This window comes from Phyllostomus hastatus, unplaced genomic scaffold (genome assembly GCF_019186645.2).
Source record: "Phyllostomus hastatus isolate PE091 unplaced genomic scaffold, TTU_PhHast_1.1 phas_scaffold_39, whole genome shotgun sequence".
Classification (NCBI taxonomy): Eukaryota; Metazoa; Chordata; class Mammalia; order Chiroptera; family Phyllostomidae; genus Phyllostomus; species Phyllostomus hastatus.
The window spans coordinates 22,198,825-22,270,913 of NW_025334028.1; the positions used below are offsets into that span (position 1 = coordinate 22,198,825).

Consider the following 72,089-nt stretch of genomic DNA (forward strand, 5'->3'; position numbering starts at 1 on the left):
TTCAAATAGTATATCCTTTGTTTCTGACTGGACCTCTTTTATGCTGTTGAGGTCCTCACTAAGTTACTTGAGCATCCTTATAACCAGTGTTTTGAATTCTGCATCTGATAGATTGCTTTTCTCTATTTTGTTTAGTTCTTTCTCTGGAGTTCTGTTTTGCTCTTTCATTTCACCCTTTTTCCTTTGCCTCCTAATTTTGGCAGCCTCCCTTTGTTTGTTTCTGCATATTAGGTAGAGGTACTACATCCCCCAGGCTTCATAGAGTGGCTTAATATAGTAGGTGTACTGTAGGACCCAGTGGCACAAGCTCCCCTATTGATTACCCCAGCTGGGTACTCAAGGTGTGCGCACAGTGTGAGCTGTGTACACCCTCCTCTTGTAAGTGAGTGTTGATTGCTGTCAGCATGGCCACGGTCAGCCACTGTGTTCTTTCTGGGGTCATACAGCATTAACTACATAGTGATCTGTAGATGGCCTCTACTTGTGCTGGGCTTGGAAGTGCCCAGGGGATGCTAAGCTGTGAATCAAGGTGCCGTGGCTGCTGCTAGTGCTGGGCCAGGGGCAACTTAGAGAAAGGCATAGGGCTCACTAAACCTGATGCTGCTTGTTTGAGAGAATTTAGGAACACATGAAGCATGAGCCAAGAGAAGCCATTCATATGGAAAAGCCACTGGAAATAGCTTGGGTGGGCCTGAAAGTTGGGTGGGGCAGGAGCTCAGGGAATCACCAGGGTGGGGCAAACAGTGTTGGCCAGGTTAATGGTGTCTCATATACGGCACCTGTCTGCTGTCTATGTTGGGGCAGGACTCAGAAAAGAAACAATGGCTTCTGTTAGCACTTCTCTCTGGGATAAAGCTGCCCTCCAGCTCTTGCCCTGATGCCAGACAATTCACTTCCTCCCTATATGTCTCTGATGCCTTTTGATCTGCTGCCCCAGCACTGGAGTTCAGGGAGAGCGAGTCCAAGTAAGTCTGTACATGAGCCTTTAAGAGGAACTACCTGGGATTCCAGCAGTTTCTGTCCTTTGCAGCCTCAATCCCCACTGGTTTTTACAGCCAGAAATTACAGAGATTTATCTTGCTGGCACTGGAACCCTGGGCTGGGGGCCCTGGTGTGGGGCTGAAGCCCTTGCTCTGGAGATATTCCTCTCAATTTTTATCCACCACACATGGATGTTGGACCAGCCCTTTCGATGTTTCCATACTTCCTACCAGTATCGATGTGGTTTCTTCTTTAATTCCATAGTTGTAGGATTTCCATTCAGTTTGATTTCTGGTGGTTCTGAATGATGGTTGTTCTATACTTTAGTTTAATTTTGGTGTGGTTGTTTGAGGAGGTGAGCCTGGTTGACATCTCTAATGAAATGTGTTAGGAGTTACAGGTATCAGTTAAGAAGAGCATGTTGTAGACTCTTAAAGATGCAAAATTTTAATTTTAAAAATTACACAAACATCCCATGTTTGTTTCAGAATGTAAGTTGGGGTGGTTTTAATCTATCTTTTACCAGGTAAGTTACTGTGTATGATTTATCTTTTGAAAACGGCCAGAAGGTCATTCTTCAAGTCTTCCCTTCCTGCTTTGTGTGTTATCTCTTGGTCTATATCTGGTTCTCAAGCTCTCAAAATATCATGGGAAAAACCTAGGATACAGGAAAAAGCACACTTTACAAAAACAAATGTCTTTTACTTTGTGGTCATGAAGGTGTTCATGGCAAACATGGACAAACACTTAAAAGTTGAGTAACTGCTTGGAAGATTTCCTGATGAAGAGCTGTGTGTGCCATGTTCTACCAGTAGTCATGAGCACTTTTGACTTTTGACTAGAAAGAAATATCATTTCTCCTTGTCCTGGAATCAATCCACTGGCCTCAACTTGTCTAGTCATTATCACTCCCAGGATGCTTCCTGAGCCATCATGCAAATAAAGCACTAGCTGGCCCTCCCCAGGGGTCAAGTTGTGCCTGTTCATGTATTTTTCATTCAATTTGCAGCAAGTCTCTGATTGAGGATAGTATTTCTTTTTTTTTTAAATTTTATTTTAATCATTGCTCAAGTACAGTTTTCTCCCTTTTACTCCCATTCCAGCCTGCCCACCCATCCCTCCCCACTTCCCTCCCATTACCACCCTCCCCCTAGTTTTTGTCCATGTGTCCTTTAACTTTGTTCCTGTAAACCCTTCCCATTCTCCCCTGAAATTCCCTCTTCTCTCCCCTCTGGTCACTGTCAGCCTGTCCTCTATTTCAGTGTCTTTGGCTATATTTTGCTTGTTTCTTTGTTTTGTTGTTTAGGTTCCTGTTAAAGGTGAGATCATATGGTATTTGTCTTTCATTATGCTAAGCGAAATAAGCCAGGCAGTATTTCTTCTTTTTTAAATGTATTTTATTGATTATGCTATTACATTTATCCCATTTCCCCCCTTTATTCCCTTATGCCCTGCAACCCCCTCCCATCTGCACTTTCCCCTACCCCCTTAGTTCATGTCCATGGGTCATACATATAAGTTCTTTGGCTTCTATATTTTCTATACTATTCTTAACCTCCTCCTGTCTATTTTGTATGTACGATTTATGCTTCTTGTTCCCTTAAATGGTACATTCCCATAAACCTTCCATTTATGCTACATTTTCCCCCATTCTCCCCACTCCACTTCCATGTTGATAACCCTCCATGTGATCTCCATTTCTGTGATTCTGCTCCTATTCTAGTTGTTTGCTTAGTTTTTATTTTTTTGGGTTCAGTTGTTGGTTGTTGTGAATTTGTTATTGTTTTACAGTTCATAGTCTTAATCTTCTTTTCCTTAGATAAGTCCCTTTAACATTTAATATAATAAGGGTTTGGTGAACTCCTTTAACTTGACCTTATCTGGAAAGCAGTTTATTTTCCCTTCCATTCTAAATGATAGCTTTGCTGGATAGAGTAAACTTGGGTGTACGTCCTTGCCTTTCATCACTTTGAATACTTCTTTCCAGCCCCTTCTTGCGTACAAGGTTTCTTTTGAGAAATCAGCTGATAGTCTTATGGGAACTCCTTTGTAGGTAACTGTCTCCTTTTCTCTTGCTGCTTTTAAGATTCTACCCTTTTCTTTAATCTTGGGTAATTTAATTATGGTATGCCTTGGTGTGTGCTTCTTTGAGTCCAACTTGCTTGGGACTCTCTGAGCTTCCTGCACTTCCTGGAAGTCTATTTCCTTTGCCAGATTGGGGAAGTTCTTATTAATTATTTGTTCAAATAAGTTTTCAGTTTGTTGCTCTTCTTCTCCTTCTGGTGCCCCAAAGATTTGGATGTTGGAATGTTTAAAGTTGTCTAGAGGTTCCTAAGCCTCTCCTCATTTTTTTGAATTCTTGTTTCTTCATTCTGTTCTGGTTAGCTGTTTAGTTCTTCCTTCTGTTCCAAATCATTGATTTGAGTTCCAGTTTCCTTCCCTTCACTGTTGGCTCCCTGTATATTTTTCATTAACTCATTTTGCATAGCCTTCGCTTCGTCCTCTATTTTGAGACCAAACTCAATAATTTCTGTCAGCATCCTGATTACTAGTGTTTTGAACTCTACATCTGATAGGTTAGCTATCTCCTCATTGCTCAGTTCTTTTTAAGAAGTTTTGATCTGTTCTTTCATTTGGGCAATATTTCTTTGTCTCTGCATACCTGTGATGTTGTAAAGGGTACAGCCTTAGGTATTCACCAGGGTGGGGCAACCCACTTCACTGCATTGCGGCACTGTACGTGGTGTGGTGTCAGAGAGGGAATAATGCTGCTTGCTCAGGTCTCACCCCACTTTCAGTCACTTCCCCCACTACCCACAAGCAAATTGGGCCCTTATGGTACTGCAGCAGGTGGGTGGGTTTGTGTATGTTCTAGGACCCCATGAGTTTCTCTAATGAACTTTCCTTTGCGGTTGGGAACTCTCCCACTGCCACAACCCCACAGGTTTTTGCTGGCAGAGGTTTTGAGGCTCTATTTCCCCACGCTGGAACCCTGGGTTGTGCAGTGTGTCTTGCTCCACAGTTGTTCCTCTCAGCTTTTCTGAATATGAATATGTGATCACCCTGGTCTGCCAGCTGCCACCTTGCCTACCCAGTCCACCACATTGCCATATGTCCTCTTTTCTTCTCCTACTGGTCTGGATGAATGTTTTTTTCTTTAACTCATTGGTTATCAGACTTCCATACAGTTTGATTTTTTTTTTGCAGTTCTGGTTGCTTTTTGTTTTTATTTATTTATGTATTTTATTTATTTTTTATTGTTGTTCAAGTACAGCTCTCTCTATTTTCTCTCCACCACTCTCCCCGCTCCCTGACCTTCTACCCTCAATTCTTCCTCTCTTTGGCTTTGTCCATGGGTCCTTTATACATGTTCCTTGATGACCCTTTCCCTTCTTTCCCCTGTTATCCTCCATCTCCCTCCCCTCTGGTTACTGTCAGTTTGTTCCTTATTTCAGTGTCTCTGGTTCTATTTTGCTAGCTTGTTTGTTTTGTTGATTAGGTCCCACTTATAGGTAAGATTATGTAGTATTTGTCTTTCACTGCTTGGCTTACTTCACTTAGCATAATGCTCTTCAGTTCTATCCATGCTGTCACCAAGGGTAGGAGCTCCTTCTTTGTTTTTATTTTTAAATTGGTTGTTGTCCTTCTTTTGGTTGTGTGAATAAGCAAAACATATCTACCTATGCCTCTATCTTGGCTAGAAGTCCCAACAAATGTTTCTTGAGTGAATAAGTGATTAGTTAACTCATCAAGAAGGCAATGAAAAGCTAGCGAATTTCTTTAGGATCCTGTCAGTCATTCTAATAGCTGGCCATCTGGCATATGAATGGTGTTACAGTGAAATAAGTTGGAGAAATACAAGTTCTTTTGAAATCATAGGATAGGTCTATGTAAATTTTTACTGCTAATGTTAACTTACAACATTTAATAGGAAATTTAAGTATATGTTTGTGTATAGAGTATGAAAGCATTTTCAGCAGCTAGGGCCAACACCAATATGAAGGCTTTCTAGTGAATAGTTGGGAGGTGATGGTATTGCTTGTGCATTATCAGGGGAAATTAACTATGAATAGTGCTATAATCATGCATCAGGATGTACATCATGTGTTAAATAGATGGCTTCTATATTATATGGACATACTTGTTTTATTAATGTTTGGGTGATAGCCCAGATATAATTATTCTTGTTTGCAGGTAGAAATCTGAAAATACTTAAAGTTTTTCATTATGCAGGCAAGAGATGTGGACTGTGGTTCTCCCTGGCAGCAGGGCTCCCACTGTGGGTCTGGGGACTAGACACCATAAACTACCCATGTGAGTGCCTATCCAGGGAAGTACAGTGCCCAGGAAGGAAAGAAGGATTTTGGTTTGTGGCTGGAACTGGACACTTAAATGTGTCCAGAAACAACAATGAGTGGGTATTCAGTGATGTGGATAGTTACTGGCACTTGTGTAATGTTTTTGGCTGTGTATCAACAGAAAGGAGAAAAAGTTTGTCTTTGTGATTGGATAAGAGAGTTTTGCAATGAGCTGCAACACAAAGAGATATTCAAAGAAGCTTACATAATTGGGCTTTAAAGTGGGTGGAGGGTGGAGAAGGGTGTAAGGGGGACAAATGGTCATGGAAAAATACAATACAAATAAACGATAAAAAAGAATTACGCTTTCTTGAAGCGGAGTGTGGATGCTGTTGATAGCAAAACATTTTTGGGCAAACTCAGACCTCCCTGGACCTGAAGACTTCTCCAAGTCCTCACTGTTAATAAGGTTATTTTGACAGGCAGAGTAGGAGCACACCCTGGCTTCCCCTCATGGAATAGAAGAGCAGAGCAGGGTTGGGCATGGAAATTCCAGCTCAGACTTGGGAAGATGGAGAAGGAAAGTGCTTCATCCTTGTTGGCAGGAGCAACCCTGATAGGGCATACCCTATCCTGAGCCCTCTGTCTTCGTCAAAATACTCTTTATAATAAATCAGAGAGGAGGCAGTCAGTAGTGGCAGTTGACAGGGACCCAGGTCCCTTCTCTGATTCTAATACAGATAGCAGGTTGAATTAAATCAATGTATAAGCCATTTTTTTAAATTTGTAGGTGGGAGGGGGAAAGGCCCTAAGGACAACTGTGTTTGGACAAAGTGTTGACAGTAAACAGCACATCAGATACAAAAAGAAATTATTGGTTGAAATTTAAGTTAATCCTCTTTTCCTTGCGGGACCCCTGTCTGATCCAGTGGCTTTAGATGTAGGGAAGCCCAAGTTGCAGCAGAAGAGACTTTAAATAGGAAGGGAGCTCCTGGTGTGTGTACTGGGGGAGAGGGTTAGAAAGAGATTCTATCTATATCAAGGGGATAGGAAAGAAGCCATATACCAAAAGGGCTCAATCTCACCCCAGATTCTAGGAGAATTAAGAGAGATTAAGGCAGAGGGGTTGGGGCATGGGTAGAGAGGGATTGGATGCCACAAATCACTACTGGATCTTGTCTTTCTTTCATCCCCTTGGAGAAAAGACTCTGTGACAGATCTTCATATTGAACTATGCAACTATCCTTTCTTTCCTTGCAGAGTGGAATAATAGCCAGTTTTACTGCTTAAAACCACAGCTGCCTCCCAGGAACCATAGATCCTAACAATGAATAAAACTTCCCCTCAAGCCCTTTTCTCTTTCTGTTGAATTCCAGAGGGCTTGTTTATAAAGCCAGGTAATATGAACTGCTGAGAGCTAAATTGTCCTGGTCAATTAAAGAACAATTTGAAGTTCCTTTGGCAATTTATGAGAGAAGAGGTGAGTACCACAGAGATATTATAAGTGGTGGTTTCAGGCTAGGTTATATAAGGTGAAATACCAGTTGAAGTTTTTCTGGGGTGAGTAATATTAAGAATGAAATACTTAGTGTTTAACTGGGATTTATTTAAGTTGATGTAATAAAGACTCCACCTCCACTTCTATCAGCTTGCTTCAAACTGAATGTTCAATAAACTCATGAATGATGAGTTTTGTTTCTTTAATGTGAAATAAGCAGGTCATCATGGGGGTGAGAAATATAGTGTGAAAAGAAACATGGACCCAGAGATAGAGACAACTATGAAAATGTGAGTATTTTTGGGGTGACTATCTTGTGTGAAGTGTTTGGAATTCAGTGATTCAAATTAACTTTGATCTAGCTCTAAAAGGGAGGGTATCCCTGGGTGAGATTGGGTCACATGAGGCAGATTTTGATGAGGTGGTGAGAACAGAAGTCAGATATTAGCCCACTACTAAATTCATCAAAAGCAAGAAAATAGCAACAGTATTGTGTGATACTTCTTCTAAATCATGGAAATTATGCAGAATGCAATTTAGTTGGTGAAATATCCTGCAGATCTTACATTCATTACATTGCACTTAAAGTATCAGGACACAGCGGATACTGAAAAAAGAAAAAAGAAGGGGGAAAAAAAGTAAGTTAAAACATTTCCAAAGCAACATTTGTGTTTTGGATTTCAAATTTTTACTTTGTAGGCCAGTCAGTAAGTTAGACTCCTTTCTCTTCATATTATGTGAAAAAATGGGCAGATTAAATCAGTTGAGAGATTTTTTTTCAAAATGACATGAAGCTTCAAGGGTAAGGAATATTTAAACAGGCTTATACCATTATGGGGAATGCTAGTGTGCAATATGGCTGGTGTTCGGTTTGTGGGCCAAATATAGGTGTCAGAATTTGGAATTCTAGGGATAATTGAACTAAACAATGAAATAGAACAAAACAATGACCTCTTTATAAGCTATGAACTTAAACTTGAGCTAAAATTTTATGAGCTAACATCACTAGTTAATACATCATATAAAAATGTGAAATTGGAAATAAAATACCAATGGTAAGGGTAGATGAACACTTAAATGTTTTCAAGATTACATTTTCTATAAGCTGGGAATAAAGTAAAGAGGGAAAGGAGATGCTTTACAAATTCCTGAAACCTTCTTCTGTTGTCTATATGTGGCTTCTCCAGCCATGATGTCCCCTTCCCCTGCCACCCCTGACTCCCACACACACTTTCTCTTCACCCCACCCACACATAAAATTATTGGAGGAACTTACCATTTTCCAGTTTTCATTAATTCAACTGCTTCATTGATTTTGTCAAGATTCATATTATGAGTAATTAGTGGATCTAAATTAATCTTCTTTGCCATATATTCGGAAACCAGTTTAGAGATGTTCTCTCTGCTTTTCCAGCCTGGAGACAGAACAGATTAACAACAGATTCTATTCATGAGAGTCACTCTACAAGAAGGCCATACAGGTTAACTGCTGGAGGTGTTGGCTTTGGCTGAGGAAGCCTCTCAGTCATCAGGAGAATGCCTGTCCCAACCGTATACCTTGTATAGAAGGCTGTTCTCCTGAAAGTCTTGAGACCCCTGCTACTACAGAGATTTACTTAGAGCAAGTGCACTGTTGACCTTGTGTTAGATGTTCTTGGTGTCAGGTTGCACTGTCTGGGGAGCTGTAAACCTATATCTAACATATAACAAAGGCCAAAGCCTTGGGAACCATGAAATGAAGCAATTCAAAGTTTAGAAGAAGGACATTGTGTGTGTGTGTGTGTGTGTGTGTGTGTGTGTTTGATCTGTAGTTTCATGAAAGAGCCAAATATCTTAAGGGAAGAGAAGAATTTTCCCCATGGCAGTGATCTCAGCAACAGCTTTTGGAAAAAAGAATGTGTACAAAACAAGATAAGAGAAAAATGTGCTTTCTGTAAGGAAGAATTGCATAGGGAAGGATGGGCTCAGCCAAGTGAACAGAAGCTTGGCATTGTATTTTCTGCTTTCATAATTTTCATGAATTTCTATGTTTACATTAGGACTGTGCTATAACATACCCAGTGAGTCACCACACAGAATTGGTGACCTGCTTGTTTACAGAAAGGGTGAGTGTGCTGTAATTGTGCAAGGGGGCAACAGTGTCCTGAACAGCTTATTTTGCAACAGGATCTTGGCAATTTGCTTTTCTTGGTATCAGCCTGGGCCACATTCTTCAGTTTTCCCAATTATCCTCAAAATTACCTAAAACTATTCCAATGAATATATTTTGCATGTAAGTTAGTTTCTGTTATATGTTATCAATAATTCTAACATGTTATATGTCAAGACATGAAGGGTTAGTGTATTTTTCTACTTGTTTTTATCTTTTTTCAAAAATTGTGATATGATTATATTATCTTAATTGTATAACATAATAATTTGATGTATGTATATATTGGGAAATAATTACTGTTAAACTAAGTTTAGAGATATCATTGTATTAGTTTTCATTGTACAATATAATGATTTGATGTGTGTATATATTATAAAATAATTACTATTAAATTAAGTTAACATTCATCACAACACATAGTTATAATTTTTTTCTTGTGATGACATACTTTAAGATCTACTGTCTTTGTTTATTTATTTATTTTTAAAAATATTTTATTTATTTATTTTTAGAGAGAGGGAAAGGGAGGATGAAAGAGGGAGAGAAACATCGATTGGTTGCTTTTTGCATGCCCCCAACTGGGGACCTGGCCTGCAACCCAGACATGTACCCTGACTGAGAATTGAACCAGTGACTTTTCAGTCATAAGATGATACCCAACTCACTGAGCCACAACAGTCAGGACTGTTTTTATTTGTCAATTTGTCATCTGATAAAGCATTTTCATATCTACATAAGGAATACTTTCACTTGTTTTTTGTTTCTTATTTTAACCAAACAATCTAAAAAGAAAGGCTCCAGTACCACCGACTAGGCTAGGCAGTGTTTCTTAACAAGACCACTAATAGCATTTTGGGTGGGAAAATTCTTTATCGTGTACATTGTAGGAAGTTTAGCAGGCCTGTTCAACATCCATTAAATGCTATCCTTAATTGAAAATATTGAACCAGAGGAAGAAATCAACTTAATGATCACTATAAGAATGTTTAAGTGGTGGGTAAAATAGTTTCTTTATAAGGATTACTTAGAATATTGGTGATCTTATTTTATAAAAGTTGGCTAAGTATATGTATGTGGAACCAGCTGTTACTGTCTATAAACACAGTAGAGGGAAACAACAATGGGCATGTCAAATTATCCCAAATGGGGGAGGTGAAAATTATAGTTTAAACTGAACTATTACTTTTTTTCTGTCTTCTACCTGCTTTTTGTAAATGAATAGGGTGAGGCTCTTTATACCTGTAAAAATGTATCTAACTGGTCTTCAAATTAGCTACATTTGAAGACCACAGCTAGCTCACTAGCTCAAATAATTCTTATAACTCCAAATTCTCATCTTTTTTGCCCAAGAATTCAGATTGCCTAAAATCTCTGCCTAAATACATTTCTTGTTAAATATCAGATGACTTGCTTATAAGCCAAGGATCCTAAGCAGATTTATTTAACTTTTTAAAACACTTTTTTTCCCGCTTTTTTATTGTTGTTCAAGTACAGTTGTCTCTTTCCCCCTCATCATGCTCCCTGCCCTACCCAAAAGACTTTTAATATAAGACTTCCAAAGTCTATAAAAACATTTCTAACACAAATTGAAAACATAGAAAATCAAAGTATTTTATAAATTTTTTCTCTTGAAAAATAATTCTCATTTGCCTTTTTATCAGTAGTATTTTTAAAATTACAAATCCATTATGTTTACTATCTTTGACTTGGTATAGTGACAAGTCATTTCTTTCAGATGAGGTTTACATTGTTGAATGACTGCTAATGGTTCAATATACTTCTGTCCTGTAAAGAACCCCAGCTGGCAGGTACTATAACCTAAGTGAAGTATAGTTATGATCATAAATTTGCCATTCTTTTTCAATTTTTAAATTTGCATTAAACTTTGGACACCAGTTTCTTCACCACTTGTTAAAAGTCTCTTTTCTACCTTTGTATGAAAAAAATCTTACCAAGAAGCAACTGTAGACATAAAATATCTACCCGCTTATCTTGGATATTTATGTGTTGAAACAAAAACTGTAGTCTAAAGCTCTTGCTTTATGTGCCTTCTCAAGCATTTATGATACATTTCTCTATTACCCCACCTCCAAACCCCCACAGATTTCCACTCTTCCCTACTTCATCCATACCTCCAAAAACAGATCCTTTCAAAGTACGTCCTGAAAAGAACAAGAAGCCATCAATGTTGATTTGGACACCATACCTCAAGAGCCCAACAATCACACAGACCCCATGGCTCTCATGGCAGGAGGCCAGTGCAGCTGCCTGTTGGAAAGCAATGAAAAACAACACAGGGGTTAAGACATGCACTTCAGAGGTAAAGACCAAAGTCTAAATCTCAGCTTGACTGCTGAATGGGCTGTGACCTTTTCTGGTTCACTCTGCCCTCATTCAAATAACGTTTCTCATATAAGGATATGCAGAAACATAAATGAGATATTGTATACTGCCACATATATATAGTACCTGGCATTTTAGATTCAATAGACAGAAATTAAAAATGAAAATACTAAAGGTACCCAGGGTAGTAATACTACTACTACTACTACTACTGCTACTACTACTGCTACTAATTTTTATAAGAACCATTACTGATGCTGATGGTTACAATTGACATTTTCTTTTAGACATCAACAAGTACAATTGGATATTTGTATATCATCATGTATTAGCAAAGCAATAAACTAATGTTTCCATTAGTTATTTTTGAAAGCTATTTATCAGAACCAGATCATCTGTGGGAAAGACCATGAGAAAGGTTTTCCTATATCTTTTAACAGAAGAGGAGATTTATGTGTAGTGAGGAATGAAAAGATTTTATAAACTGAAGAAAGGACCTAGACTGGAGGACTCAGTTCTTGAGTCCTCATATAGCTGACTGGAAGAGAGAGCCATGCAACCCAATAATACGTTGTTTCTACAAATCCCCTAAGAAAGCAAGTCTACAATTGTGAAATAAATTCTTCTCCATTTATATTCTCTTATATAACCATGTTTAGCCAGAAAAGCAACAACTCTTTTTCTTTATTATTTATTTATATTTTGGTTAAAGTTTTAATTTAGTTTTAAAAAATTATTTTATTTTTTTATGTTCAAAGAAAGGGGAAGGGAGGAAGGAAGAGAGGGAGAGAAACACCACTACCTCTGACTGGGGGCTGAACCTACAATCCAGGCACATGCCCTGACCAGGAATCCAACCTGCAATCTTTTGCTTTGTGGGAAGATGCCCAACAAAATGAGCCACAGTGGTTAGAGCACTTTTTTCTTTATCTTTGAAATGAATCTGTTCAATCAGGGATGGTAAATATTCTCCTTGGAAACTTCTCAGATCCAACCTGAAAGACTTTGTGGAAAGTGCAAAGCTCATTGCTTTATAGGATCATTAATCCAATATTGGCCTTATCTTGTCTAAATCTTCTGGCCTGGAAATTAATTACTGAGCTTATTCTTGTTATGAAATAATCCAGTGAGAATTCTTTATAAAGCCTTTCTGTTCTGCCAGTTAGAGGTTGTCTGCTTATTTGAAGGAATAGCATGATGGAACAAAGGGAAAAGAAAACTAATAAGGAGTTCAGTGTCTAGGGTAAATAGGTTTGTAGGAGTGGACATAGGGTATCAAGTGGGATGTCAGTGGCACAATAAAATTAAAAAAGGAATGTGGAAGAAATTTTAGAATTTTCATTTAGTTAAAATCTACAGTGATGATTGGTAGAAATACTGGTAATTTTTACTCCACAGGATCACATACCAGCATTTCTGGATTTCCAATGACCTCAAAGCAAAATTCCACACCAGCACCTGTCATATCAACTAAAACTTCTTGGATGGGTTTCTTGAAGTCCTCTGGGCTGATACACTCAGTGGCACCCAATTCCTTTGCCTTCTCAAATTTGCCTTTGTTGATGTCCACCCCAATGATCCTGGCTGCTCCAGCTGCCTTACAGCCCATGATCACAGAGAGGCCGACTCCTCCGAGGCCAAACACTGCACATGTGGAGCCTGGGGTTACCTGAGCACATAAAAGCATAAAAACAAGCAAAGAAAACATGCACATTTACTCGTTTGGAAAGACCAACTCTGTGTACACCATTTTATACATAAGCAAAGTATATTTTCAAATGAAACAACTAAAGTTGTAGTTTCTCAAGGTATTTCTAAATATGGGATATTTTTTGCCAGAGGAGCAAAAAGTTAACTGCAAATAGAGAGTTTAAACCCAGGAATTAGCATGGTTAGAAGCAGTTTAATGAACTTTCATTGAATCTTAAGACTTATTTAGCACAGTATTTATTTAATTTCAGATATTTTTGAGTTCTTTAAAACCATCTCCATCTTCCTGCAATTCTTTCTTTCTCTTTTCCTGTGAACATCTTATGAAGGCAAGGGCTTATTTTTTAAAAAATTTAACTTAATTTTTTTTCACATTTTTAAGTTGTTCAAGTACAGTTGTCTGGTACAAAGGCTTATTTTTTATTTGGTCTCAAATGAGACTGATTTAAATTGAATCCCTTCCATCCTCTCTCTGTGTGTATCATTGGGACTAAGAAATTGGGAAAGATAAAGAACTAAGATTCAACAGGCAATTAAAGAATGGAGCTGGGCAGGACTAGGTGATGTTCCAAAATAGAAGTATAACAGTAATTCACTCAGTCATAGTGGCATTGCTTGATCAGTCTGTTCTATATAGCATCACCACCTTTTTTGTCAGTTGGTCTTGTTACTCTTTTTTTATGAGCACTAATCACCACCTGATTAATTATACAACAGAATAGAAGGTCAACAAGTTTTGTTAGCTGCTGAATCCCTACACTGAACTGAAATGTGGAAGGACACACAGTCATTTTGTAAATGTATTATGTTTAACTCCCAGGAATTCATGATGTCTCAACTTGAGAATGGCATTCAAACATAATTTTTCATTTGCTATTGACCAAGAGAGAATGGGGAAGACTTTGAAGAGGGTATAGGATGACTAGATTCAAGGATGTTCAAAGGCAGGGTTGTGAGCCTTCCTTAGCTTGTATGATCAGATATGGTCCAGATACACAAGAAATTTCAAAAACATATACAAAGAATTTCATGTATAAATGGTATAAATGCTTCTCACCTTGGCAGTATTGATTGCAGCACCATACCCAGTGGAAAAACCACAGCTAATTAGGCATACTTTCTCCAGAGGAGCAACTTTATCAATCTTGGCAACTGAGATTTCTCTTATTACTGTGTATTCAGAGAAGGTGCTTGTATTAGCAAAGTGGTATATTGGTTTTCCCTTGCAGGTAAACCTACTGGTACCGTCAGACATCAGGTGAGTGAATGACTGTCTTTTATAGAACAAAAAAAACAAACAAAAAAATTTTATTTTGAATTAGAAAGCTTAGATTCCTTCCAAGGACATTGAATTAATCTTTCAAAAAGAAAATATTAGAAAACTTACTTGATTTGCATACAATAATTGCCCTTGGAATTAAGGCAGGAGACACATTCTCCACACTGTGGTAGAAAGAGTGTGATAACTTTATCACCTGAGAGAAAAAAATCATTTAATGACATATTATCTTTTAAAGTAAAGAGACAACAGCGTACAAGATGTGGTGGGCAGAGTGACCCTTACTCAACCAGCTGGAGGGAAGAATCTAACAAAGAAGGACCTAATGACAATCAAAATCCAAATACAACCAGAGAGCCAACATAAACGGCATCACAAGAGCATCAGGTTCAGAAGATCGAGGGGAGTGCACCACTGAATCTCACAGGTCTTCTACCATAGAAGTTCACACCACAAACCCAGGGAGTCAGAACAGATCAATTTAAGAAGTAGAGGCTAACAAGAAGAGTCTCACAAACAAAGGGAAGACAACTAAACAAACCCCAAATGAAAGTAAAGGAGGAATCCTCAGAAAGAATGCTCAATGAAATAGAGGCAAGTCAACTATCAGATATTGAGTTCAAAGGGAAATGCAGGACAACATGAAACATAAGAATATCTATATAGTAGGGATACCAGAAGGAGAAGAAGAAGAGCAAGGGATAGAAAACCTGCTTGAACAAGTAGAACAATGATGGAAATCTTCCCTAATTTGATGAGAGAAAAAGTCACACAAATCCAGGAGGCAGAGAGGGTCCCAATCAAGAAGAACCCAAGGAGGTCCACAGCAAGACACATGATAATTATAATGGCAAAATTCCAAGAGAAAAAGAGAATCTTAAAGGTAGCACGGGAGAAAAAGGAAATAAAAAAACAAGGGAGCCCAGATAAGGCTAGCATCTGACTTCTCAATGGAATTGCTACAAGCCAGAAGGCAATGGCAAGAAATATTCCAAGTAATGCAAAACAAAGACCTGCAACCAAGGCTACTCTATCTAGCAAGGCTCTCAATTAAAATGAAAGGCAAAATAAGGAGTTTCCCAGACAAAAGAAGGCTAAAAGAATACACCTCCACCAAACCAGTTCTGTAAGATATGATAAAGGGACTGCTTTAAGAAAAAGAAAGAAAAAGAATGAAAGAGAGAGGGATAAAGGTACAAAGGCAGTAAAATGGCAATGAATAATCAATAACCTATCAATAATAACTTTAAATGTAAATGGATTAAATGCTCCAATCAAAAGACATAGAGTAGATGAATGGATAAGAAAACACAACCTACACATATGCTGCCTACAAGAGATCCACCTCGGAACAAAAGATCTTCATAGACTGAAAGTGAAGGGCTGGAAACAAATTTTCCAAAAAAACATACAGGGGAAAAAAAGCCAGGGTAGCAATATTCATATCAGACAAAATAGACTTCAAAAAGAGGGCCATAAAGAGAGACCCAAAAGGTCACTTCATAATATTCAAGAGAAGAATCCACCAAGAAGACATAAACATTGTAAATATATATGTACCCAACATAGGAGCACCCAAATACATAAAGAAAATCTTGGAGGACTTCAAGAAAGATATTTACAGCAACACAATTATAGTAGGGGATTTTAACACTCCACTGTAAAAAATGAATAGACCTTCCAAACAAAATAGCAACAAAGATATTGTGGCATTGAACAATGCCCTAGATGAAATGGGATATATATATATGTATATATATATATATATATATATATATATATATATAGCCTTTCATCCCAAAGAAGCTAAATACAAATTCTTTTCAAATGCACATGGAACATTTTCAAAGATAGACCACATGATAGGACACAAAACAAACCTCAACAAATTCAAGAAAATCGAAATAATATCAAGCATTTTCTCTGACCACAAGGGACTGAAACTAGAAACCAACCCCAAGGGGAAAAAAACCCCCCAAACACTCAAAATCATGGAGATTGAATAGCATGCTATTAAATAATGAATGGGTCAAGAATGAAATTAGGGAAGAAATAAAAAGGTTTCTGGAAACAAATGAAAATAAACTCACAACAGTTCAAAACTTATGGGACACAGTAAAGGCAGTCCTGAGAGGGAAGTTCATAGTGATACAGGCCTACCTAAAAAAGATAGAAACATTTCAAATAAACAACCTAACCCTATAGGCATAGGGTTAGGTTGCCTACTAGGACTTGAAGATCAACAACAAAGACAGTCCAGAGCAAGTAGAAGGAAGGAAATAACTAAAGTCAGAGTAGAATTAAACAACATAGAGACTAAAAGCACAATTCTAAGGATCAATAAATCCAAGACCTGGTTCTCTGAAAAGATAAACAAAATCGACAAGCCTTTAAGCAGGTTCATCAAGAAAAAAAGAGAGGACCCAAATAAACACAATAAGAAATGAAAGAGGAGAGATTACAACTGATACCACAGAAATACAAAGGATTGTAAGAAATTACTATGAAGAATTATATGCTAAGAAATTTGAAAATCTAGGTGAAATGGACAAATTTCTACAAGAATATAATCTTCCAAAACTGATGAAGAAGGAGCAGAAAGCCTAAACAGATCAACAACAACTGATGAAATTGAAGCAGTAATCAAAAAACTCCCAGAATACAAAATCCCTGGACCTGACTGGGGAATTTTATAAAATACTTAAGGAAGAGCTAAGCCCTATTCTTCCAGACTATTCAAAAAAAAAAATCCAAAAAGGAGAAGACTCCCAAACTCTTTTTATGAAGCCAGAAATTCCTAATCCTCTTTCTTTGTCCCAAACTAGACAAAGAAAGAAAACTACAGGCCAATATTGCTGATGAACAAAGACACTAAAATCCTCAACAAAGTATTGGCAAACCACATCCAGCAATACATCAAAAAGATTATGCACCATGATCAAGTGGGAATCATCCCAGGGATGCAAGGATGGTACAATATTAGCAAATCCACAAATGTAATACATCACATAAACAAAAGGAAAGACAAAAATCACATGGTCATATGAATAGATGCAAAAAAAGCATTTGATAAGATACAGCACCCATTTATGATAAAAACACTCAGCAAAGTGGGAATAGAGGGAGCATTCCTCAACATAATAAAGGCCATATATGAGAGACCTGCAGCCAACATCATACTCAATGGGCAAAAACTAAAAGCATTCCCTCTAAGATCAGGAACAAGACAAAGATGTCCACTTTCACCATTTCTATTCAACATAGTACTGGAAGTTTTAGCCACAGCAATCAGACAAGAAAAAGAAATAAAATATATCCAGATTGGAAAGTAGGAAGCAAAACTGTCATTGTTTACAGATGACATAATAGTGTACACAAAAAATCCTATAGACTCCACCGAAAAATTACTTGATCTAGTAAGTGAATTTGGCAAAACAGCAGGATACAAGGTCAATATTTGGAAATCAAAGGCATTTTTGTACACCAACAATGAAATATCAGAAACAGAAATTAGAAAAAATTCCCATTTTATATAGCAATAAGAAAAATAAAGTACCAAGGAATAAACCTAACCAGGGAGGTAAAAAACCTATACTCAGAAAACTACACAACATTGAAGAAAGAAATTAAGGAAGATACAAATAAATGAAAGCATGTACAGTATTCATGGATTGGAAGAATTAATATCATGAAAATGTCCATACTACCCAAAGCAATTTATAGACTCAAAGCAATCCCTATTAAAATACCAATGAGACATTTCACAGATATAGAACATATTTTGAAAAATATATATGGAACTACTAATGACCCTGAATAGCTGAACCAATTTTGAGAAAGACAAACAAAGTAAGAGGGATTACAATACCTGATATCGAACTGTATTATAAGACCACTGTAATCAAACTGTCTTGTACTCACATAAGAACAGACATATAGATCAATAGAACAGAATAGAGAGTCCAGAAATAAACCCAAGTCTCTATGGTCAATTAATATTTGACAAAGAGGGCAGAAGCATAAAATGGAGTAAAAATAACCTCTTCAACAAATGGTGTTGAGAGATTTGTACAGCTACATGCAAAAAAAGTGAAACCCAACCACCAACTTACAACAGATACAAAAATAAACTCAAGATGGATAAAAGACTTAACTATAAGTCATGACACCATAAAAGTCCTAGAGAAGAACATAGGGAGGAAAATATCAGATATTCCATGCAGCAATATTTTGCAGACATATCTCCTAGAGCAAGGGACATAAAGGAAAGAATAAACAAATGGGACTTCATCAAAATAAAAAGCTTCTGCATGGCTAAAGAAAACATCAGCAACATGAAAAGGGAACCAACTGTATGGGAAAATAAATTTGAAAATGATACCTCAGAAAAGGGTTTGATCTCCAAAATGTATAAAGAACTCACATGACTCCACTCCAAGAAGACAAACAATCCAATTAATAAATGGGCAAAGGACCTGAACAGACATTTCTCCAAGGAGGACATCCAGAGGGCCCAGAGATATATGAAAGGATGTTCAGCATCACTAGCCATCAGAGAGGTGCAAATTAAAACCACAATGAGATACCATTTCACACTGGTCAGAATGGTCATCATAACCAAATCAAGAAACAACAAGTATTGGTGAGGTTGTGGAGAAAAGGGAACCCTGGTACACTGTTGGGAATGCAGACTGGTATAGCCACTGGTGTAGCCACAGAAAACAGTATGGGATTTCTTCAGAGAACTAAAAATGGATCTGCATTTTTCCTCAGCAATTGTACTACTGGGACCATACCCTAGGAATCCCGAAACACCAAGTCAAAAGAACCTATGCAACCCAATGTTCATAGCAGCACAATTTACAATAGCCAAGTGTGCAAAGCCTGTGATGGAGTGTGACTGCCCCACTGTCTATCACTGTAAACTAGAACAATTTATTTCATATTTTTAGTTAAAATCCTTTGTAGAATTTAGGTTCATTTAAAATTTATTTTTAGTTTTTAAAAAGTAATGTAGAGACTTCCAGCCATGATGGAGGTGTAGGCAGATGCATTTTGCTTCCTTGCACAACCAAAAGAAGGACAACAACAAATTTAAAAACACACAAAAAAACAGAACTGCCAGAAAATTGAACTGTATGGAAGTCCAACAACTGTGGAGTTAAGAAGAAACATTCATCCAGACTGGTAGGAGGAGTGGAGATGGGCAGATGGGTAGAGAGGACCCACAGCAAAGCAGTGGCTGGTGAAGCAGGTGGTCCAACATTTGTGTGAAGATAAAGTGGGAGAAACAACTGGGGAGTGAAACAGACAGCACAATCCAGGGTTTCAGCATGGGGAAATAAAGTCTCAAAACCTCTGACTGAAAAAAACAATGGGAGTTGTGGTGGCAGGAGAAACTATAGTTCATTGGAAAAACCCACAGGGTCCTAGAATGTACACAAACCCACTACCCTTGGAATCAGCACCAGAAGGGCCCAATTTGCTTGTGGGTAGCAGAGGAAGTGACTGAATGTTGGCAGAGAACTGAGCAAGCAGCATTGTACCCTCTTGGACCACCCCCCATGCAGTGCTACAGAGCACATATGTCGGTTGCCCAACACTGGTGAAGGCCTAAGCCTCCACCCCTTACTACATCACAGGTGTTCTGAGACAAATATTAAGGCCCAAATGAAAGAACAGGTCAAAGCTCCAGAAAAAATACAACTAAGCAATGAAGAGATAGCCAACCTATCAGAAGGACAGTTCAAAACACATGTAATCAGGATGCTCACAGAAAGGGTTGAGTATAGTAAAAAATTAGAAGGAAAAATGAAGACTATGAAAAGTGAAATAAAGGAAAATGTACAGGGAGCTAACAGTGATGGGAAGGAAACTAGGACTCAAACCAATGATTTGGAACAGAAGAAAGGAGTAAATATTCAACCAGAACAGAATGAAAAAATAAGAATTCAAAAAAATAAGGAGAGGTTTAGAAACCTCCAGGACAACTTTAAGTGTTCCAACATCTGAATCATAGGGGTGCCAGAAAGAGAAGAGGAAGAGCAAGAAATTGAAAACTTATTTAAAAACAATGAAGGAGGGACTTCCGGCCAAGATGGAGGCATGGGTGGATGCACCGTACCTCCACACACAACCAAGATTGGAACAACAACAATTTAGAGGCAGAATAACATCCAGAACTGATAGAAAATTCATCTGAATGGAAGTCAGACAGCCAAGAAGTTGAAATAGACCCGTTCATCCAGACCAATAGGAGGGGCGGAGACGAGCAGCTGGGCATGGGTCGAGGCACGAAGAGCAGAGAGAGTTGGGCACATAAGGCATCTGGGGGGCACATAAGGTATCTGGGGCATGCAAGATTACAGCAGGTGGACCCTGAGTGCGCAAGCAGAAGCTGGCAGACCCAGTGAGGTGACGATTGTGGAGCAGGGCAGAGCGTGCAACCCAGGATCCTAGAGAAGGGACCGAAGTCCCACGCAAAATGGAGCAACCACCATTGTTCCCTCTCAAGCCCACCCCCACATACAATGTCACAATCTAGCAACTGGGGTGCCCAGCCCTGGTGAACACCTAAGGCTCCACCCCTCACCATAACAGGAGCGACCAGACCAAAAAAAAAAAAAAAAAAGAGAGAGAGAGAGAGAGATGGCTCAAACAGAAGAACAAATCAGTGCCCCAGAACTTATCCTTTTAAGCGACCAAGAGATAGCCAACCTATCAGATGCACAGTTCAAAACACTGGTGATCAGGAAGCTCACAGAATTGCTTGATTTTGGTCGCAAATTAGGTGAACAAATGCAGGTTACCATAAAAGAAATGAAGGAAAATGCACAGGGAACCAATAGTGATGGGAAGGAAACTGGGACTCAAAATAATACAGTGGGCCAGAAGGAAGAAAGAAACAACCAAACAGGAAAGAATGGAGAAATAAAAATTCAAAAAAAGGAGGAGAAGCTTAGGAACCTCCAGAGCATCTTTAAACGTTCCAACATCCAAATTATAAAAGGTACCAGAAGGGGAAGAGGAAGAGCAACAGATTGAAAACGTTTTTGAACAAATAATAAAGGAGAACTTCCCCAATCTGGCAAAGGAAATAGATTTCCAGGAAATCCAGGAAGCTCAGAGAGTCACAAAGAGGTTGGACCCAAGAAGAAACACACCAAGACACATCATCATTACATTAGCCAAGATAAAAATGAAAAAGAGAATCCTAGAAGCAGCAAGAGATAAGGAGACAGTCACCTACAAAGGAGTTCCCATCAGACTGTCAGCTGATTTCTCCAAAGAGACCTTACAGGCAAGAAGGGGCTGGAAAGAAGTATTCCAAGTCATGAAAGACAAGGATCTATATCCCAGATTGCTCTACCCAGCAAAGCTTTCATTTAGAATGGAAGGGCAGATAAAGTGCTTCTCAGATAAGGTCAAGTTAAAGGAGTTCATCATCACCAAGCCCTTATTATATGAAATGTTAAAGGAACTTATCTAAGAAAAGAAGATTAAAAAAAAAACATGTATAGTAAAAGGACAGCAAACTCACAATTATTAACAACCACACCTAAAGCAACCAAAAGAAGCTAAGCAAACATCTAGAACAGGAACAGAACCACAAAAATGGAGATCACATGGAGGGTTAGCATCAGGGAAGTGGGAGGAGGAGAGAGGGGGAAAAGGTACAGAGAATAAGTAGCATAGATTGTAGATTGAAAATAGATAGGGAAAGGGTAAGAATAGTATAAGAAATGTAGAAGCTAAAGAACTTATAAGTATGACACATGGACATGAACTAAAGGGGGGATGTGGGTGGGAGGGGGTCTACAGGGTGGAGGGGAGTGAAGGGGGGAAATGGGACAACTGTAATAGCATAATCAATAAAATATATTAAGGAAAAAAAACGCTGAAGGAGAACTTCCCTAATCTGGCAAGGAAAATAGACTTCCAGGAAGTCCAGGAAGCTCAGAGACTCTCAAACAAGTTGGACTCAAGGAAGCATACACCAAGACACATCATAATTACATTACCCAAGATTAAAGATAAGGTTAAAATCTTAAAAGCAGCAAGAAAAAAGGAGACAGTTACCTAAAAAGGAGTTCCCATTAGACTATCAGCTGATTTCTCAAAAGAAACCTTGCAGGCAAGAAGGGACTGGAAAGAAGTATTCCAAGTCATGAGAGACAAGGACCTACATCCAAGATTACTTTCTCCAGCAAAGCTATCATTTAGAATGGAAGGGCAGATACAGTGCTTTCCAGATAAGGTCAAATTAAAGGAGGTCATCATCACTCAGCCCTTATTGTATGAAATGTTAAAGGGACTTATCTAAGAAAAAGAAGAAGTTAAAAATTATAAACAGTGCAATGACAACAAACTCACAAATATCAATAACTGAACCTAAAGGAACAAAACCAAAAACAAAAAATGAAATAAGCGAACAACTAGAACAGGAATAGATTCATAGAAATAGAGATTACATGGAAGGTTATCAGCTGAAATGGGAGGTGGGTAGAATGGGGGAAAGGTACAGGAAATAAGGAGCATAAATGGTAGGTAGAAAATATACAGGTGGAGGTTAAGAATACTGTGGGGAATGGAGAAGCCAAAGAACTTACATTTATGACTTATGGACATGAACTAAGGTCGGGGAATGATGGTGGGAGGGGAGTTACAGGGCAAAGGAAAATGAAGAGGTAAAAAAATGGAACAACTGTAATAGCATAATCAATAAAATATATTTTAAAAAACTAATGTAGACATATGGTAACAACTGAACTACACAAACATAAAAATTAGCCCCCTAGTCTCCAGTCCTCCTTTCCCCCACCCTAGAGACAATTACTCTTCTCAGTTGATGGTATCTTTCAGAGATATAACTCCTTCCACAACATAAAGGCTAGCATTCTATTTACCCTGTAGTAGGCCTTGGTATTTTATTTAACAACGTATCTTGGAGATTTCTTGTTTTAGTACATGTAACACACTTTCATTTTGTTTAATAGTTATGTAATATCCTGTTGTATAGATATATCATAATTAATTTACCTGGTCTCCTGGACATTTATAGACATTTACGTTATTTCCTATCTTTTTCTTCACTAATTTTTAAATATTTCATTGTTTATTGTGTATTTTCCATCATGTCATCCTCCCATACCCTCTTACACCACCATACCCTCCCAATCACCACACTGTTGTCCATGAGTTCTTTTTCTTATTTGCTCCTTGCCTCCATCCCGTTACCCCTCAGAGTTGTCAGCCTGCTATGAGTCTGACTCTATTTTACTTGTTAGTTCAGTTTGTTCATTCGAGTCTACATATGAGTGAAATAATATGGTATTTGTCTTTCTGTAACTGGCTTAGCATATTTTACTTTGCATAATGTCCTCCATGTCTATCCATGTTGTCACAAACAGTAGAATTATCTTCTTTATTATGACTGAGTAATATTCCATTGTGTAAATGTGCCATAGCTAATAGCTATTTTATCCACTCATTTACTGATGGACACTTGGGCTACTTCCGAATCTTGGCTATTGTAAATAATGCTGCAGTGAACATAGGGTACATATATCCTTTTGAATTATGATTTTGGTTTCTTCAGATAGATTTCCAGCAGTGGAACTGCTGGGTCATAAGGCAGATCCAATTTTAATTTTTTCAGCTACCTCCATACTGCTTTCCACAGTGGCTGCACCAATACGTACCAATGATGCACAAGGGTTCCCTTTTTGCCACATCCTTGCCAATACTTTTTTGTTGATTTATTAACGATGGCCATTTTGACAGGTGTGAGATGGTATCTCATTGTGGTTTTAATTTGCATTTTCCTGATGATTAGTGATATTGAGCATCTTTTCATAATGTCTATTGGCCATCTATATGTTTTCTGAAGGAGTGTCTATTGAGGTCCTTTGCCCATATTTTATTTTGTTTTTTTAGTGTTGATTTTTATAAGTTCTTTACAAATATTAAATATTAACCCTTTATCAGATGTATTGATAAATATGTTCTCCCTTTCAGTGGGTTGTCTTTTCATTTTGTTGATAGTTTGCTTTCCTGTGCAAAACTTTTAGGTGTGATGTAGTCCCGTTTGTTTATTTTATCTTTTGTTTTCCTTGTCTGAGGAGATATATCAGAAAAAATATTGCTACAAGAAATGTCTGAGATTTTACTGCCTATGTTTTCTTCTGGGATTTTTATGGTTTTGAGCCTAACATTTAAGACTTTAATACATTTTGAATTTATTCTTGTGTTTGGCATAAGAAGGTGGTCTAGTTTCATTTTTCTGCATGTATTTGTCCAAATTTCCCAACACCACTTATTGAATAAACTATCTTTTCCTCATTGTATGTTTTTGCCTCCTCTATGAAATATTAATTTACTGTAAATTATAGGTTTATTTTGGGGCTCTTTTTCTGTTTTATTGATCTATGTCTGTTTTTATGCCAGTACCACGGTGTTTTGATTACTATGGCCTTATAGTATAGTTTGATATTAGGTAGTGTGATTTCTCCAGCTTTATTCTTCTTTCTTTTTGGGATTTTTTTTTTTAGTTCTGGAAAATATGTCATTAGTATTTTGATAGAAATTGCACTGAATCTATAGATTGCTTTGGATAGTATGGACATTTTAATGATACTAATTTTTCCTAACCATGAACAAGGTATATGTTTCCACTTATTTGTGTCTGCTTCAATACCTTTCTCAGTATCATTATTTTCCAAGTACAGGTCTTTCACATCCTTGGTTAAATTTATCCCTAGATATTTTATTATTTTTGAAGCAATTCTGAATGGGATTGTTTTCTTCCCTTTCTGTTAGTTCATTATTGGCATATGAAAATGCATCTGATTTCTGCATATTGATTTTGTATCATTCTACTTTACTGAATTTATTTATCAGTTCTAGTAGTTTCTTTGTAGAATCTTTAGGGTTCTCTATATACAGTATCCTGTCATCTTCAAAAAATAACAGTTTTACTTCTTCCTTTCCAAACTGGGTGCTATTTTTTTCTTCTTGTCTGATCACTGTCACTAAGACTTCCAGTGTTCTGTGAATAAGAGCAGTGAAAGCAGGCACCCCTGTCTTGTTCCTGATCCTAAGCGGAACACTTGTAATTTTTGCCCATTGAATAGATGTTGACAGTCAGTTTGTCATACATGGCCTTTATTACATTGAGGTATGTTGCCGCTATTCCCATTTTGCTGAGAGCTTTAATCATAAATGGATGCTGGATTTTATCAAATGCTTTTTCTGCATCATTGATGTGATCATGTGGTTTTTACCCTTCATTTTGTTTCTGTGTTGTGTCATGCTTTTTGATTTATGAATATTGTACCAAACTTGCATACCTGTAATAAATCCCTTTTGATCATGGTGTATGATCTTTCTGATGCATTGTTGTATTAGGTTTGCTAATATTTGTTGAGGATTTTAACATCTATGTTCATCAGGGGTATTGGCTTATAATTTCCTTTCTTTGTAGTGTTTTATCTGGTTTTGGAATTAGAATAATGTGGGCCTTGTAAAATGAGCTTGGGGATCTTCCTCTTGAATTTTTTGCAATAGTTTGAGAAGGAGAGGTGTTAGTTCTAAGAATATTTGGTAAAATTCATTTGTGAAACCATCTGGTCTAGGGCTTTTGTTTGTTGGGAGTTTTTTGATTACTGCTTCAATTTCATTAGTTGTAATCTGTCTATTCAGATTCTCTGATTCTCTCTGATTTAGTTTTGGAGGATTGTGTTTCTAGGAATTTAACCATTTTATCTAGATTTTTCAATTTTTTTGGCATATAGGTGTTCATATTTACTGTCTTAATTTTTTTTCTGACATGAGAAATAAGAATGCAATAATGTTTTGTGCACATGTGGGCTATGGTAAGCAGAAATTCTAAAATGGTCCCATCTTAACCCTCAGAAATGGAATATGTTATCATGCCTGTGAATATGTTACATGGAAAAAGGGATTTTGCAGTTGTAATTAAAGTTACTAATCAATTGACATTAAAATAGGGAGTATTCTGGATTACTGAGGCTGACCCAATGCAATCAAATGAGCCCTTGACAGGAGACAAGAGGAGAACAGAATGGGAAGCCAAAGCAGTTCAAAACATGGGAAGGTTTTGATGTGTTATTGTTGCTTTGAGGCTGGAAGAGGGTGAAGGGGCCATACAGAAACTAATGTGAGCAGCTTCAAGGAGCTGAGTGCTGGCTCAGCTAAAAGCTCGTCAGTCCTATAACCTCAAGGAATTCAATCCTCCAATGTCTCCAGATAAGAACTGAGGTGGCCAAAATCTTGATTTTGACCTTGTGAGACCTTAAGCAGAGAATGTAGTAAAATCCCCCTAGACTTCTGACATACAGAACTGAGATAATATATTTGTTTTGTTCAAAGCTGCTAACTTTGCAGTGATTTTTTTTACATCAGTAATAAAAAGCTAACACATGGGTATATATCTATGGAATAACTTTTAAAAATTGGAAGTATTTTGACTTTTAAAAATTGGAAGTCCAAAATAGGTACATATAAGTGATGTCACATATTGCCAAATTTAAAGTTGTACAAATTTACTTTCAAAATAATAAGATATGAAGGAGTTGGTTGCCTATACTCTTGCCAACCTTTACATATTACCAAACTTTTAGATCTTTTTTAATCTGTTAGGTAAATAGTGTTTTACCATTGTATTTAAATTTTTTATTGATTTCATATGTTTGAGGTTGGGCACATTTATACATGCTGAAAAGCATTTGCATATATTTTTTTCTCTCCAAACTAGATGTATATTTTCTTTGCCCATTATTCTGCTGGGCTATTTTTTTTTTTAAATTGCTTTTAAGAAATTTTTTATGTATAAAAAATGTGCCCATTGTCATTTGTTTGTTGATTTTGGGAGGATATTTTTTATAAACAGAACTTTAAAAACTTTCTATGTTGTCAAATTTATATATTATTTACATCTTCTGGGTTTTTTATTGATTAAAACTTCCTTCCCTTCTATCATCAATAAATCGATGAACAACAAGTGCTGGCGAGGGTGTGGAGAAAGTATAACCCTTTTGTACTGTTGGTGAGAATGCAGACTGGTGCAGCCACTGTGGAAAACAGTATGGAGATACCTCAAAAAATTAAAAGTGAAACTGCCTTATGACTCAGTGATTCTACTTCTGAGAATTTATCTGAAGAAACACGAAACTTAATTCAAAAGAATATATGCACCCCTATGTTCATTGCAGCATTACTTACAATAGGCAAGATCTGGAAGCAGCCCAAATGTTCATCAATAGACGAGTGGATAAAATAGTTGTGTCATATTTACACAATGGAATACTACTCAACTGTCAAAAAGAAGAAAACTCTACCCTTTGTGACAACATGGATGGGACTGGAGAATATCATGCTAGGTGAAATAAGCCAAAGACAAATACCATATGGTCTCACTAATATGTGGACTTGAATGAACAAACTGAACTAGCAAGCAAAATAGAGACAGACTCAGAGATAGAGAGCAGGCTGATGGCTCTGGTGAGGGCTGTTGCGGGGAAGGTGGAAGGATTGAGCAGAAAAGAAAAATAATCATGGACATGAACAACAGTGTGGTGATTGCAGGGGGAGGGAGGTGGATAGAGGTGGAAGAAGGTACAAGGGTGATTAATAGTAATAGAAAAAATACAATGAAAAACTATTGGAAAATTCTTCCCTTCTCTGAAATAAAATAATATTCTCTTATGGATTTTTATAGCACTTCTATGGTTTCACTTTCCACATTTAATCCTTGGATTCATATATCATTATTTTTTAGTATAAAGAATGAAGCTTAACTTTTTTTAGATGACTATCCACTTGTTTCAGTGTCATTTATTGAATAATCATGTTTTCCTCCTCAAGCTTGAAAGGCAAACCTAACCCTGCATTTAATTCCTATGTGTATATTTGGCCCAGTTCTAGGCTCCTTCTGTAGCTGGTTCCAATAGTGTTTGCCTATTTATCATATGCTTCATTTCAACAGTTTACCTCTTTTTTGGTAAATTTTTGTCTCATTTACACTTTCAGATTCTGTTTCAGTACATTCTATTTCTTGTCCTTATTAATATCAAAATATAAATGTGAAGGATGTACCGCATTTTTCAGACCATAAGACACACCCCGCCCCCCCGCCCAATTTAGGAGGAATAATGATTGTTAATGCTGCTGTTGTGTTCTGTTTATATTTACGTCGGTGAAATATTATGTTATTTATGTTATTAAATACTTTACCACATTTTTTACTTCAAATTTTTTCCCCTATTTTCCTCCTCTAAAACCTAGGTGTGTCTTATGCTCCAAAAAATATGGCAATACATTTAGTATTTTATATTATGTATAATTATTCCTTTTCTTGTGCAAAATTTCACCTTTTATTTCACCTTATCTTGCATTTTCCTGATGCAGGCTCTAAGTTGCTGCTATTTCCTAACTCCAGGTGCCAATTCATACCTGTTTTCACGGTGTTCACTCCTTCTCCCACACTCTCGACTATTCCAGCCCCTTCATGGCCCAGAATGATGGGATAATGGGTATTGCTCTCCAATATTTTTATCTCTGTACCACAGAGCCCTGTGGCCACAATCTGTATGGAAAGCAAAGAGTAATACAGTTTTCTCTGTCTTAGCTAGAGGTGTTTTAGAATTGGTAATATTTTAAACCTTTTTGCTAGTTTGATATGCCATGTTAATATTAATGCATTTATTTCTTAGTTTTATTTCTAGATAAGTGTCAATAATTTGTTTAAAGCAATGCAATATTTTTCATTAGTTAATTCCAGAATAAATAATGATTTTAAAACTTACTGGGAATGTCAGAATGAGTTCAGAAGAGACAATTGTAAAACCACAGTGTGACATCAAAGATCTTACTTTGTACTTCATTGGAGCTTGTGGGTGGGAGAGTGGAGGAGAAAGACCAAATATAGTAACGAAGGAAATGGAACACAGGAGAAAAAAGACATTACTATCTCCTATTATAATTGAAGCCTTAATTTATTTTGCACAAGGGCTTTATAGTTGTGTTACTGGTACAAGTTGTAATTCCACGTTTGTTGTAAGTCAGCCAGACCATTTAAAATGGAAGCACTCTAGAGCAGTGGTTAACAAAAGCTGACATCCATCTTGATGCATGTGGCTCAGTGGGTTGTGTGTCATCTTGTAAAGGTCACAAGTTAGATTCTAGTCAGGGCACATGCCTTGGTTGTGGGTTCAATCCCTGGTCTGGGTGTGAGCGATTTCTGGTTGCTCAATCCCACAGGTACAATCCCCCTGTCCAGGATTCAGTCCCAGACCAATTAATCAATGCTTCTCTCTTACATTGATGTTTCTCTCTCTCTCTCTCCCTTCCTCTCTCCCTTCCTGTCTCTTTAAAAGCAAGGAAAAAAAATGTCCTTGGGTGAGGATAAAAAAAGAACTGAATTTTTTTCAAATTTGCTTATGTAAAAGAGGGATTATTGAAAAAATACTATAAAATTGCTTACAACTCAACTGTAGGAAGAGCAGCATGGATCTAGAAATCCATCAAGTAGACTTTGTCTTCATCTCAGTACTCCTATTTATCATGTGCATAGCTGAATTTTCCAAAGACATGCTTTTTCTTGTTTCTCATGATCGTATCTTTAAATATGGCTAGTGGCTCTAGTCCACCCAGCCTCTCCAGTGCCCACCATTTTCTGTTCTACTCAGGTTCTGTGTCTTGTTAAAATTTAGGGGTGAGAAATTCAAATTTGTAGCTTGTCAGATAGTGGTTGTATACCTTTGAGTCAGTGTCTCAATCTGGCTGCATGAGTGGGGACCCTGTGTGGAGGAACAAATGCAGATAGCCAAGCAGTGTCCTGTACACTCTGTGTGGGATGCAGGCTGAGAAGACTCTGAGAAGAGGACCCTGAACTAGAAATAAGGTGAACAATGTTCTGGTCTGGTGGTCCCTGTTAGAATCACCTGGGGGAGATTTAAAAACTCTCATGACCAATTAAATCACAAATTCAGAATGCTCAGGTGTAGGATCCAGTTATCAGCATTTTTCAAAGATCCTAGGTGCTTCCAAATGGTAATCAAGGTTGTGGCAAATTGCTTTTACTCTACTTAGCTGTGTGACCAGTCACTACACCTCAGTGGATTTTTAATTTTCTCATCTGTAAAATAACAGGTATTCCTAGCCTGACTTTCTAGGATTTAGGCTTGATTTATCTATAATCAAACAATTTTTCATGTATCATATTTCAAGATAACTTAAATATCATGAAGAATGTAATAAATTTAAAAAGTACAGATTAAAGTATGGTTCAGGGTAGAAACTTCTTTTAATTAGTATTTAGTACTACAGCTGTGAGGAAGTATCCTTTGGGCATTTAGCTTGTGCCATACTTCCCTAGTGTTTTCTCTGGCTGGATTTAGAGACAAATGGAAGTGTTTCATGAAGAGGAAATAGAACAGCATGCAGTTTTCTTTCTGAATTTGGTTTTTGGTGTGAAAAAGCTTTTTTTTTTACCTTTATGCGAACTTCCTTTGCCTTTGGTGGGGCCACTTCTACTTCCTCAATGGAAAATGGTGCATTAGGCTTCCAGAGTATGGCTGCTCTGCATTTGATAACCTAGGGAAGAGAAGATGGGGAAAAAAGGGAAACTGCTTAGGCTTGGGAGATGGATTCTTGTTTTGAGGATTTTAGAAGGTTAAGCCCAGTTCTTCCACACTCAAACCAAAAGGGGAAAAAAGTCATTGCTTAAATATATTAAGTGTGTGTAGCCTCTTGGATCCCAGTCCAACTTTGCTTGTACTATCAGTGTCTTCATTCAAATTGGTTTTGCAATATTAATTATATTTACATGATGCTACACAATCAGGAGGATAGAAGTTATACTTTTGATCTTGCCATGGATGAAGTTGTACAGTGGCTGCTTCAGGGTAGGAATGGAATTGCGGTGTGAGGGCTATTTGTGATCCCAGGTGTGAAAAAGAATCAGTTTGTGGGTGGAGGGATATGCTATGGAGCAGGGAATTGAGAACATCTAGTTGTAGCAATTCATCAAATGGTGGTGACAGGCAGGCTCAGGTTGGAGAGATTGTTGGCGGCAAGGGAGTTCTTAGGGGTTCTGATTTCAGTCCACCAGTGTTCTCACTATACATTTTCTTCCTATGTGGTCTCACTTATTTTTTTAATATAGTTTATTGATTATGCTGTTATAGTTGTCCCATTTTCCCTCTTCACTCCCCTCCACCCTGCACACCCCCTCCCACCCACATTCCCCACCTTTAGTTCATGTCCATGTGTCATACTTATAAGTTCTTTAGCTTCTACATTTCCCATACTATTCTTACCCTCCCCCTGTCTATATATTTTTATAGATTTCACTATTACCTTTATGTAGATGACTTGACAGTTTGTATCTATGGATAGACTTGTCTCTCTAAGTTTTAGACTCATTTATTCATCTGCTATTAGAAAGTCCTCAGGCATCTTAAACTCAACACATGAACACATCATTATTTCTTCCTCCTGTACTACCCCTTTCTACAGTGGTGGGCATAACTCACAATCTGCCCCACAGCCCGCACTCCCTATTCCAGTGAGTGGCCATATACCTAATCCATTCACCCAAGAAAGAAACCTGGGAAGTAGCCTTAATTTTTACCTCATTACAATCTAAAACTTTCTGGAATCTGTCCCCTATTCTCCATTTTTGCTGCTACTGTGTGGTCCAGGTCCTCACCTTGCCTTTTAACTGGCTTGGGTCCATCACCTTAAGATCCATTCTGTATATCATTGCCATCTGAACTATAATCCTGACCATGCTATTCCCCTACCTAAAAATGACATGGCTATCGATTCTCATATGGAATATTTTTCTTTCTCCTATGTTTCTCCCTTGTGCTAAGTGTTCCCTTCTCTGGAAAGGCTAACCAGTTTAGGAGCACTTCTCTCTCTCTCCTTTAGTACCCCTGCACACTCTTTTTTTAGTAATATAAGGTACTTTATTTTTAGAGTATAAATTTTGTACCTGTCTTCCACTGCTGGTTTAACAAAAATGTTTTTGAAGTCTTAGCAAAACAAGCAGGGCATTATGGCAAAGCAGGGTGCTGTGTAGGGGACCGGTTTGTTTCAGTCTGGCAAATGTGACTCAGCTCTGTATGGAAAACCTACAGAAGCAAAGTGGTGGGCAGGAGCCAGACCTTCAAAACGAGTTTTCCTGTGGGAATTAGGCCTAGAAAATGCATACTGACTATTATGACTTGCTCTTGCTTAAAGTCCATCACCCTAGTTTGAAACAAGAAATGTGTATTGTCTATCTTCAAGGTAATTTCCAAAGCCTGTGTGAATTCATCCAAGGACAGAGCTAATCAGCTCACTGCCATTCCCTTCTGCATGTTATTTTTATTTCCTTGATTGCACCTAAAATGTAGGCAATAATATTCTATGTGATAGATAATAAATCTTTCTCTGATGTAAACCCCGAGAAAAACAATAAAAGCCTGTCTAGGCAAGGGTCAGGGTGCTCTCCTGTTGAGAGAGTGGCCGAGGCACTCATAGACATTCTCCCCTTGAGGCAGTTGTTGTGCCATTCCCCCTTTTCTCCACAGGATTGCTGTTGCCTATGCATTTATTTTCTCTTTCAGCCACTACAGGCGGACTCTGCTGACTGGAGTCTGCCACAGTGCTGAAAGTGTGGTCCCAGACCAGCAATGTCAATATTTGCTCACTTGTCAGAAATACAGGGGATTGAGCCCCACCCTTAAACTTACTGACTTAGTTACACCTGGGGGTAGAGGTGGGGGCACCAGCAACAAGTTCTCTAGGGCGTTGCTGTAGAAAACACTTGCACACCTTTCTATAATTACTTTCTCTCTCTCTGAAATCTTTGAAGGAGGAGATGTATCCTCAACTCTGAAAAGTTTGATATAGGGCTTGATATATTGCTTATTAAAGGACTAAAACAACTGAGGAAAGGTAAAATACACAAAGGGAGTAAAAGAAAAGGAGGAGAGGAGCTAGGATTAAGACAGTCTCCCCTTCAGGAGTGCAGAGACGAGTTGGAAGATGAGGTGTTATTAGATAGACAAGCACACAAGTTGACACAACTGTGACATGACATAAAGAAAACTGTACTTACTTTCCCGGTAGTACTCATGCTGACTCTTGTTTGTTCTTCTTGCCACAAGTGAATATACTGAGAAGGGAAGGTTCTGTTTATAACTTCTATTCTGGGAAGTCCAAGAGTACACAGGTCACTGCTTGGCTAAGAGTCTGGGTCCTGTGCTCTTTTGTATAGTCTGGTAATTAACAGGCCTGAAGCTCAGATTGTCCTGTTCCTTATCTGAAATACACTTGGCTCAGTAAAAGTGTACAAAACGTTTTGTTGAAGGGTTTATTCCATGGCTGACAGGTAGGTTTCCCCCATACCAATGATGAGGAGTGACAGGAAAGATGAGTTAGAAAGAGAGTGAGGAAGAAAAAATGACTTTTGGTCCCTCATTGGGTGCCACACTGTTAACAGATGGGAACTGGGCCTGGAGCAGGTCTGCCTCAGGCCTGCTGGTAGTCTGTGGGTTCTTGACTTTGTGTAGGAAAGATTTCATAGAGTTTATTAATTATTGTATTATTCCCCATACAAACAACTGTAAACCTAATTTTTCTACCCTTTATAATGATAAAAGGGCAATCTACCAAAAAGAGACAGCAATCCTAAATGTGTATGCACCAGCATTGTAAAGTTGTGAAGCAATATCTGGTGAGACAATGAGAAAAATAGACAAGTCCACAGTTTTAGTTATTATTATTGTTTTCCCCTCAGTCATATAAAATATAATTAGCATTACAAACCTAATTTGAATACAAAGACTGGTAAAGCAGGAAAAGTCACAATGAGGTTTGAGAGGCTTCATACAGCATATATTTGAGCAATGATTTTTTTTGACCTGCCCTCTAGACATGGAGTCACCCACCCACATGACTATCCCCAGATGTTACCTGGGTGAGTCAGGACCTGATCACCCCAAACATCTAAAGCAACCCCTTCCCTTCTTGTTTGGCCAGCATGGAGGTGAATCCCTCATCTGAGTGGGGTAATTCCCTCCCTGGACAATGTCCGATGTTCTGGTCCAATGACCTGAGGATACCCTCAGGACACGGGGTAAACACTTTGTGTAGGAAAGCCATTCACAGGTCAAATGTGTGTTGTCTTTGTATTTCTCTCTCTGCCACTGTGGAGCTGAGTCCCCTGTCCGAGTGGGGCAAATCCATCCCCGCAGCATATGACTAATGTCCTGGTCTTTGGGAAGGCCACCCTCAGGGCACAAGCTAAATATGTTCACAGCACAATTCTCTAGTCATACTATGTCTCCTGGTTCTCTATAAAGCATTCACCCTCTTTTTTCTGTTTAATCAACTCTTTGGGACACTACATATATAATTCCTTGAACTGGAGTTGAGACTTTCTTTGTTTGCATAGCTCGTTCACAGACTTTGAGGTTTTCACTGAGGGTCTCAATAAGTCTTCCTACGGGGTAATTAGAAATGTAAACAAGGCTGAAGTAACTGAAGGAAAATAAAAAAATGAGTCTTTTTAAACACTCTAAATCCTCTTGCTAGAGGCCTGAGAGGACAGAGGTCCTGGAGACAATAGGGGAATTCATGCCGCCCCCAAATCCTGTGCAAGCAGGGGTGATTGCTCCACCTCGATGTGAAAAGAAAAAATGGCACTTATATTCAAGAGGCTGAAGTTGCCCAAGCCAGATACCTTCCCCCTTCTCCAGCCTCCCGAAAAGTTGTCAAGGACACTAAATAATTAAACAGTTCACTTTTGAGCACACTAAAGAAATACCATAATCATCAAGAATCCAAATGGGTAATTTAGGTTTAGTTAACTTTAGTTAAAGTTATTAACATAGGATATATGTTTGTTTTGCCTGGGTTTACAAAAAAAGATTAATGTTATCTCTGTTATACCTCTTAAAAAAGGTAAGTATATTTGCTAATGAAAATCACCTATTTCTAGAACTTATAAAATGTGTTCATAAAGGTATCAGTCTTAAGAATGCTAATTACTTCTAGCTGTAACTAAAAAATTAAGGTTTCTAAGAATTAAAAATTCTAATTAAGTTGGGAAAAGTACATGGTTTTGGTAATAAAAGATGTAAGGAAACAGAATTGAAAGTAGGTTGTTCTAAAGTTGGTTAGTTCTGAATGACTTAAAAAGAAGCAAAGTAAAAGGGACCAGGCAAGTTGTAGAAGATTTGTGTACATCACAGAAGGTTCACATAAGCCACAGAGGGATTGTGTAAATTGAAGAAGGATTGTGTAGAAGGAGGAAGCAAAAAGAGAAAGAATTGAGGAAGCGAAAAAGGTGAGACAGGATAAAAGAAGGATATACATATTACAAGGAGGAAGGACATTGGAGAAGGAAACTCAATAAGGGAAATGGAAATGGGAAAAAGAAATAAGAAAGAAAAGGAAAGGCACATAGACAGATGGTGAAGTGAAGTAGTCATTTTAATGTAGATTTTTTTGAAAACAGTAAAAGCAAATGAAGTGAAATACCTATATTCAGTTGTTTATGACCCTTTATCAAGATAGAGATGTAAGAAAAGTCTTGTAAGATGTGTGTTGCCACAATGTCAGATGAATTAGGGGACACCTTCCTTACAGCCCTGGCAAGAAGCTGGCCCCTTTCCCTAGTGGGTCAAAAGGAACCCACCCTGAGGGTGGAGCAGCCTGTTTCCCAGCCCACTTTGTCTCCCAAAGTAAAACCACCTCTGTATAACCTCTCCCCCACTGCAGCATCTGGCCCTGCTCGTAGTCTGCTTACTACAAGGAGTGAAACAAAATATCATCCACGCCCTAACATGTTACCTCTGGGGGAAATAGCAAACAGGGGATCCTGGTGGAGGAATTATTCAGGTCCATGTTCCATTCTCTATGTCTGACCTGGTCCTTTGCAAAGAAAAACTCTTGTCAGTTTTCTGAAGACCCTAGCAAATTCACAGAGGGTTTTAATCATGTAACACTGACTTATGACCTGACTTGGAGTGATTTACAGATTGTTTTCTCCCACTGCCCTACAGCAGATGAAAAGCAGCACATAATAGGAGCCACTAGAGCTTATGCTAATGAATTAGCTGGTTGTCATGCAGCATCACCTGTATACACCAGAGGGCGATGCTATTCCAGACCAGGATGCTAACTGGGTTGATCAAACTGGGACAGACAGAGGATGAGAGGGAAGGGACTGCCATACCCATTTGGTTATTTGTCTCATAGAAGATATGAAAAATGTACCATTAGTCCTGTTAATTATGGCAAAATAAAAGAGGTTACTGAAAAAAAGGATAAAAACTCCAGGTTTCTTTAATTCAGGGGTGATTAACAGAAGCCTAGTGAAAATCCACAAACATCAACCTCAACCTGCCGAGCGCCAAGCACTTTCAGGGGTGTACTTTATCCAGCAGACAACCCCAGATATCAGGAGAAAGTTATAAAAACTAGCCTTTGGATCCCAGACACCCCCTGAACAACTGGTAGAGATAGCTTTCAGTATGTTTAACAACTGAGGCAGGGCAGAAGAAGAGCAAAATGACACTGATGAAGGCAAAGTCTTTCTTGTTAGCTGCAGCTTTAAGTCCTATGCCACCTCAGGGTCACCCAGCCCCTGGACTACAGTGGACCTGAAAGGGGCAATGCTATTCCTATGGACAAAAAGGACACATAAAGAAGGAGTGCCCACACTGGACTCAGGGTCACCTACCTCCAGGACCTCTGCAAGAGAGAAGGCCATTGGAAAAGCAAGTGTCCTAGGCTCTGAAGGAAGCCTAGTGTCTCCAAACCAGTGATGGTCAAAATACTTGAGAATTGGCAGTGCCTGAGGCCTCCTACCACTCCCACTGACCACCTGAGCATCACACTTGAGGAGCCCTGGGTGACCCTTGACGTGGCAAGTGAGCTTGTTACATTTTTATTAGACACGAGGGCTGATTGCTCTGCTCTGACTCATTCATCAGGGCCTCTTTCTTCTGAGACCTGTTTGATCACTGGGGTAAATAGGTGTCCTCAACACTATGATTTCACTCAACACATTGGCTGCAGCCTCAGGAATCTCACTTTCACTCACGCCTTTCTTATAGTTTCGGGATGCCCCATCTCCTTATTAGGGAGGGGCATCTTGTCTAGTCTAGGAACTACCATAACCTTAGGAGCATCAGCCATAGAAAATAATGAATGCTCATTGTTGTGCCTGGTGGCCAACCTAACTTCTCACCCTGAACTAGAAGTTAATAATATTCCAGAATCTGTCCTCATCCAAGTCAACCCTGAGGTACAGGAAATTAGAATACCAGGCAGGGCAACAAACATATCCCTGTCAAGATACCTCCAAAACCAGGGGTACCCTACCCTAACAAAAGACAATACCTTCCAAAACCTGAGGCCTTAAAAGGGGTTGAATCTCCCATTGAAAAATACTTAAAGCTTCTCAGGCTCTGCCAGTCCCCATGCAGTTCTCCCAGCACAAACACCAAATGGAGAATACTGGCTTGTACAAGACCTCAGAGCAGATAATGAGGCTATAATTCTGGTACATCCTATAGTTCCAAACCCCTACACTATCTTAAATCCCAGGAGAAGCCAAATATTTTACTGTATTCAATTTAAAGGATGGATGCCTTTTTCTGTATCCCCCTTCATCCTGACTCCCAGTAATTGTTCTCATTTGAATAGACTAACCTCAAACTAAGAAAACTTGCAAATTCCTCAGGGCTCCAGAGACAGTCCCATTTATTTGGAAATGTTTTAGCCAAGGAATTTAGAGAACTCCAATTAACCAACAGTACTTTCCTATAATATGTTGATGGATGACATATTAATTTCTAGCACCAACAAACAGGATTCAGATAAAAATTCCATTCCGGTTTTCAAATTCCTCACAGGTGAAGGATATAAAGTCTCTCTCAAGAAGGCTCAAATAATCTCTCATCAGGTCCAATACCTAGGGTATTTAACCCCAGGATCTGGGACCCTGTTACCCCAAAGAAAACAGGCCATACTGACTCTTGGGGGCCCACAAAGTAAATAACAACTTTGAGGAATTTTAGGAATAACTGGCTTCTTCTGTCTGTGGATACCAGGTTTGGGGCTGATTGCTAAATCTCTATATGAAGCTTTAAAAGGAGACAACAAAGGACCTACAGACGGGAAACCTGAATGCCACTATGCCTTTGAGGAGTTAACAGTCAAACTAAAGAGAGCACCCGCCTTAGGGCTACCAAATCCATAAAAACCATTTACTATATATACAGCAGAAAGACAAGGAATAGCACTTAGAGTCCTCACCCAGAAATTAGCCTGACTCCAAGGCCAGTAGCTTACTTTTCAAAAACAATTAGACACTATAGCAGCTGGCTGGCCACATTGTTTACCAGCCTCAGCAGCCACTGCTCTCCTGGTAGGAGAGGCCAATGAACTGTCCTAGGGAAGCCACTAGTAGTACGAACCACCCATCAGGTATAAGCTGTGCTAGAAATGAAAGGACATCAAAGGCTCACAGGGGAAGGCTAAGTAAATATCAGGCTCTCTTCCTAGACTCTCCTAAATTAACCCTGAAAGTCCGTCAGACTCTCAGTCCTGCCACCCTCCTACCAGTAAATGCAGAAACCCAGGCCACACACCAATGCATAGAAACTATTGAACAAGCATATTCTAGGTCAAGCAGGCCTGACCTAGAAGATGAACCTTTACCTAACCCTGAAGCAGAATGGTTTATGGATGGCAGCAGTCTGTACCAGATGGGGTCAGACAGGCAGGATATGCCACTGTCAGTCTTCAGGAAACAATAGAGGCAGAGCCCCTGCCCCCTATTACTTCAGCCAAAAAGCTGAACTCATAGCACTCACCAGGACCTTACAATTAGGGAAAAGCCTCTGGGTTAGTATCTCTACTGACTCAAAATATGGGTTTCTAATATTACATGCCCATCCTGCTGTTTGGAAGGAAAAAAGACATCTAATAGAAATAAATTCCCCCATAAAACACCTCAAAGACATTTCAGAACTTCTGACAACTGTAAGTAACACTCTCCCAGCAAGTGGTAGTACACATTGCCAGGGCCACCAAGAGGGAAACAGACATAATCAAAGACAATACATTGGCCAGTAGGGCAGCTAAGATACAGAACAGTCTTCATCAATCACCCTAGAGTCAGCTCTGTTCCCTAACCTCCCTCATCCCCCAGAAGGGCCCCTCTTACATCACAGAGGAGGTCTCCTGGGCTTTAGAGGATGGATTCTCTAGAAACCCAGCAGGCTAGGTGTCAAAGAATAACAAACTTTTATCACCTTGGATCTTAAAATGGAAATATATCAAAATGCTCCACAAGGACACTCACTTGGGGAGAGACACCCTTACCACCCTTGCCTCCCAGCTATTTATAGCACAAGGGCTTCATACACTGTAAAGGAAGTGACCCAAGGGTGTGTGCTCTGCTCCAAAATAAACCTCAGAATTGCCTCTCTCCTCCTCCCCTCCTGACATTAGTACAATACCAGGAATACCCCTGGCTGGTGTAGCTCAGTGGATTTAGCATGGGCCTGTGAACCAAAGGGTTGCCAGTTCAATTCCCAGTCAAGGCACATGCTTGGGTTATGGGTCAGGTCCCCAATAGGGGGAGCATAAGAGACAACCACACATTGATGATTCTCTCCATCTCTTTCTCTCTCCCTTCTTCTCTCTCAAAGTAAAATAAACAAATAAAAACAAAAACAAAAACAAAAAACACCAGGCACATAACCTGGGGATGACTGGCAAATTGGTTTTACTAAGATGTCCCCTAAAGCTGGATTTAAATATTTGCTAGTATTTGTAGATAATTTCACAGGATGGATCAAAACCTTTCCTACCAGAACAGAAAAAGCTACTGAGGTAGCCAGGTAGTTACTAAAGAAAACTTTACCTAGGTTTGAACTACCAAGAAACTTACAGAGTGTCAATGGCCCCTCTTTTGTAGTGAAGCTTACACAGCAGCTGGCTCAAGCTTTAGAAATCAACTATCACTCACACTCGTCATGAAGATATCATTCCTCAGGTGAGGCAGAAAGAGCTAATCAAGCCCTAAAAAGGACTCTAGCCAGGCTATGTCAACAAACCTCAGAGTGTTGGTGTTCATGTTACCCACAAGTCTCATGAGAATGACAGCTGCACCTAAAGAAAATGTACAAGTTAGCTCCTTTGAACTTACCTATGGCAGGCCTTTTCTCAGATTTGACCTGCTAATGGATGAGGACAGGTATATAAAGCATTACAGGAATATGGAAACAAAATTCTATCTGCTCCACAATAAAGACACCAACACAAACAAGTTAAACCAGGAGACGAAGTCTATTTAAAAACCTGAGGGACAACTGTCCTGAGTCCCAACTACAATCCAGATGGAAGGGACTGCACAAGTCCTATAAGCACCCCAACTGCAGTAAAGCTCACAGGGGTACCCAACTGGGTTCATTTATCTCAAATTTAACCTGTTTTTTTTGTGTGTACCCAGAGGAAACACAACCTGAGACCTATTCTTGTAAACCCATTGAGGATCTCAAGTTTCCCTTCAAGAAACAAGAATCTGTTACAGATAACTAATATTATGTCTAGGCCTTAATATAATTGTCTTTCTCATCTTTCTGAGACTTTCTACCAGTCTGTTGATATGCTCAGGTTCCTCCCCTAGGAAAGGAATCTTTCTGTCCCTGTTGGATTTAACCCTTATCAGACAAAGTCCCAGGTCCTCCACTCCACTAACCTTGTCAAATTTGTCACCTTTGGGATACAACAATTCCATGTCAAGATGATGACACTTTGGGGAATCCAGCCCATCCCTACTTTAGATGAATCACCCAATAGCCTCTCTGTTCCAGCCTCAGATCCCATTCCCTTGTCTCCCTTAGACCAGGCAGGGGCAGACTTCCAAACCCTACTGCAGGCAGAAGCCTCAATCTTTGTCAGCAGGAAGCAGTCACTGAAGACATACCACCCTCCCTTCTCAACCCTAGAAGATTTTGGGGATAGAATTCTCTAAGGGAGTGGGGAGGAGTATGAGGCAGAATAGTAAGAAGCTAGGGAACTTCCTTGACAAGTGAAATAAAGAAAACTGAGATAAATAATTAAATAAGGCCAAATGATTTGCGCAATTTATAGCCAGCTAATAAATCATAAGGTTTTACCTCCCCTAACTAAGGACACTTAGGAGCAAATGGTTTACACACTCCAGACCATCCTGGGACAGGCCAACCTTGTACCAGTTCCACAGCAATGATGTTCTTGATGACATTCTTTGAAAATAGAACTAACCATTAAATAACCCCTGAGCCATTTATACACACATTTCTGATAAATTAACCTATTGAAGGACACACCTGAAAAACTAATGAATATTCTGTTAAGATCCTCTACTGAAATCTCCCCTAGGATCTGGCCAGTCAAAAAAAGATAAAAGGCCTCAAGACAAAAGACCCGTGGCGTGCTCTTGCTAGAACATGCCCATGACTTATATCTCTGCTGTCTTCCTCCTAAATTCTAAGGGTCCCCATGAGACTTGTAACCAGGGGAGCAGCAGGCAGCTACAGCTTGTCCCAGACTTACCCCCTCAACCTGCCTTCAAGTCCCCCCTTGTTTTCTGGCTTTCTCTTTCCTGTTGCTTCCTTTACCCTAAACCCTTCCTTTGTTTTACTGTCCTGAGTGTTAATAAACATACTCTCAAAATCACCTGAATTTTTACTGTGAAATCTTTCCTACAGGAATTCAAGAATCCGCACAATACAATCAGGCCCAGTGCAGACCTGCTCTGGGCCTGGTCCCCATCTGGTAATAATAGACACAGTGAGTTTTTTTAATGGACAACATACAGTGAGTCAATTTAAATCTACTCTGCCATTTTTAGTCTTTAATAAAAGTTTTATTGAGATATAATTCACCTACTATACCATTCATTTCTTTAAAGGGTACTGTTCAATTTTTTTGTATATTCACAGATATATGCAAACATTACCACAATTAATTTTAAAATATTACGGTAGTATCTGGCAGGTAGTTGAGTTACTTAAATGTTAACTCTTGCCCCCATTTCAGGGCTGACATCTCCCTAATATAACCTAAAATAGCAAATCACCTGGCATCTACTATAATGGATTGTGGAACCATTCAATTAATTGATGCCCACACCTTTCAGGCTGATAAATACTTTGAATATTGCATCTGTCCACCGTGATCCTGATGCAGATTTCATTCAGAATTATAGTGCTTGGCATTATATATTAATAAATTATAAATTAGTGAATTAGTATTCACTTTATCAAATTTCATGAGTGTGACTTATGTGAATCAGTCTTCAGAATCTAATCAAACTTATGCATACTAATAAAATTAAGTTCTTGAACTTGCAAAGTGGAGACATACATATATCCAAGATGACCTCATCATATTACAGACTCCCATGTAGGTGAGATTCAGCATTATCCTGCATCTGCTATCTAACTTTCTAAAGATAATAGGAAACACAAGGAGCAGTGGAGGCGCAAACACAGAGACAGCTGACTCAGTATGAGAGCAGCATTTGCACTGTGCCTAAAAGGCCAGGACATCAGGGAAGCTCTCACTGGCTCAGTGAGATAGAAGAAAATGGTGGAGAAATTAAAGTGTTGTGGTTTTTATACAATTTAAGATTCTTTGTACCTTGTATTCCTTTCTTTCACTTTGCTCACCCATCCTTGCAAACAAGCCTACATTTCAAAGTTAATGTCATGTGGCTGTTTTAGAGGACTTAGACCCCAAGGACCCTACAGTTTACCTGAGAGATATGTTGATCCAGGTGTGGCTTCCCATTTCTAGCAGCAGAAACAGCAGCACATGAGAGTGAGGGAAGGAAGGAATTCACAGTGACCTCCACAGGCTCGAGCCCTGCTATGTGCTGTCTTTGCAGATCCTTGCATTTCCCATGATCAGTTCTTATGTTCCCGTCTTAGGTGATGCTAAGGCTAGTCTAGCCTCCCAAATGATGCAGGAGTTTGCTTTCTACTGTTACTAGCAGGTGGTTCTGCCCTTTTAATGATAAGCAGCTCAAAAACTTTGTAAGTTAACCCATTTAATATTGGAAAATTCTTGCTTCTACTGAGACCAAAGAGTCTTAGGAGTTTCACTCATGTTTCTACTTCTTTGCTTTAGAAATGCAAGGCAGTTCTTTCCCCCTCCCACACAGGCCCAGAGAACACTCTTCTTCACAAAGGCTTGCCAATACAAAACAGGTTAAGGCAAAACTCTGGGTGTTGGGATGGCATGGGCTTGATAAACCTGCCGATAAGCCCACCCATAATCCTGCCCTGACCCACCACACTTCTGCTGTTGTAGAGACTTCTGCAAGTGCCCTCTGACTCCACAGGAACCTCTGTGGTGGAAATGTGGTCTGCAGCCACTTTGAGCTGACCTTCTGGAGTTTCCTCTATGTTCCACTGAGATGAGGGGAGCTCTGGAAAAAGATGCCAAGAAAGAACAGATCACTGAACTTGTGTGAGACATGCAGTACCTTCCAGAGCCATGTCTGCCTTCTTCCCAAGGCCTCTACTTTCCAGTCCTTAGCTACACTTCCAGTTGTTGTGACAGTTTGTGGCCTGACCTTCTCTGTGAGGAACAGCCCTGAGGCTCCTCTCTGTAATGAAGAACCAACAGCCAGCCCTGCTGCCTTGACTTATTTTCTGCACATACTCAGGGAGGTCATGTGGGGAACAAAACAACTGGGATTTATATTTTTCCACAATTCTGATCTCCTTGAATGGAAACTCTCATCAGCCAGCATACTCAGGGGGTGGGCTGAACACAATGGAGAGTTCACAAAAGCAGAGATGAAGTTCTCTGACATAGGAAAAATCTGCTTTAGATTCTCTTCATGGGCAGGGTGTGTGTGCACAAGAAAATTTTCTGAAACTGCCCAGCACAATCTCACACACAGCAGTTCTGAAAGCTGGTGCAGGGGGCCTGAAGGATTAGAAAAATCTGTCAGGGCAGAGCTGCAGAAACCCTACCCCAACCCTTCTTTCCAGTAAGGCCTCATCCTCATGGGGCTTGGCAGAGCTCAAGGATCGAAGGATGGGTTTCACCTTGCAACCAGCTGAGCTGGAGTGTTGGAGAGAGAAAACTTTAAGAACAAAGGCCAGGATGCAACCTCACCCTGAATGTTTGGCATTGTCTGAGGCAGATCAATAGTTGTTAGTGTTTATGGTTATCCTGGGTGACTAGCAGTTGAATGCTTTTTAGTATTATAGTTGCATATCTATTTCTGCTACTAAGAATGATTCAGCAATAAACTAAGGTTCATTTTCCTGTGACACAAAGGCCCTTTTCTTACTCACTCAGTCTTGGAGATACAACTTATTGTATTTTTGTTTTCTGACCATGTGACAGTGTAATAAGCAGGTTGGCACACATGACCTCCCTTAGGCTCATGACAAGCCTTGAAGTTGTGAAGTTTGGAGCACTTAGTGTGTTGCCACTAGCTCTTCCTGGTCACTTCTGGAGCTGACGTTTCACCTAGTTCTTCTGAATCCAGTGACCATCTCTCTTCCCTGCTGTCATCCTGAAGCCTGGGGCCAACAGAGTCCTAGTTGGTGTCCATGATGGAAGGCTGTTACTGAGGGTGAAGGATCAGGGCTGTGAACAGGAGGCCTGGCACTCAAAGCTGACATGACTCTGTGGATCACACACACTCATGGACTTCAGGGGAAGCAGAGCGTGCATAAGATGACAGTCTCCATTTGCTTGGACTCTCCTGGGTTTAGCACTGACTTTCCTGCATCCTGGGAACGCCCTCAGTCCAGGGCAAACACATGTGTGGATCATATTCTGCCACTTTGATTCCACCTTTTTGCAGGTGCAGAAGATTCTTAACCTTAAACTCTTAGGAAACCCTGGAGACTCTGGGACTGCACAGTTGATTCCTGTAAGAGTTCTGCTGAGTCTAGACTTCAGGTCTTATATTTCACATTTTAATTATTTAAAAAATCTAGGAGACCCCAGCAGCATGGTAGCTGGCAACTTCGTCTGCTTGCTCCCAGACCCGGACTGGACTCGCAGTCAAAACATGGAGAGAAGAGTAAGTGAGAATATCTGTGAGTGAGTGTGTACATAGATGAGAGCTTGGGGAGTGTGTTGCAGTGGGAAAAAATTCAGCCACCTGCCAGGCACTCGGGAGCCGGTGGCCTGGTCACTCTAAGTGGGGTTGCCACAGCTGTCCAGCCCAGTATAGCACTTCTGGCTACATGGAATTGAGTCAGGGGCAGATCAGCTCAGTAATCACAAGCTACCAGAAATGGAGAGAGAAGGCCTGGGTGGTGTGGGCTGAGAAACACCATGGCAGGAGCAGGCCTGCCCAAGGCTGAAGATCTCTGGAGGGATCAGGGTCAGCATTCTGCTACCACCCTGTGCTATAATATACCTGCGGGTCTCTTCCCAACACCATCTGGGAAAGATGCAGAGAGAAACTTTATCTAAAACTGTTGGAGGCTCTGAAAGGTGGTGGCCAGCCCTGACCATGAGAGACTGTGATTTTTGGGGAGGGGGAATATGTGAAGAATAGGGGAGGGTGTGAAGAATAGGCCCCCTGAGGGACCAGTGCTATGGCATGGAGGCCACACAGAAACTTGTTTAAAAGATCAGCTGAAGCGAGACCTGAGATTCTTCAGGGACCCGGGTCTCCCACATCTGTGTGTGCACCTGTGTGCATGAGTGCAGCATCTCTGCTAACCAAAAACTCAGAGGGTTAAAGTACACTGAAGGAATGGTAGAACTTGACTCAACACAGCTCATGAACAGAGGGCTGTTCAGAGTGGAGATTTTAGGCCAAACCTCCTGTGAGGGAGCAGTAGGCTCAGGTCTGGAAGGCAGGAGCTGAATGCCTTAGATTTGCTGCATCCAGTCAGATTCCCTCACAGATGGGTGAGCCCACCCCGCCATCTATGGGATTACAGGCCCTGCAGATCAGTGAGACCAGGCTCAGGAGTTTCCTGCAGGGTACATTTCTGCAGGAGAAAGAAGAAAAATTTCTGAAAGGGCCCTTCACCAGACATTAGCGCTACACAGTTCCTCAGGCCCTGATCTACTAAACCCAGCAGATCATAGAGGATAGAGACAGGCACATTAAGGTGCTATATTCTCTCCTGCATAGCTGCTTAACATTCATTTCTTATCCTTCAAGCTTGGGCCTAATATGTCACCAGGTTTTACATAATAGTTCATTTCAAATTCCATATTTTGTTCTTTCCTTCTCCCACTCTATTTTACCTTCTTCTTTCCTCTTGTTATTTTTGTTTTAAATTCTACTTTCTCCTTATCCATGACTTGTTTCTGTTCTGTATTCTTACTATTTCTCCCCACTCCAGCCTATCAAAACCACTTGTAATTGTCATTAGTCATCTCCCATTCTTTTTCCCATTCTTAAAACATCCTTATTCTCTCTCCACCTCTATCAATCTTTGTTTGTTAATTGTGGATAAGGTGGTTGTTACTGCATTTCTTCAATCTTATTTCTAGATAGTCACTATTTTTTAATTTCAAATCTCAAATTTTACCATTCCCTTCTCCTACTCCATTTTGCTTTCCTCCTGCCTCCTCTTTTTTTGGTTTGTTTTAAAGATTAATTTTTCCCTGTCTTAGCCTGGTTTTCATTCTTCACTCTTAGTATCCTTTCTCCCTATATTCTCTCAATATCACTTCTCTTTCCTCTAGACATCTTCTGGGCTCTTTCTTTCTTTCTTTCCTCCTTTCTTTCCTTCTTCTTTCTTTCTTTCTTTTCTTTCCTTCTTCCCTCTTATCCCATCCCACCTATAAAATCTTAGCTCATTTGGTGTTGATATTGCTGAGGTGGGTCTTTTTCTCCAATTGGGTCCCTATTATTGTTTATATATACTCTTTTTTGTTCTTCTTTCTGTGTGTGTGTATACACACACACATATATATATATATATATATATATATATATATATATATATACTATATGCTTTATATATATATATATATATATAAATATATATATATATATATAAAGCATATAGTATATATATATATATATATATATATATATATACTATATGCTTTCCTTCTCTTACTCCATTCTGCCTTCCCTCCTCCCATTTTAACTTATGATGTAAATTTTATAATGTTTCTCTCTTCACCTTGTCTCTATTCCTTACTCTTATTATTGCTTCTCCCTATACCCTCACAAATCACTTTTCTTGTAGTTTGTCATCTCATATTTGATTTTCCTTTCTTACAATAGTCTTAATCTATTTACACCTTTATTAATATTGGCTCATTTGTTGTTGATAGTGTGATTGTTGGTGGGGGTTATTTTTGCAGGTATGGGTTTTTTCCCTGGGCAGTTTGGTTTTGTTCTGGCAGCAGCTGTACAACAGTATATAAGATGTGGTGGGTGGAGTGACTCTCAGTCAGCCAGCTGGAGGGAGGACCCACCAAAGAATGGCCCCCAAACAACCAAAACACAATTATAACCAGAGAGCCCACACAAATAGCATAAATGGAATCCCAAGAGCATCAAGTTTAGGAGATCAAGGAGACTGCACCACTGAGTCCCATAGGTCTCCTATCACAGGAATTCACACCATGAAGACAGGAAGTCAAAGCAGATCAGTCTAAAAGCAGAAACAAACAAGAAGAATTACCTAAAATGGGGAAACAAAGAAACAACCCAAAAATGAAAGGAAAGGAGGAATCCCCAGAAAGGCTGCTAAATAAAATTGAGGAGAGCAAAATATCAGACATCAAGTTCAAAATAATGGTTATAAGGATGCTCAAGGAGTTCTGTGACAACTACAAAGAAGCTATAAGGAAATTATTGTGAGCTGCACAAGCATGAAAAAGGACATAGAAACTATAAATAAGAGCCAGAAGGAAGTGAAGAATACAATATCTTAAATGAACAACACAGTAGAAGAAATTAAAATCAGGTTATATGAAGCAGAGGATCAAATCAGTGAGCTAGAGGACAAAGTAGAAAAAAAATTACCAGAGAGAGCAACAAAATGAAAAAGGACACACAAAAAAGAGAAGTTAAGGACAACATGAAATGTATGAATATCCATATTATATGGACACCAGAAGGGGAAGAAGAGGAGCAAGGGATAGAAAACCTGTTTGAAAAAGTAATGACAGAAAACATCCCCAACTTGATGAGAGAAAAGTCATACAAATCCAGGAAGCACAGAGGATCCCAATTAAGATGAACCCAGAGTCCCATTCCAAGACACATTGTAATTAAAATGGCAAAATTCTAAGACAAAGAGAGAATCTTGAAGACAGCAAAAGAGATGTAGGAAGTAACATACAAGGGAGCCCTGATAAGGCTAGCATCTGACTTCTCAACAGCAACACTACAAATCTGAAGGGAATGGCAAGAAATATGGCAAATAATGAAAAGCAAAGGCTGGCAATCAACACTACTCTACCCAGCAAGGCTCTCATTTAAAATGGAAAGTAAAATAAGGGGTTTCACAGACAAAAGAAGGCTAATAGAATACACCCCCACCAAACCAGTATTGCAAGACATGCTAAAGGAACTGTTTTAAGAAAATGATGAAAAGAGTGAGTGAGAGAGAGAGAGAGAGAGAGAAACACAGGTATAAAGGGAAAAAATGGCAAGGAATAAGTGCCTATCAATAATAACCTTAAACATAAATGGATTAAATGCTCCAATCAAAAGACATACGGTAGCTGAATGGATAGGAAAACATGACCCACACATATGCTACCTACGAAAGACCAAAAAGCACAGATGGAAAGTGAAGGGTTGGAAAAAAATATTTGAAGCAAAAGGACAGGGGAAAAAAGCTGGGGTTGCAATACTTATATCAGACAAAGTAGATTTTTTTAAAAGGCCATAAAAAGACACACAGAAGAGCACTTCATAACACCCAAGGGTAGAATCTGTCAAGAAGACATAAACATTGTAAACATATGTGCACCCAACATAGGAGCACCCAAATATATAAGAAAAATCTTGGAGGACTTCAAGAAAGATATAGACAGCAACACACTTATAGTAGGGGATTTTAACACTCCACTGTCAAAAATGGATACATCTTCCAAACAAAGAATCAACAAGGATATTGTGGCACTAAATGACACTAGATCAAATGGACTTAATTTATATATATAGAACTTTTCACCCCAAAGAAACAAAATATATATTTATTTTAAATACACATGGAATATTGTCAAAGATAGACCACACGATAGGACACAAAGCAAGCCTCAACAAATTCAAGAAAATTAAAATCACATCAAGAGTCTTTTGGATCACAATGTTTTGGATTATAACTAGAAACCAATCCCAAGAAAAAAATAAAAATATTTATATTCATGGAGAATGAATAGCATGCTATTAAACAATGAATGTGTCAACAATGAGATAAAAGAAGAAGTCAAACAGTTTCTGGAAACACATGAAAATGAGCACACAACAGCCCATAACCTATGGGACACAATGAAGGCAGTACTGAGAGGGAAGTTTAGAGCAATACAGGCCTACCTAAAAAAGATAAACAACCTAACCTTACATCTACAAGAAATAGAGGAACAACAACAAAAAAAGGCAGTCCAAAGCAAGTAGAAGGAAGGAAATAATCAAAATCAGAGCAGAGTTAAATGACATAAAGACTAAAAGAACAATTCAAAGGCTCAATGAATCTAAGAACTAGCTCTTTGAAAAGATAAACAAAATTGAGAGCCTTTAACCAGATTCATCAAGAACAAAAAGAGAGACTTCCGGCCAAGATGGAGGCATAGGTAGAAACACTGTGCCTCCTCGCACAACCAAGATAGGGATAACAATAATTTAGAAACAGAATAACAACCAGAACTGACAGAAAATTGATCTGAATGGAAGTTGGACAACCAAGAAGTTAAAATAGACACGTTCATCCAGACCGGTAGGAGGGGCAGAGTTGGGCAGCTGAGCACTGGTCATTGCGGGGAGAGTAGAGAGTGTTGGGACCAGGTGCGTAAGGCATCCGGGGCACGCAAAACTGCAGCAGGTGGACCCTGAGTGTGCAAGTGGCAGCTGGCAGACCCCAGCCAAGGGGTGGCAACCAGCAGACCCAGCAAGGCAGTGATTGTGAAGCAAGGCACTGCGCACAACCCAGGATCCCAGCGCTGGGAAATATATCCTTGGGTCACTGAATGAAAACACCTGTGGGGGTTGAGGCACAGGGAGAGATTCCTAGCTTCACAGGAGAGGTCGTTGGAAAGTCCCACAGGGTGCACAAGCCCACCCACATGGGAATTGGCACCAGAGAGGCCCAGTTTGCTCGGGGGAAGTGGTGGAAGGGACTGAAGTCTGACAGAAAGCAGAGCAAGCATCATTGTTCCCTCTCTGACCCTGCCCCCACATACAGCGTCACAACCCAGCAACTGGGGTGCCTTGTCCTGGTGAACACTTAAGGCTCTGCCCCTCATATGTAACAGGCACAACCAGACCAAGGGAAAAAAAAAGATGGCTCAAACAGAATTGAAAGCCCCGGAATCAGTACTTTTAAGTGACTGAGAAATAGACAACCTATCAGATGCATAATTCAAAGCACTGGTGATCAGGATGCTCACAGAATTGGTTGATTTTGGTCGCAAATTAGATGAAAAAAAAATGAAGGCTACAATAAGTGAAATGAAGAAAAATGCACAGGGAACCAGTAGTGATGGGATAGAAACTAGGACTCAAATCAATGGAGTGGACCAGAAAGAACAAAAAAACATACAATCAGCAAAGAATGAAGAACTAAGAATTCAAAAAAATGAGGAGTGGCTTAGGAACTTCCAGGATATCTTTAAATGTTCCAACATCTGAATTATAGGGGTACCAGAAGGAGAAGAGGAACAGCACCAAGTGGAAAACTTATTTGAACAAATAATAAAGGAGAACTTCCCCAATCTGGCAAAGGAAATGGACTTCTAGGAAGTCCAGGAAGCTCAGAGATTCCCAAAGAAGTTGGACTCAAGGAGGAACACACCAAGGCACATCATAATTACATTAGCCAAGATTGAAGAGAAGGAGAGAATCTTAGAAGCAGCAAGAGAAAAGGAGACAGTTACCTGTAAAGGAGTTCCCATCAGACTGTCAGCTGATTTCTCCAAAGAGACCTTACAGGCAAGAAGGGGCTGGAAAGAAGTATTCCAAGTCATAAAAGGCAAGGACCTACATCCCAGATTGCTCTATCCAGCAAAGCTTTCATTGAGAATGGAAGGGCAGATAAAGTGCTTCTCAGATAAGGTCAAGTTAAAGGAGTTCATCATCACCAAGCCCTTATTTTATGAAATGTTAAAGGAACTTATCTAAGAAAAAGAAGATAAAAAATGTGTATAGTAAAATGACAGCAAACTCACAATTATTAACGATCACACCTAAAGCAAAACCAAAAGAAACTAAGCAAACAATTAGAACAGGAACAGAACCACAGAAATGGAGATCACATGGAGGGTTAGCAACAGGGGAGTCGGAGGAAGATATACAGAGATACGGAAAAGGTACGGAGAATAAGTAGCATAGATGGTAGGTAGAAAATAGACAGCGGGAGGGCAAGAATAGTATGAGAAATATAGAAGCTCAAGAACTTATGACACATGGACATGAACTAAAGGGGGGGAATGTGGGTGGGAGAGAGTGTGCAGGGTGGAAGGGAATGAAGCGGGTAATGGGACAACTGTCATAGCATAAAATATATTTAAAAAAAGAAAAAAGAGAAAGGACTCAAATAAATAAAATCAGAAATGAAAGGGGAGAAATTACAACTGATAGCACAGGAATACAAAGGATCATAAGAAACTACTATGAACAACTATATGCCAAGAAATTGGAAAACCTGGACAAAATGGACAAATTTCTAGAAAAATATAATCTTCCAAAACTGAATCAAGAAGAGCAGAAAGTCTGAACAGACCAATAACAGCTACTGAAACTGATGCAGTAACCAAAAAACTCCTGGCACACAAAAGCCCTGGAGCAAAAGACCTGGAGCAGGTGAATTTTACCAAACATTTAGGGAAGAGGTAACTCCTATCATTCTCAAATGATTCTAAAAAATTCAAGAAGAAGGAAGTATCCCAAACTCATTATATGAGGCGAGTATTGTCCTAATCTAAAACCTGATAAAGACACAATGAAGAAAGAAAATCACAGACTAAAGAACATAGATGCTAAAATTCTCAACAAAATATTGACAAACTTGATCAAGCAATACATTAGAAAGATCATACACAGTGAAGTGTATGATTCTTCTCAGGAATGTAAGGATGGTACAATATTAGCAAATCAATGAACATAATACATCATGTAAACAAAATGATAGATAAAATTCATATGATTATATCAATAGGTACCGAAAAAGCATTTGATAAAGTATAGCACCCATTTATGGTAAAATCACTCAGCAAAGTGGGAGTACAGAGAGCATACTTCAACATAATAAAAGCCACATATGAGAAACTTATAGCCAACATTATACTCAACAGGCAAAAACTAAAAGCCTTCCACCTGAGATCAGGCACAAGATAAGTGTGTCTACTTTCGCAACTACTATTCAACATAGTATTGGAACTTCTAGCCACACTGATTAGAGAAGAAAAAGGAATAAAACATATCCAAATCAGAAAGCAAGAAGAAAAACTGTCATTGTTTCCAAATGACATGATAGTGTACATAGAAAACCCTATAGGCTCCATCAAAGAACTACTTGACCTAATAAGTGAATTTGGCAAATAACTAATACAAAGTCAATATTTAGAAGTCAGTGGCATTTTTGTACACCAACAATGAAATAGCAGAAATAGAAACTAGGAAAAAATTCCTGTTTACTATAGCAACACAAAAAATAAAGTACCTAGGAATAAACTTAACCAAGGTGGTAAAAGACCTGTACTCTGAAAACTACATAACACTAAAGAAAGAAATTAAGGAAAAGACAATTAAATGAAAGCATATACTGTGTTAATGGATTGGAAGATTTTTATGTCATTAAAATGTCCATACTACCTAAGGCAATCTATAGATTCAATACAATCCCCATTAAAATACTGATGACATATGTCACAGATATACAACAAATATTTGAACAATTTATATGGAGCCATAAATGACCACAAATTGCCTCAGCAATTTTTGGAAAGAAGAACAAAATAGGTGGGATCACCACACCTGACATCAAACTATGTTACAAGACCACAGTAATCAAAACAGTCTGGTACTGGCATAAGAACAGACTCACAGGCCATAAAACAGAATAGAGAGCCCAGAAATAAACCCATGTCTCTATGGTCAATTAATATTGACAAAGGGGGCAAGAACATAAAATGGAGTAAATATAGCCTCTTTGATAAACTATGCTGCGAGATCTGGATAGCTACATGCAAAGAAATGAAACTGTATCACCAGATTATATCATACACAAAAATAAGTACAAGATGGATAAAAGACTTGAATATAAGTTGCGACACCATAAAAGTTCTAGAGTAAATATAGGCAGGAAAATTTCAGCTATCCCATGCAGCAATATTTTTGTCAATATATTTCCTAGGGCAAGGGATATAAATGAAAAAATAAACAAATGTGACTACATCAAATTAAAAGCTTCTACTTGGCAAAGAAAACATCAGCAAAATGAAAAGGGAACCAACTGTATGGGAAAATATATTTGGCAATGATACCTTGGATAAGGGTTTGATCTCCAATATATATAAAGAACTCATATGACTGAACACCAGGAAGACAAACAATTGAATTAAAAATGAGCAAAAGGAGAGTTGAGGCCAACATGCAGGCGTAGGCAGGAACCCTTCACTTCCTCATAAAACCAAAAGGAGGATAACAACCAATCTAAAAACAATAAACAACCAGAAGTGCCAGAAAATCAAGCTGCATGGAACTCTGACAACTAAGGAATTAAAGAAATAGTCAACCAGACCAACCAGACCAACCAGACCAGTAGAAGGAAGATAGGGAGCCCTGCGGGCAGAAAGAACCCGCAGTAAGGTGGTGGACCATGAGTGCAGGGCTGACTGAATGGGAAACTGAGACTCAGAGATGGCTGTACACTAGGGCAGGAGTTGCCACAGCAAGAGAAACTCCCAGTCTCATGTGAGAATTTGTTGGAAAGTAGGACTAGAGCCAAAGAAGAAAGATGCATTGTTCCCTTTCTGACCCTCCCATGCCCCCACACCCACAATGAGTGCCAGAATGCAGCAAAGAGGGTTGCCCTACCCTGGTGAATACCTAAGGCCCCACCCCCTTACAACTTAACAGGTGCTGCGCTGAGACAAAAAAAACATGGCCCAAATGAAAGAACAAACCAAAACTTCAGAAAAAGAGCTAAGCAACAAGGACACAGCTAACTTACCTGATGCAGAGTTCAAAACGCTGGTAATTGAGATGCTCACAGAACTGACTGAGCTTCTGAAAGCTCAATAACAAAATGAAAGAACAAATGAAGGCTATCCAAAATGATATAAAGAAAACATATTCAGGGAGCCAACAGTGATGGGCAGGAAACCGAGACTCAAATCAATGATTTGGAACAAAAGGAAGAAATAAACATCCAACTGGAACAGAATGAAGAAAGAAGAATTCAAAAAATGAGGAGAGGCTTAGGAACCTCTGGGACAACTTTAAAGGTTGCAATATCTGAATTATAGGGGCGCCACAAGAAGAAGAAGAGAAAGAAATTGAAAACTTATTTGAACAAATAATGAAGGAAAACTTCCTCAATCTGGCAAAGGAAATAGACTTTCAGGAAGCCCAGAGAGTCCCAAAGAAGTTGGACCCAAGGAGGAACATACCAAGGAACATCATCAGTAAGTTACCCAAGATTAAAGATAAAGAGAGAATCCTAAAAGAAGCATGAGGAAAGGAGAGGCTTACCTACAAAGGAGTGCCCATAGTTCTATCAGCTTATTTCTCAAGAGAAACCTTGCAGGCAAAAGGGGCTGGAAAGAAGTATTCAAAGTCATGAAAGGCAAGGACCTACATCTAAGGTTACTCTATCCAGCAAAGCTATCATTTAGAACATGAGAGCAGATAAAGTGTTTCCCAGATAAGGTCAAGTTAAAAGGGTTCATCACCAAGCCCTTATTATGCGAGATGTTAAAGGGACTCATCTAAGAAATAGAAGAAGATCAAAAACTCCAAACAGTAAAATGACAACAAACTCACAACTATCAACAACTGAACCTAAAACAATAACAACAATGAAAACAATGACTAAGCAAACAACTAGAACAGGAATAGAATCAGAGGATATGGACATCACATGGGGGGTTTTCAGTGGGGAAGGAAAGGAGAGGGGAAGAACAGGGGGGTAAAGTACAGAGAATAAGAAGCATAACTGGTAGCCATAAAATAGTCGGGGAGAGGCTAAGAATGGTATAGGAAACAGAGAAGTCAAAGAACTTATATGTACAACCCACAAACATGAACTAATGGGGGGGAGAATGCTGGAGGTTTGGGGGGTGCAGGGTAGAGTGGGGATAAAAGGGGAAAAATTGGGAAAACTGTAATAGTGTAATCAATAAAATATAATTTAAAAAGATATAAGGAATAAGAAACACAAATGGTAGGTACAAAATAGACAGGAGGAGGTTAAGAATATTATAGGAAATGGAGAAGCCGAATAACTTATTTGATCTTATTTGTACAACCCATGGACATGAATTAAGGTGGGGTAATGCTGGTGGGAGGGGTGTGCAGGGCAGAGGGGAATAAAAGGGAGAAAAAATGGGACAACTATAATAGCATAATCAATAAAATATATTTTTAAAAAAATGACCAAAGGGCCTGAACAGACACTTCTCCTAGGAGGACATACAGAGGGCCCATAGACATATAAAAGAATGCTCAACATCACTAGCTGTCAGAGAGATGCAAATGAAAACCACAATGAGATACCACTTCACACCAGTCAGAATGGCCACCATTAATAAATTAACAAACAAGAAGTTCTGGTGAGGATGTGGAGAAAAGGGAACCCTAAAGCACTGTTGGTGGGAATGCAGACTGATGCAGTCACTGTGGAAAACAGTATGGAATTTCCTCAGAAATCTAAAAATGGAACTGTCTTTTGATCCAGTGATCCCACTGCTAGAATTATACACTAAGAATTCTGAAACACCAATTCAAAAGAACCTGTGTACCCCAATGTTCATAGCAGCAATATTTACAATATCAAAGTGCTAGAAATAGCCTAAGTGTCCATCAGTAAATGAGTGGATCAAAAAAACTGTGGTACTTTTACACAATGGAATACTACATAGCAGAAAGAAAGAAGGGGCTCCTACCCTTTGAGACAGCATTGATGGATCTGGAGAATATTATGCTAAGTGAAATAAGCCAGGTGGTGAAAGACAAATATCATATGATCTCACTTATAAGAGGCACCTAATGAACAAAACAAACAAATGAGCAAAATATAACCAGAGACATTGAAAAAGGAACAAACTGACAGTAACTAGAGGGACGGGGAGAGGAGGATAGTGGGGGAAAGAAGGAGGAGAGTCTAGTCAAGGATCATGTATAAATGTCCCATAGACATGGACAACAGGGTGGGGATCGACTGTGGGAGTGGGGTTGGGCAGGGCAGGGGAGAGCAACAGGGAAACATTGGGGCAACTGTAAAAAAAAATAAAAATAATAGGGTAATGGGTAAAAAAAGTAAATGTGAACACTTGAGAAAATAAATCTAAACCTTTAGTTACCGAAGGACACAAAGTTAATAATAATTCTACTTGCTACTGAACCAGGCAGTATGGGAAGTGCTTTATGATCCTCATGATGACACCCAGGACATGCATTCAACTTACAGATCATTATTCCCATTTTACAAATGTGGCAGCTGAGGGCATGCATGTTCCAGGTCCTGAACCAGGTGTATCTGACCACAGCCCTTACTCCTGCAGCACACTTCTCAAAGTCCTTCCTGGTGTATTCTGTCTGGAGCAAATTAGAGTTCCATGGGTACTTTGAGATTCACATGTTTCTTTGGAGACTTTTGGAAACTTTTGGAGTGCCACCAGGCTCACGGCTTTAGGAGATTCAGTACCCTGGTAGATTTGGCCCCAGAATTTCATGGAAACATTGTGAAAAGGTTTACAAGAGGGAGTCAGCTGGTAATTTCTGCAAACCTAAAATTAGGACTGACATGCTATATTATCCAATATGACCATGAACTTTTTTAGCTCAACTTTTAAAAAAATATGTTACTTTCCAAGTTGTAGCTTTTGACATGTATATCATTCAATCAGTTCTCCTTGAGAAGGGATTTGAATCATAAAAATTTATAGAGATATGAATATCACTCAATAACACTATTTTTTGTAAAACTTTGTTTTTTATATTAATGTGCTAAAAGGTTGTGCCAAGGCCTTGAGAGCAAGTTCACCAAACAAGTATTTTTGTGTTTGTTCTGTCACTGACTATGTTGGTACTCTTTTGCCCTTGTCCATAAGTAAACAACTTTTCATTGCTGAGATAAAGTTTGTTTTCTTTGGTTTAAAGGTTGGGACTCAGAATAAAATGGGCCTGCTTCATCAGTGTTGGCAGCTAAAACAATGGCTCATACTCAAGCCTCAAGGACAGGCAGTGCTTTCATCTGGTGCTTTTAATTTGGCTACGACTTAGCAGAACTAATTCTAGTTGCCAGCTCTGAATTAGGTGTACATGTATGTTAAATTGGACCTACTGCACTTACTATATTACATTGAGATTTTCCACAATTTATTTAATCATTTTTCTATTATTATTTATGTATTTGTTTATACATATTGGTCACGTATTTTCCTTCATAAATAGTGCTGTGATAACTTCTAATCTATATTAAGATTTTTTGAATTTAACATTTAATTAAAGTAGACTTTTAAATATAGAACTATAGGGTGAAAGGGTCAAAATAGTAAGTAGTGTACAAAGTTTTTGCTATGCAAGATGATATGTTCTGGAAATCGAATGTACAGCATGGTGATTATAGTTAATATTGTATAATTGAAATTTGCTAAGAAGATAAATCTTAAATTATATCTCAACACACACACACAAACACATGCACCATAGTAACTAGGTAGAGGTGATGGGTATGTTATTTAACTTGATTGTGGTGATCTTTTCAGAATATATACATATATCAAAACATCAAGTTATATTCTCCAAATATGTACAATTTTTATATTTCAAAGATATCTCAAAAATTTGCTAAAAATGTGACTACTTGAAGGAAAAGAAACATTTCTAAGTATTCTGATGTATACTGTGAATTATTTTTCAAAAGTATTTATATAAATAACATTGCCTTTTTCACTGCCCCTTTGACACTACTGTGTGCTCTCTGTAAGTAAGAGATCAGTATTGACTTTAAATAGAAAATTATGTCATTATTTTCATTAACAAGGCCTTTTTATAGCAGAGAACAACCGCTTGGTGATATATTCATTAACTTGAACTTTCCTACTTACGTTGTTTGCACGAATTTCTGGGTGTGAATGTGGTGTGTGGGAGGGCAGGAGTAGTAGGAGAGATGGGTTCCTTTGTGCTTTCCTTTTAAATTTAATTAAGTGTTGTATGTCTCAAAAATGTTTCCTTTGGTCATTTTTGCAGTAAGCCTTTTTCCCTCAGACTCTGGCTTAAATTAGTTAAATTTGGAAGATTTAGTTACTGTTTCTCAATACACAAAATTTTCATTTTTAGAAGATTTCTTTATGACTTTTATAATTTTTAGCATAAAACTTCCTAGATGCTCCATATATTTGATATTTAAGCCTTCATTGATTGTTGAAATAGTTCGATTTAAAGGGTAAATTTTGTCCTGGCTGGTGTGGCTCAGTGGATTGAATGCTGGCCTGTGAAACAAAAGGTCACAGGTTTGATTCCTATTCAGGGCACTTGCTTGGGTTGTAGCCTAGGTCCCCAGCTGGGTCATGTGAGAGGCAATCAATTGATGTATTTCTCACACATTGATGTTTCTCTCCCTCTTTTTCTTTTAACTTTTCCCTTTCCCTAGCTCTAAAAGTAAATAAATAAATTTTTTAGAAAAAGTAAATCTCAACTATTCAAGTAGTTGGAATTTGTGTGGAATTGTAGTGTGCAATTCTAATTTCAACAATGGACCACAGTACATTCTGACCCATACCATTTTCCTTAGAAAGGATGAGGGCGAATGTTAGTAACTTGAGTCAGGGATGGCTTTCAGCCACCCATCTGTTTCTAGCATATGATTTCTCATATTAATCTCTTTGCAAAAGAGCCACATAACCATCCACAGGAGCCCTGCTAGAATGTTGCTTTAGTTGACAAGTAAGATAAGGGATAACTCATATTGCATCTGAACAAATTAATTACAATATTTTATAGGATTCCTTGACAGATTTGCACATGGGAAGACAGGAAGAGTGTCTCTCTCAGAACGAGATAATCTCAGCAAAACCACTGAAGACTAGTTTCTGAGTATTTCCACAACTTAAGTTCTTCTGTAAGATGAGAAGCTTTAATTTGCCTAACTCTCAAGACTCAATGAGATGCAAAAACTGGGCTAGGTGACAAAAAAATAGGGATACAGAGATGCAAAACCCAGACTGAGTCATCTAGGAACTCCCAGTCTATTACACTTCATGACGTTCGTGGTTCCCTTCATTTCTACTATGCTAATTTTTAATTCCTTCCCCACTGCTACATGATTATACAGCACTTAAATATTGGCTTAAATTCTTGCAGAAAAATCAGCAGCGTCTTATAAAACCGAAGGGTTTTATAAATTTGCCCTTGTGGATAAGTGATAGAAAGATGACAGTTTTGTTAATTTGAAATGTAGTACAAGAACCTAATTTAGTGAAATATTATGTGACCATAGCAAAAAAAGCAAAGGGCTGTGGCTCAGGTCTAGCCCAGCCCTGCTCCTCAGGTGTCACATGGCCATGGATCAATCTTTTGGGCCACGTTTCTCATACACCAAACACGGGTGCACACAAGATAATCTCTAAAGATTACAATTCTAGTCTTCAGTGAAAACCATCCTGGTCAAATTAGAATGTTATATAAAAGCTTTTGTCCATATTTTTATTATTTGTGGAATCTGTATTTGCAGAGACATAATTTAATTATAACCTATTATAACTCTCACCAATTTCTTAGGTTATTAAATGCAAGGCAACTGTGTTATGGGAGCTGAATAATCCCCTTTCCATTGAGGAAATAGAAGTTGCCCCACCAAAGGCGAAAGAAGTTTGTATTAAGGTAATGAGCCTTAGATTACGTAAGCCTAACATGTTATCACACCAATATTGAGTATATCATTGTTGTGAGGATGGATTCTTAAATAAAGAGATATTTCCCAAGTTTTGTATATTAATTCTGTTACTGGTTCTTGTTTATTGTTAAGGATCTTGTCATACTGGATATGAAATTTATGACCTAATTATCCATTAAAGACAAAACTACTAATCTGCTCTATTAAAACTATTGTTTGTTGACTTTTTATTTATATGCTTCTGATTTAAAAAATTGTTAGTAAACATGACTAATAACTTCTTTTTTTTTTTTTTAAGAATGTGGTGTTGGTGCTTTCTTTTCTTTTTTTTTTTAAGATTTTATTTATTTATTTTTAGAACGGGAAGGGAGGGAGAGAGAGAGAGAGAGAGAGAGAGAGAGAGAGAGAGAAACATCAATGTGCGGTTGCTGGGGGTCATGGCCTGCAACCCAGGCATGTACCCTGGCTGGGAATCGAACCTGCGACACTTTGGTTCACAGCCCGCACTCAATCCACTGAGCTACGCCAGCCTGGGACTAATAACTTCTTTTAAAATATTCTGGAAGTCAGATAGTATTGAGATTACTTTTCCCAAAGAATGAAAAACTCATTTTTTTGAGCCTGGAGAAATGACAACTTCCTGGAGTTCTTCCCTGAATCCTTTGGATACAGCCTAACCACTGGTTTGGTTACCAGCTTGTTGAATAAGTGTTGCTACCAGTCCTTCTTTGATCTTCTCCTGTTACCTGTGTACTGCAGTTAACAGATTTTGCTTCGTACCTACCTTTGTGCATGCCATTTCCTCTACCTTTCATTAACAAAGTTTTAGGAGGGCCTGGCTATAAAAATCTACTTTTGTGTTGGCCACATGGTAACATCTGCATTCTGTTTTCATCATAACAATACCAGTTTACTAGACAAAGGAACTTAGATTCAAAGTAGGGCAAGAGGCAGCAATATTGTAAATCCCTTGATGAGAAGGATCATGCATGATGGTTAGTATTAGGCTCAGAATCTTCTGTGAGTTTAAGACTGTGTTGAGGGGTTTAAACAAAAATTTATTTTCTCACATTCTGGAGACTAGAATCAAGGTGCTGGCAGGACTGGTTTTCTCTGAGGGCTGTGAGTGAAGGGTCTGTTCCAGACAGATCTCCTTGGCTGTCTTCTTGCTATGTCCCTTCCTATCATCTCCCATGTATGTCAGTCTTTGTGTCCAAATTCCTCTTTTTATTAGGACACCAGTCATACTGGATAAGGGTCCACCCTAATCACTTTATTTTAACTTGATTACCTATGCAAAAACCCTATTTCCAAATAAGATCACGTCCTTAGGTACTAGGGATTAAGACTTCAACATATGAATTTGGGGGTAGGGACATAAATCATCTTGACTAAGCAGATGTTGTGGACTTTCTTCTGTTGTCCTCATTACTCATCTTGACCATCTCCAATAATTCTCTGTTTACAAGCCAAACTAATTTCATAAAGCATAAACTAGATTATGTTAGTTTTGCCCCAAAATCCTTCAGTAGTTTTCATATTTGGAACATTATTGTATAAGCCAGCCTGACTTGCCTCTTTTAGCATCCACAAGCCTGCTGAGCTTCTTCTGCATGAAGGCCTCTACACATGCTAGTCTGACTGTCTGAAGCACTCATCTCCTGAGCACTCATGTGGTTGGTTCCTTAACACCACTCTCAGTTCGAAGTCACCTATATGCTCAGAGAAATTCTTGTTTTTCTGTCCACTGCATCTAAATAGGAACTTCTTCCATTATTCAAGGAAACATGATTGCTTTATTAATAGTATATGTCCCAAATCTCAAAGTCTCATGTCTTTAGTGTTACTCATTAGACAATAAGCTCCAGGAAGCTACACAAGTCTCCTTTATGCACTACAATACTTCTTTATTTAATCTCTAGTAAACCTTGAACTGTGGTGGCTATGAAGTGTGATATTTTTAATTGTTAAGAAACTGTACCTCTAAGCAGCTCTCCTTAGGTCCCAGACTCCCCTCTGAAAAGTGATAGTTTCTTAACCCTCCTGTCACCCTGCCTCTGAGCCTTTAAGTGGACCATGGCCCTAGTCTCTGCTAACACGACAACAGCAAAAACCAAACAACCAAGAATCAAAACCAACAACAGCAACAAACCAACAAATTTTCTTCCTTTCCCCACCTTCCTGTTCTAAAGAATAGGAACTAGAGATTAATATCTCTAGTAAATTTTCCATATCATTATTGGGGAAGAAAGCCACAGTCTAAAATAAAAGTGTTAAACATACATTATTTAAAAATATTTTATTAGCTTTTGCAATTGCTTTTCTTCCCTGTTCTGATCTCCTTAGTATTCTTTAATCATTGTCTGTGTGTCACCATTCGAGAGGACTTCAGGACTGGTTATGTTGGGCTCCTGGGAGGTAACTTTGGATTCGTTGGAACACCCTGCCTGATGCGAGTGTCTTTGTGTACCTGAGACCTGTGCCATGCCAGACAGTTTATGCAAACACTGTGGTTTATGGTAAATGGAAGCCTGGGGCTTTGAGCCATCAGCTTGACCTCTGGTGGTGCTGGGATCTGAGTAGCTGAGGTCAGTCACAGGAATGTTGCATGCCTGCATCCCCCAAAAGAAACCCTGACACCAAGACTTGAGTGAATTTCCCTGGTTGACCAATGTATGTTGTCACACATTGTTCCTGGGAGAGTTAAGCTCTGTACCTGGGACACCACTGGGAGAAGACAACTGAGGTTTATACCTGGAGATATTTAAAATATACCTTGTAGGTAAAGTTAACAGAACTTGTTGTTGGCTTGCATACAAGGTAATGGAGAGGGAAGGTCATGGATGAAGAAACTTGGAATGAACATAAATATGTTCAAGGGGCAAAGAACAAGAAAATTAAGAGTTCAGTTTTATACATAATCAGCTTGAGATACCTGTGAGACATCCAAATGGAGGTGTCAGATAAGGAGTTGGATGAAACCCTTTTCTCCCCACAGGTCACCCTGGGTTCCATCTGTGCTGTCTTTGGCCTGAGAGGAGTTGGCTTTTCAGTCATCATGGGCTGTAAGTCGGCTGGTGCTTCCAGGATCATCAGAATTGACCTCAACAAAGGCAAATTTGAGAAGGCCATGGCTGTAGGGGCCACAGAGTGCATCAGCCCCAAGGACTTTACCAAGCCCATCAATGAAGTGCTGTCAGAAATGACAGGCAACAACGTGGGCTTCAGTTTTGAAGTTGTTGGGCGTCTTGATACGATGGTAAGAAACAAGATTAGGGCACCACACAATACACATGCTGTTTAATCACACAAAGTAAAACTCATTTTCCATAGCTTTATTAACAAATAACTAGGGAAATTGCCCTTAGGTGAAAACTGATAATCATGAAGCAATTTTGCTGAAAAAGTCAAAAGCTTATGAGCTGCTCTGAGTGAGCAGGTCTGAGTGACCAAAGTGTCACATCACACCACTCCCATGTGATCAGTGTTCAAAGTAATCAACCATCTAAACAATTTTTTTTGTGTTCAGTTCCTTGTGTGTATATGGGATTTTATTGGCAAAGGTGATTGTTGCGCGTGGGTCCCCGGCCAGCAGTGACCACGGCACACTGTGGATGGCTCGACAATACGCGAGAAAAAACACACATGCACAGAGACAAACCAGTTTCTGTGGGGAAGTAGGGACAGAGTGGCCACCCCCCCTAGTGGGGGAGCGCGCTGATTTACCGTCCATACCTGCTTTTATTAGGCTCATGCTACATAATAACTCAGGTAACATTACAATACTCATTAGGGGAAGTAAGGAACATATAAAACAAAGAACTCTGCCCGTCTATTGAGTTGGGGGTCAAAGAGCTGTAAGGCTGAGGAACAAACTAGCTTCCTCCTAAGACCCTCCTCATTCAACTAAGAGCATTCTTGGACAAAGAAGGTTTCACAGTAATTTACATGTTCTTTCTTAGGCCCGATCACCCCGGGAAATCCGCACTTCCCAGTACCGAGCTGCACTTCCCCGTCATTGTTTCAGGCTTAGGTGGAGCGCGGGAACTAAAGCCACCGAGAGATAAGGAGATTTTCTTCCAGACGCTGAGAACTCAGACTTTGTCAAAGCCGAGGAGTGAGGGTCCATCACCCCCTTTTGCTGCAGCCCCCCAAGTCCTTCTTTTGGGGGGCCTCCCAAAGTGATCGTGCCTGGCTTGGGTTGTTCCCCCCGTGGGGAATCTTACCCGTCTTTGGCTAACTGACCAAGCTTTTCTGGGGTTCAGCAGCAGAAACAGCATTACTGCCAGGGAGATAAGCCTTTTTCTCCTTGCCGGCTCACGGTTCCAAGGGCGTTCCCTTAGCTTTAGCCTAGGCGGGGGTCTCAGCTTCTAATACCAGTCAGGGCGGTTCCCAACAGGTGATCCCATCTATTATACTTCAGCAAGCCAAACAGCACAAAGTGACTTCCTGAAGAGAAATAAGGACATCCAGGTGGGAAAGAGACTATTCCAAATTGGCAGTCTCTTCCCCCAAATCCATGATGTAGCCAACTTCTCACTCTTTACACCTGAGTTCTGTTTTGTCTGAATTCCCTTGGAGTAGGAGCCTTCCACTTCTCAAACATGGCTCCACTGTGGCAGCCAGCAGCACCAGCCTCCATGTAGAAACAGGTGCAGAGCTTCTGGATGAGGGAGCCCCAGCCTGGGGAGGGAAAGGAGACTCGGAAATGTGAGACAAAGCCAATCCTGCTCATGACAGAGTAGGAGTTTTGATTCACTTTAGTACCATTCATAATTTATGAACAATTAGTCTTTAATTTACCATTGTTGTCATAGTCCTTTCCTAGTGAGACCTAGAATTACTCCATACCAACAAATAGCATTCTAGGTTGTATGTTTACAGAGCCAACATGCAATATTAGATATATTGTTAGTGCCTGTTGACTTCCAGGTAATATACTGATGAACATGGATGTCTGAAAAATTCAATATCCATTACTACTATCTAGCCACTAGTCAAAAAAAAAATACAGTAAGTCCTCATTAAATGTTCTCCATAGGTTCTGAAAACTGCAACTTCAAGTGAAAAGACATAACAAAACCAATGTTGTCACAGGCTAATTGATATAATCAAGAGTCAAGGTATGGCATATTTGTGGTCACAGAAAACATTACCAAAATTCTAAATAAAGACTCAAAACATGTATAATATTAAACATTGAAATAAATATGAAATGTGAATACATTTAAGAAAGATTAATAAAAACAAATAAGCTAATTTTTTCTCACTGCTTTATTTCAATTCAGGGTCTCAAATGCCCACAGTCCATCCTGGCAGCTTGGCAGAAGGCAGGTCGCACCCTGGTCATGACACCCTTCCATCAGAGGGCACTCACACACATAAACATACTCACCGGGTTGGGACAATGCATAGATGCCATTTACCTCATGAGCACATCTGTGGGACATAGGAGGAACCCAGAGTCCCTGGAAAAAGTCCACACAGTCACAGGTAGAATGTGCAAACTCCACAGGCACAGACATTGGTCTAGGCCAAGAGTCAGTTTTTTTCTTATCGATGTTATAATGAAGCAACACTGAATGAAATGACATGATTAAAGGATTTGCTGTATTAATGAAAACCCAGATGAATAAATGACCAGAAAATGTAGGGTTAGTTTCAGAGATGCCACCAAAAAAAAAAGAGACTCCTTTGTTTCACATTTTAGTATTTTATTTAATTTTCACACTAAACTTAAAAAATTAGGTTAATTGACTTAGTGTAGTTAATTCAATTTAGTTTAGATCAAATGACTTTCCAAGGCTTATCTGAAATGGTGGCATTTGTCTGAAAATTTCACAGGAATTTCTCTTTTGCTTTGACCCATGACACACTGAAAATGCCACAAACACTGACCACAAGAATTTCCGCCATCTGCCTTAAAGTACAAATGTATAAAAAACTAAATTAAGACTAGAATTGTGTTGAGAATTTTATTTTTAAAATTTTTTTATCCTTGCCCAAGGACATTTTCTTTTCATTGCTTTTAGAGTGATAGACAGAGAGAGAGAGAAACACTGAGTGGTTGCTTTCTTGTACACACCCCAACCAGGGAATTGAACCTGCAACCCAGGTAAGTGCCCTGACCAGAAATCAAACTTACAAGTTTTCCGTCTATAGAACAACACTCTGACCAATTGAGCTACACCAGTGAGGGTTGTGTTGAGAATTTTGAAACACAAGCAGAAAACAAAAAGTGTGTGGGCCTAATTTAGCCTCATGACTTGGAAACTTGAACTAACTACTAGAATTGTGAGTATATAGGCACTTACGAGCCCATGAGATATAATGAGACAGAAGAAACAAATAGCCTCCTTCATTTTAAACTTAGGTTGATGTCCTTGCATCCTGCCACTCAAACTATGGGACCAGTGTGGTAGTAGGTGCTCCTTCAGCAACCAAAATGTTCACCTATGACCGTATGCTGCTCTTCACTGGATGCACATGGAAGGGGTGTATTTTTGGAGGTAGGTGCAGCAGAGCCTCTGGCCCAGGAGGGCTGCCTTAACTGTTGCTTTCAAAAGTGAGAGAAGCCATTTGTCTCATCATACCTCTCTTAAAGTTCTTTGTTCCAAGGATTGGTATGAAGTGATCTAACCTGAGACTGTGACCCCAATGATACAAAAGATGATTGCCCATCCCTCCTCACCTTGAGTTAGGGCTAATATTGGTGGGCACGTTTTTAATTGTAGCACCTGCAACTCAAGTTTCTCCAAGACTTGAATGATAGGGACCAGAAATCTCTCTGTGGGAATGATATTAGGGGACAGGAAGTGCTGAGTAAGTCCACTTTCTCAATATGTGCAAGAACATATATGAAAATTTGTTCATTGCACTTCAATTGTCACTCCTTCCAGGAATATTTGCTGGAGACTCCACATCTTCAGATCTCCAACTTTTGTGTGTCCTAGGGCTCAGTCCTCAGAACTTTTCCTTACTTACATGTACTTCCAAGGTAATCTCCTCTGGTCTCATGGCTTTAAGTTTGCATCTTCTGCCTAGACCTCCACCTGAGCTACAGACTCATATACCCAATTGCCCACCTGACATATCCACTTGCATAGTTGATAAACACACAAGCCTAACCTGCCCCAAACCTCTCTGCCTGCCACCACCCCCACCCCAGCCCCCAACCTACTCCTCCAGCAGTGTTCCCATCTCAGTAAGTGACAGCTCCATCATTCCTGTTGGTCAGGCCCCAAACCTTGGATTGCACTCTGTCTCATGCAGTGAGTAGTTCAGAAAATCCTGTTGGCTTTATCTTCAAAGTTTACTCCGGACCTGACCATTTCTCACCATCACTTGTCCAGGCCACCATCAGCTCCTTCCTTTGTCACAGTAACTTCTTAAATGGCCTCCCTGCACTTGCCCTTGTCCCCTACATAGAACATTCCCCACAGAGCAACTTGAATGTGACTGTTTCAGAAGAGGTAAGATCGGGTCACACCTCTCTCAAAATTCTCTAATGCAATGATTTTCAGCCAGTGTGTGTGGCACACTGGTGTGCTGCACGAATTTTTAAAACATGCAATACCTGAGTACGTAGTCACAGTCACTGACTTCTTTTCCCTTACATTGTCAGAAAAATGACAACAGCCAACACAACAACGTGTCATATAACAAAGTTGGTTTTTATTGGTCATGTGGCATAATGAGGTTGCATCTGATTGGGTTATTCTTTTGGTTCCAGAAATCTTGTATATATGTATAGGCATCTGATTTTCTTCAGAGTCACTTTAGAGCAAAAGGGTAGATGATTACTGTTAATATTTTTCTTGTAAATCTGTCAAAATTATACTTATATATACTTTTAGATAGATATTTTTGGGTATGCTGCAGAATTCTGGTAATTAGTTTATGTGTGCCATGATAGGAAGAAGTTTGAAAATTGTGCTCTAATGGCTTCTTTTCCTGTTCAGAATAAAATCCCCAAATACTCAATGGCCAGAGTCTCATTGATCTGGCCCCTGACCCCAGCTGCTGCTCCTCTTCTGTTCTCACTCTGCTCCAGCCACACTGCCCTCCGTGTCCTTCTCACATGCCAACTCTCCACCTCAATGCCTTCACATTTACTCTGCTCTCTCCCAGAAATGTTCTTTCCTAAGATTCCTGTCTAGCTCATTTCCTTTATGTTTTTGTCCAAATATCACCTAATCAAGCTGGCCTTCCTTCAGCTTTATTAAATATCATTCCCTCCCAGAACCCCACCTGTTCTGTCCCTCCAGCAGTGCCCATGACCCTTACTCTATTTTTCTCCTCGTGCATCACTGGACAAAGTCCTCTGCATTGGGTTGTTCATGTCAGTCTCTGCAGTAAAGTGAGAGGGTCCCCATGCTTCCTGCTGGCAGGGGCCTGGTATGTTTTACTTTGCTATATTCCCAGCCTGGTGCCTGGTACTAGTGTACACCCAATAGATATTCACTGATTAACTGAGTTGTATTTTTAATATCCTGATAATTTGTAATCTCCCCACATCACACAAATAGTCAAAGTGAGGTGTCTCAAATTACATCTTTGATTGTTTGTTCATCAGTTCAAGTCTTCTTTCCTCTAAGGAGCCAGCCCTAAAGAACCACCTATGTACCAAGTAGCCTCTCATTTTGTGCCCCAGATAACGATGTGGGAAGAGAACAAGCTTCAGCCTCCCACTGAGCCTCATTCCTGTCAGTGACCTTAAGAAGAACTGCAGCTGCAGATGCCCACGGGGTGCAAGCAAAAATGGCAGAGTGGGCAGTGGAACTGGAAGCAATGAACCAGAGATGAATTTTTTCTCTAAACTAAAGAAGTTACTCATAAAAAAGCAACAGAAATTTGAATTGACTAGAAGGAGATCTTGGGTCTTGAAAGGATTTTTGTGGCTTTTTTTTTGCCTTTGGGAAAATAGGTTATTGGTATGTGATTGAGAATAGATTCTTAAGAGGGAAGAATAGCCTATTTGTGTGATGTTGAGAAGAGTTCAACATGGGAGAAAGGTAAAAATGCAAAAGAGAGAAGATACAAATATAATAAACTATAAATATCATTTAATAAAGTCTAAAGAGAAAATATGTGCTTATTTACACGTTGGAAAAGCAGAGATGATGTTCCAAAAATAGTGACTGACTTCCTGGCAAGGAAATTTGACCTGGCCTAGCTGGTAACCCATGGTTTGCCTTTTAAAAAAATCCAGGAAGGATTTGAACTGCTCTATTCAAGCCAAAGGTACTTGGCTTTTTATGGTGATCTTGTCTTCATTACACAGGCTACTTTTAAATTTTGATACTTATAAATGTACCCATTTCTCTTGTATTTTATTTGTTTTTTTATTGTTGATACTATTACGCTTGCTCCCCATTACCCCCCTGCATCTGATTTTTCACCCTTGCAAGATTGGTATTATTGTGGAAAATCCACCCACATGCGGGGAGATAATGAAGCACAAACTTTATTACCCGGGGGCCCAGAGGGGGTGGCTAACATCCAAATCCTCTGAGCACCGATCCTCACTCGGGGTTTAAATAGTCCCAGGCTTCCTACCTACGTGACGAAGCAAGGTTACAGAAGCCGAATGTGGAAGTTCGGTCCAGCTACCTTATATGGGAGACAAAGAGAAAACTCAGGAGGAATTTGCAGAAGCTACAGAGCACAGGAGCTTATCATGGGAGTCTGTGTACGACCTTGAGTAACTGTAACTGGCCGTTGCTTTGGTTACGACTTGTCAGCTTCTACAGTCCTGTGTGAAACTTTGTAAGTGTTACAGTTACAGAGCATAAGAAACTTTTGGAGTTTTCTTTTCCTGCCACAGTATAGCTGATTACTTTTTTAAGACTTACTATATCATTGTCCTATATTAACCAATTTTTTAAAAATCTTCTGGACCGTGGTTTTCTACATTAGATTGATTTCATTATAGCTATTTTTATTTCATCATAAAGATGCTAACTTCAAAAAATGCCACAAAATTTTCTTTACAGTGGTCAAGTGCTTTTTTTAAATGTGCTTTCTTGCAATCCTTAAAGGTCACATGTTATTTCTACCATTTGCAGTTGAACAAACTGAGACTGTGAAAAACAAATCAATAACTTGCTAGACCTTGTAGAGGCAGCACCAGGATGCAAAATCAATGCAAAGCCTGTGCTCTTCTCACCAGACTCCGAATTCCTCTGATCAAGCCCAGCAAACATGGGCATTCTTGTCACTAGTCTTGTTGCTTCTGAGGGTGGGGCAAGGGTAGATGTAGAATATGAAAAATTCATACAAATGTCAACTATGACATCTAGAAGAGCAATCAGAGAGCCTTCTACAAAGATGACATGAAATTTTACTCACTGGGGTCTGTAGATATTTATTGAATACCTGCTATGTGCCAAAGATTTGGGTTTCATTAGCAAAAGCAGCTTTTGACCTGAGATCCAAATTCTCACTAAATTTTCCCCTGAGTGCTTTTTCAATGTTGTCTGGTCTTTCTACATCTGGTCCTGACTACCAGGTCATTGCATTATAAACTTACACTCAAACTCCTTTTAAGCAAGAAAACAATGGGTTAAACTATCAAAACAGCCTTCACTCAGTTAACCAAAACAAATTGCTTAATGTGGCCAATTTCACAAGAGTTACTAACTAATGCCCAAAGACACAAAGTCTGCTCTCAGAAGTTTTGCGCCCAGTATCACAAACTGACCTTTATACTTGTAAACCTAAGCACTTCATTTCCAACTGCTTCCTACATAGCTTCACTTGAGTGCTATGCTTGCATCAGCTTGACCCCAAATAATTCTTCCACCAGTACCTGTTATCTCAGCAAATAATGTCACATTTCTGCTTTTACAGACAGAGCATCACGTTTGACTCCTTCACTCTTGCCCAACACATGGAAACTGATGCTGAGCCTGAAGCATGTAACTCCCAGTGTCTCCTCCCTTGTCTCCTCCATTGCCCAGAGCATTACATAGTTCAGTCCAATCACCTCTCTGCTGGGCGTGTTAATACAGAAAGATCTCCTGCCTTCTGTGTTTTACCATAGTGCTCAGGCCTTCATTAAGCTGCTAAAACTCAAGTTGCCCAAAACGTCAATGCCTTCTCATGGTTTTGAAAGCCTTTACTATGCATTTGTTAACATAGCCAGTCATCCACAGCTGAGAACTTAGCACCCACTGGACTGCAGCCTCAGTGCCAGGCTGTGGGGATGGAGCCAGGGTGTAGGTCTCTCCTATTTCCACAATCTCCTAGGCATCCAGAAGTCTAAGCACAGTGGATTACCTTTCCTGTTCACACCTTCCCAGCCTTATGCATACTTTCTCTTCAGCCTTTGTCGACCTGGTGCAGTTGTGTTGAGGCTTCAAGGATCATCTCAGATGCCCTTATCAGAGACTCATGAGAAAGAAAATTAATTGGTGTGGCCCTCAGGGCCAGAAGGGTTTCCAAGAACAGAATTTACCTGAAGTTTCCTCTAACATAGGACAGATAATTGTTTAAATTGTTCTTGTTTGGA

At 39.2% G+C, this 72,089-nt stretch overlaps 1 protein-coding gene and 1 pseudogene across 2 annotated transcripts; one reads left to right on the plus strand and one right to left on the minus strand.

Moving 5' to 3' along the window:
* Window positions 1-5,108: 5,108 nt before the first annotated feature.
* On the minus strand, window positions 5,109-33,625 carry ADH6 (alcohol dehydrogenase 6 (class V)). Of its 2 annotated transcripts, XM_045820097.1 has the most exons (9): window positions 33,391-33,624; window positions 30,774-30,875; window positions 28,734-28,866; window positions 14,370-14,457; window positions 14,040-14,256; window positions 12,681-12,941; window positions 11,062-11,197; window positions 8,054-8,192; window positions 5,109-7,384 (listed from the first exon to the last, which is right to left on the minus strand). In XM_045820097.1, the coding sequence occupies exons 1-9, from the start codon at window positions 33,406-33,408 to the stop codon at window positions 7,360-7,362; spliced, it is 1,119 nt and encodes a 372-aa protein (XP_045676053.1). In that variant the 5' UTR covers window positions 33,409-33,624; the 3' UTR covers window positions 5,109-7,359. The 2 variants fall into 2 exon arrangements, with proteins under 2 accessions (XP_045676053.1, XP_045676054.1); XM_045820098.1 differs by lacking the exon at window positions 14,370-14,457 and having other exon boundaries at window positions 14,040-14,152; window positions 33,391-33,625.
* An 11,693-nt stretch (window positions 33,626-45,318) lies between these two features.
* The window catches only part of LOC123806747, a 26,839-nt pseudogene continuing 68 nt past the window's right edge, over window positions 45,319-72,089 (plus strand).

What these genes read in the sequence shown, in the direction of transcription:
- ADH6 (XM_045820097.1), bottom strand. An exon ending in GAAAGGATCTGTTTTTGGAG is followed by an intron (nt 8,193 to 11,061) that starts GTATGGATGAAG and finishes TTCTGTCTCCAG; the next exon opens with GCTGGAAAAGCAGAGAGAAC. An exon ending in TTAATGAAAACTGGAAAATG is followed by an intron (nt 7,385 to 8,053) that starts GTAAGTTCCTCC and finishes TTCTTTTTTCAG; the next exon opens with TATCCGCTGTGTCCTGATAC.